The 72,089-nt window shown below is 33.9% G+C and overlaps 1 protein-coding gene across 1 annotated transcript; it reads right to left on the bottom strand.

The window, feature by feature from the left end:
* Nucleotides 1-39,853: 39,853 nt before the first annotated feature.
* On the bottom strand, nt 39,854-42,212 carry SLC25A27 (solute carrier family 25 member 27). The gene has a single exon (XM_051964427.1). The coding sequence runs from the start codon at nt 41,966-41,968 to the stop codon at nt 40,997-40,999; it is 972 nt and encodes a 323-aa protein (XP_051820387.1). The 5' UTR covers nt 41,969-42,212; the 3' UTR covers nt 39,854-40,996.
* Nucleotides 42,213-72,089: the final 29,877 nt, after the last annotated feature.

Consider the following 72,089-nt stretch of genomic DNA (forward strand, 5'->3'; position numbering starts at 1 on the left):
TGCATATATTTTAAAATTAGTTCATCTGGTTCCATTTATCCCATTCAGGTAGGCTTCATTTGCATGTGGATCTTTATTTGGAAAATGATATGAATGTTTCCAAGCTCAAAAGGAAAATAAAATTCTCTTAGTATTTTCTTACAGATTCATATCAAAGACCTTTCCTCCAATGCCCTTTTCCCATGTTCCCCACCTTTCCCCAGTTTCTACTATTCCTGAGTTGCTTTTCGGATTTGAAAAGAATATTGCTTAGTAATTATGGAAAATGATTGTAAAGGCTCTCCTTGCAAATTGGAATATGGAATAAACAGCATAATGACTGTTTTCAGCTCACTTTTCAGATAGATATCTAACTTAGCTAAATTACTTATGTTCTGAATAAGTATAGCTTTCTCCAATATTGAGATAACTAATTTTAATTTCAAGGAGAATATAAGAGATTTCATTGTTATTTCTTAAGTGTTTTGAAATTTACATGAGAAGTATAATAATTATAAACTCTGAATTTCTTAGGAAACTCTCCCTAACTCCTAGTTAATTTTTTTTTTTGTGTGTGTGTGATAGGGCTGTGTGGTCTCAATAGATGGGTCTTAGATTAAATTCGGCCTCTAGGACTTCTCACTAGATCATGATCTTGGACAAATGACTTGGCCTCCATCAGTTTATTTTCTTCTATAAAATTGGAATACTAGTACCTATATGATAGGGTTATTGTGAGGATCAATACCAAATGTAACATGCGGTATTAGTTAGTATTGTTTTTATTGTTGTCGCTGCATTGGGATTCTGCAGCCCATGTTGAAACCTCTGAGTAGCTGAAGCTTCTGGTTCTGAGTTGTCACTATCCAACTGTGTTTTTGTAAAGGTCCTTGATATCTGTTTTACAAAACCCTGGGAGAATGGTGTGAAGCCTTTCCTTACCTTTCTCCACTCTCATTCCTTTTCCTTTTACATAGAGAAATAGACTTTAGAATATCTTTGGCTGAAAACTCATTTTTTGGTTATGCTCATGCAATAAATGCCTATAAGCAACAATCAAGCATATTATATGTGATATAAAAAATAATGGGGAATGCTGAGTAAGGAAATCCTCCTGGATTTACTATGTTCTATGGAAGTTACTACATGTACTATGGAATTTCCAAAAGGGCATAATCTAAAACAGGGGTTTTTAATCTTTTCTTTTCTCATTTCTCTTTTTTAACTCACTTCCTTCCTTCCTTCCTCCTTCTCTCCTTTCCTCCCTCCCTCCCTCACTTCCTTCCTCCCTCTCTCCCTCCTTCCCTCCTTCCTTCTTCCCTCTCTCCCTCCTTTCTTTCTTCCTTTCTCCCTCTCTCCCTTCTTCCCTCCTTTCATCTATTCCTCCTTCTCTCTCTCTCTCCTTCCCTTCCTTCCTTCCTCCCTTTTCTTATCATGGACCTCTCTGTGGAAGTCTGGTAAAGCCTAGGGATATCTTCTCAGAATATTGTTTTTCCGTGCGTAAAATAATATACAAAAGGTTACAAAGGAAATCAATTATATTTAAACATAGTCATCAAAATGCTAAAGAAACAAGTTCAGGAATTTCAAAGTAAGAAAAACTGATTTAGAAGGAAGTAAATAAATACTTATTGGGGACCTATGAAATGTTAGACATTTACAAATATTTTCCCATTTGATGCTCACAATCTGTTTAGGTAGGTATTATTATTGTCCCATATTAGAGATGAAGAAATTGAGGCGAATAGAGGTTAAGAGACTTGCTCAGAGCCGCATAGTTAGTAAGTATCTAAGGTTAGAACTGAGTTCAGATCTTAATTTGGTTCACAACTTCATTCACTGTACCACCTAATTACTTCTAGATAAAAAAATAAACTTAAATGTAGTCTTCTTTAGGACAGCTAATAAGTCTGAAAAATACCCAACTACCATTAAAAAAATGATAAAGACTGTTCAAATTATCCCAAAAGCAATGTGATTCTCTAATTTTGAAAAGTCAAAGAGTTACAGCAGTCAATTTTCTGATATGTTCATAGTCAAACTTGCAATTTGACTTTATCCCCATGTTAATAGTTTGGAAGAAGAAAACAGAAATTTCACTAAGTTTTATAACTTCTGGTAAGGTAGTAAAGGCCTGTAATCCCTGCTGCTAGGGAGACTGAAACTGGCACATATTTTGAGCTCTAGAACTCTGAGTTCCAACAAATTGTCTGCCACTAAGTTCATCATTTATATGATGAGACTGGGGGTTGGTAGGGGCTATGTTTTTTTTTTAATAAATAGTATTTCATTTTTTCCAGTTACCTGTAAAGATACTTTCCACCATTCATTTTTTAAATAAGATTTTAAGTTTCAAAATTTTTTCTCCCTCCCTTCCCTCCTCCATCCTTAAGATGGCAAATAATCTGATATGGGTTATACATGTATAATCAAGTTAAATGTTAAATCGCAGCAGTACTCATGTTGTGAAAGAAAAGATAGAATAAAAGGAAAAATCCACAAAAATACACAGTAACAGCAATAGTAAAAATAATACGCTTCCATCTGTATTTAAGACTTTACATATTTCTTTCTCTAGATATTGAAATTATTTTCTATCATGATTCTTTTGGAATTTTTTTGCAACAATGTGTTGCTAAGAAGAACTTAGTCTATCATAATTGATCATTGCACAATGTTGCTGTTATTGTGTAGAGTGCTCTAATGGTTCTCGCTTTCTCCCTCCTTCCGTCTTTCCCTCCCTCCCTCCCTTCCTTCCTTCCTTCCTTCCTCCCTCCCTCCTTCCTTCCTTCCTTCCTATCCTATCCTATCAGATTAGATAAGTCTTTCCAGGTTTTTCTGAAACCTGTCTGCTCATCATTTCTTATAGAACAATAATATTTTATTATATTCATGTACCACAACTTGTCTGGCCATTTTCCAATTGGTGGTTAAACCCTCTAGTTCCAATTGCCACCATGAAAAGGGCTGCTACAAATATTTTTGTATATATGGATCCTTTTCCCTTTTTCATGATCTTTTGGATCAAAGAGCATGCATAGTTGATAACCCCTTGGGTGTAATTCATAATTGTTCTCCAGAACAGTTGGATCAGTGTTGGAGTTTTTAGTTGCTTCTTTAGGATTTTCTAAGGATGCCACCTGCAAAGAGTGATAGTTTTGTTTCCTCACTGCCTATTCTAATTCTTTTGATATCATTTTCTTCTCTTATTGCTATAGCTAACATTTCTAGTACTATATTGAATAATAGTGGTGATAATGGACATCCTTGTTTTACACTTGATCTTACTGGGAAGGCTTCTAGCTTATCCTCCTTGCAGGTAATGTTTGTTGATGATTTTAGATAGAGACGACTTATCATTTTAAGGAAAGCTCAATTTATTCCTATATTCTCTAATTTTTTAAAATAGGAATGGGTGCTATATTTGTCAAAAGTTTTTCTGCATTTATGGAGATAATCATATAATTTCTATTGGTTTTGTTATGATATGATCAATTATGTTAACAGTTTTCCTACTATTGAATTAACTCTACATTCCTGTTGCAAATCCCAATTAGTCATATTGTGATATCCTGGTGATAAATTGCTGTAATCTCTTTATTAATATTTTATTTAAAAATTTTGCTTCAATATTCATTAGAGAAATTTGTCTACAATTTTTTTTTGTTGTTTTGGTTCTTTCTGATTTGGATATCAGTACCATATTTGTGTTGTGAAAAAATTTCTTAAGGCCTTTTCTTTGCCTGTTTTTCCAAATAATTCAAATAGTATTGGGATTGATTGTTTTTTAATGTTTGGTAGGTTTCACTTGTAAATTCTGGCAGGGAAAAATTTTTCTTAGAGAGTTCATTGATGACTTGTTCAGTTTCTTTTTCTAAAATGAGATTACTTAAATATTTTATTTTCTCTTCTTTTAATCTGGACAATTTATATTTTTGTACTTATTCATGTCACTTTGATTTTCAAATTTGTTTATGAGTATTTGGGTAAAATAATTCCTAATTGTTGTTTTAATTTCTCTTTATTGGTGATGAATTCAATCTTTTAATTTTTGATTTTGGCAATTTGGTTTGTAATATATATACATATATGTATATGTATAAACAAATTAGCCAAATATTTATCTATTTTATTGTTTTTCCCCTTAAAACCAGCTCTTTATTAGCTCAATAATTTTCTTACTTTCACTTTTACTAATCTCTCTTTTGATGTTAGAATTTCTAATTTAGCATTTAATTGGGGTTAAATATAAATATTTTAAAGAAGTAATATAACTTCAATGTAAGGTTGTATTGTGAAAGTATGAATCATTTAACAATAAGGCCTCAAACCCCAAACCAAACGTTTTGTTTGTTGTTTGATAAAGATCACTTACAAAGCCACAAAAAATATAGTTTCCAAGATGAGAAATAGTTAACTTAAAGAAAATTTAATTAAACTTAAATCTGTTGTAGAACTCCCTGGAAAAAAGAAAGCTCTTAAAATGATAATAGTAAATTTATTAAATAGTGGGGTACACATTTTAGGTTTGAGCTTTATTTTAGGTAAAGAAAGCTAAGTCAACTCTTGGCCTCTATGGCTCTTCCAGGAATATCTGAAAAACTTGAGAGTTCATAAAGTTTCCAGACTTATAAATTCCCTAGCAATGGTACTTTCCCCAAAATTTAATAAAATTGAGTAATTTCTAGATTATAAAAAAAATCTGCAAAATATTATCAAGGGGCTATAGGAATAAGAACAAATGTATGCATTATTAGCTCAAGATTAGGAAAAATTTCCAAATTCTCAAAGTACTCTAGAAACAGAAATTACCCAACTAATTCCACTGAACTTATTATTTAGGGCTCATATATTTTTTAAAGTTGGAAGAGACCTAAGAAATACTTTACAGATTGGGGATTTACAGATGGGGAAACTGAATTTCATAGTGATTAAGTAACTTTGCCAACATCTCATAGTTGACAAGTAAAAGAGCTAGGATTTGAAATCAGATCTTCTGATGCTGAATATAGTATTTTATTTACTATCAAGCTTTTTCCCTGAGTAACAGCTTATAGTAATTTTTAATGATTATGTTCATTTGAAACTTGAAGGATTGGCTAATAATATGTATAAATACCAAAAAAGGGCCATTGATAATCTTGTTTGCATAATTCATTGCAAAATAACTTATTTTCTTTTCACATGTAATCACTTTTCTTTGTAATTACTTATTTGATGGAAGATTTGGAAAAGAGCTCTTTTTGAAAAATATTATCTATGGCCCAGACACTAGTATTTGTGGTCTGTTACAAACTGAAACAATTAGGATGAATTCATTTTCTTTTCATTCCTTTCCTTTAAACAATGATTTATTGCATCTACAAGGTGACTTAAGTAAAAATGTGTGCACAGCCATATTGTGGTATTATGCTAGTGTTTGTTATAGAAACCCATGGGACTGACAAAAAGGGATTCTTGAAGTGTGTGTTTAATATATAGGTACATAAGACTTACATTGAAAATTCAAATCATATCCCTTTACTAATTAACCTCAAATATATACACATGGTCATTATTCTCTGTATTCTTCATTCAATGTTGTCAATGGCATATTGTTGGAACTCACAAATAGTTTTAGTTTATTTAAATCACAGACTTTTTATTTTTTAAAGTTGGCAACTTTTCCAATTCTCCTCACAATTGACATATTATGTTTGACATTTCAAAGATAAACCTATTTATTATTTTAAGTGAACAATGTAGTATTTTATTAAAATGGGAAACATTTTTCTGAATCCAAAAAAGACTGAGTTTTTTTCCATCCACATTCTAAAAGTAGTTACCTTTGAGTAAAATATAAAAAAGTGAATTCCTAGGACTCAACATTTCTGAGAATTACAAGCATCTGAAAATTGGAATTATATGGAAGCTATTTTATAACCTTGATTCTCATGTTTCAATAGCTGAAACATTTGAGTATTTTTTAATTCTCATATTAGTGAAATATGAACTTTCTGTCCTTGGCAAACAGAATTTTTTTGGTTCCCCATCTGTAAAATGATGGGGTTGGAAATAAGGGGGTTGGCCTAGATGATCTCTAAGGAACCTTTCCAGTGTTCTAAGACTTATTTAAAATGTGAAGGAATGAGGGCAGGAATCCTCTTAACTTCTATAATCTTATGATTCTGTAAGAGGCAATCCAATGTCATTCCATATTACAGTCACACAACAAATTTGCATTTAAAGGACAATCAAGGTTTTCTTCCTTTCAGCCACCAATGTGGTTTTCTTGAAGTGACCATGTCACTCTTCCTAATCAGTAAATTCCAGTAGCTCCCTATTGCCTCCAGAATCACATGCCAAATCCTGTTTGGCTGTCAGAGCCCATTTAAATCTAGTCCCCTTTCACCTTTCCAGTCTTCTTACACCTTATTTTATACCTCATACTCTTGCTTATTAGCTGTTCTAAGATATTCCATATCTCAATTCCAGGCATTTTCTCTGATTGTCTCCCATGTCTGAAATGCTTTCATTTTTTATATCTATTTACTGGTTTCTTTTAAGTCCATTCTAAAACCCTATCTTTTTTTTAGGAAACTTTTCCCAACTTCTCTTAATCCCAATGCCATTCTGCTCTCATTTCCTATATATTTTGTATGTAGCTTATTTGAACCTATTCGTTTGCTTGCTCTTTATACCATTAGATTGTTAGCTCTTTGAGATCAGAAAATACATTTGACCTCTTTTTTTGTTTGGTATTTTTTTATTATAGCTTTTTATTGACAAAACATAAGCATGGGTAATTTTTCAACATTGACCCTTGCAAAAACTTTTGTTCCAACTTTTCCTTTCCTTCTCTCCATCCCCTCCCTAGATGGCAGGTAGTCCCATACATGTTAAACATGTTAAAGTATATGCTAAATACAATATGTGTATACATATTTATACACACAAGAAAAATCAATTTAGAAAGAAGGTCAAAATAACCTAGGAAGAAAAACAAAAATGCAACCAAAAAACAACAGAAAGCGTGTAAATGCTATGTTGTGGTTCACACTCATTTCTCAGTGTTCTTTGGCTAGGCATAACTTGTTCTGTTCATTATTGATCAATTGGAATGGATTTGAATCCTCTCATTGTTGAAGAGAGCCACGTCATCAGAACTGATCACCATGTAGTATTGTTGTTGAAGTGTATAATGATCTCCTGGTCCTGCTCATTTCATTCAGCATCAGTTCATGTAAGTCTCTCCAGGCCTCTCTGTATTCATTCTGCTGGTCATTTCTTACAAAACAATAATATTCTATAACATTTATATTCCATAATTTACCCAGCCATTCTCCAATTTATGGGCATTCATTCAATTTCCAGTTTCTAGCCACTACAAAGAGGGCTGCCACAAACATTTTTGTATGTACACGTTCCTTTCCCTCCTTTATGATATCTTTGGGATATAAGCCCAGTAGTAACACTACTGGATTAAAGAGTATGCAGAGTTTGACAACTTTTTGAGCATAGTTCCAAATTGCTCTTCAGAATGGATGGATCTATTCACAACTCCACCAACAATGTATTAGTGTCCCAGTTTCCCCACATACCCTCCAAAATTCATCACGATCTTTTCCTGTCATCCTAGCCAATCTGAGAGATGTGGAGTGGTATCTCAGAGTTATCTTAATCTACATTTCTCTGATCAATAATGATTTGGAATACCTTTTCATATGGGCAGAAATAGTTTCACTTTCATCTTCTGAAAATTGTCTGTTCATATCCTTTGACCATTTATCAATTGGAGAATGGCTTGATTTCTTATAAATTTGAGTCAATTCTCTATATGTTTTGGAAATGAGGCCTTTATCAGAACCTTTAACTGTAAAGATGTTTTCCCAGTTTATTGCTTCCCTTATAATCTTGTCTGCATTAGTTTTGTTTGCACAAAAGCTTTTTAACTTGATATAGTCAAAATTTTCTATTTTGTGATCAATAATGATCTCTAGTTCTTCTTTGGTCATAAATTATTTCCTCTTCTGCAGGTCTGAGAGGTAAACTATCCTATGTTCCTCTAATTTATTTATAATCTCATTCTTTATACCTAAGTCACGAACACATTTTGACCTTATCTTGGTATACAGTGTTAAGTGTGGGTCAATGACTACTTACTGCCATACTAATTTCCAATTTTCCCAGCAGTTTTTGTCAAATAGTGCATTCTTATCCCAAAAGTTGGGATCTTTGGGTTTGTCAAACACTAGATTATTATAATTATTGACGATTTTGTCCTGTGAACCTAACCTATTCCACTGATCAACTATTCTATTTCTTAGCCAATTCCAAATGGTTTTGGTAACCACTGCTTTATTATACAGTTTTAGATCTGGTACAGCTGGGCCCACCTTCATTTGATTTTTTTTTTCATTAGTTCCCTTCAAAGTCTTGACCTTTTGTTCTTCCAGATGAATTTTGTTGTTATTTTTTCTAGATCATTAAAATAGTTTTTTGGGAGTCTGATTGGTATAGCACAAATAAATAGATTAGTTTAGAGAGTATTGCCATCTTTATTATATTTGCTTGACCTATCCAAGAGCACTTAATATTTTTCCAAATGTTTACATCTGACTTTATTTTTGTGGAAAGTGTTTTGTAGTTTTGCTAATATAGTTCCTAACTTTCCCTTGGCAGATAAGATACTCAAATATTTTATACTATCAACAGTTATTCTAAATGGAATTTCTCTTTGTATCTCTTGCTGTTGGATTTTGTTAGTGATGAATGGAAATGCTGATGATTTATTATTTTGTATCCTGCAAACTTGCTAAACTTGTGGATTATTTCTAATAGCTTTTTAGTAGAATCTCTGGGGTTCTCTAAGTATACCATCATATCATCTACAAAGAGTGATAATTTGGTTTCCTCATTACCTATTCTAATTCCTTTAATCTTTTTTTCATCTCTTATTGCTGAAGCTAGCATTTATAATACAATATTGAATAATAATGGTGATAGTGAGCAACCTTTTATCACTCCTGATTTTATTGGGAATGGTTCCAGTTTATCACCATTACATATGATGCTTACTGATGGTTTTAAATAGATGCTACTGACTATTTTAAGGAAAAGTCCATTTATTCCTATACTTTCTAGTGTTTTTAATAGGAATGGGTGTTGGATTTTTATCAAATGCTTTTCCTGCATCTATTGAGATGATCATATGGTTTTTGTTAATTTGGTTATTGATATAGTTAATTATGTTAATAGTTTTCCTAATATTGAATCAATCCTGAATTCCTGATATAAATCCTGCTTGGTCATGAGGTATTATCCTGGAGATGATTTTCTGTAATCTTTTTGCTAATATTTTATTTAAGATTTTTGCATCAATATTCATTAGGGAGATTGGTCTATAATATTCTTTTTCTGTTTTCATCCTACCTTATTTAGGTAACTGTACCATAAAAAGAATTTGGTAGGACTCCTTCATTCCCTATTTTTTCAAATAGTTTATATAGCATTGGCATTAATTATTCTTTAAATGTTTGGTAGAATTCACATGTAAATCCATCTGGTCCTGGGATTTTTTTCTTAGGGAGTTGATTAATAGCTTGTTCTATTTCTTTTTCTAAAATGGGGCTATTTAACCAATTTACTTCTTCCTCTGTTAATCTGAACAACCTATGTTTTTGAAAATATTCATCCATTTCGTTTAAGTTATCCAATTTATTGTCATAAATTTGGGCAAAATAACTCCTAATTATTGTTCTAATTTCCTCTTCATTAATGGCAAGTTCTCCCTTTTCATTTTTGAGACTAACAATTTGATTTTCCTCTTTCCCTTTTCTAATCAAATTTACCAAGGGTTTATCTATTTTGTTGGTTTTTTCATAGAACCAACTCTTAGTTTTATTAATTGAATAGGTTTTTTTTTTTACTTTTGATTTTATTAATCTCTCCTTTTATTTTTAGAATTTCAAATTTAGTTTTTGATTGGGGGTTTTTAATTTGCTCTTTTTTCTAGCTTTTTTAGTTGTAAAGCTAATTCATTGATTTTTCTCTTTCTCTATTAAGTCTCTAGAGATATAAAATTTCCCCTTATTACCGCTTTGGCTGCATCCACAATTTTGGTATGTCATTTCATTATTGTCATTGTCTTGGGTGAAATTATTGTGTCTATGATTTGCTGTTTCACCCATTCATTCTTTAGGATGAGATTATTTAGTTTCCAGTTACTTTTTAGTCTATTTCCCCTGACTTTTTATTGAATGTAATTTTTATTGCATCCTGATCTGAAAAAGATGCATTTACTATTTCTGTCTTTCTGCATTTGAATTTGAGGTCTTTATATCCTAATATGTGGTCAATTTTTGTATAGGTTCCATGAACTGCTGAGAAGAAAGTGAACTCCTTTCTGTCTCCATTCAGTTTTCTCCAAAGATCTATCATATCTAACTTTTCTAGTGTTCTATTTACCTCTTTTAACTTTTCTTATTTTGTGGTTTGAGATCTCCTTTATTATAGTGAGTGAAAGGTTGAGATCTCCCTTTTTATAGTTTTGCTGTCTATTTCTTCTTGCAGCTCTCTTAACTTCTCCTTTAGGAATTTAGATGCTATACCACTTGGTGCGTATATGTTTACTATTGATATTACTTCATTATCTATGCTGCCCTTTAGCAAGATATAGTACCCTTCCTTATATCTTTTAATTAGAACAATTTTTTTATTTTGCTTGATCTGAGATCAGAATGGCTACCCCTGCTTTTTTTTACTTCACCTGAAACATAGTAAATTCTGATCCAGCCTTTTACCTTTATTCTGTATGTATCACCCTGCTTCAAGTGTGTTTCCTGTAAACAACATATTGTAAGATTCTGGCTTTTAATTCAGTCTTCTAGCCACCTCTACTTCATGGGGGAGTTTACCCCATTCACATTTATGGTTAAAATGACTAATTCTGTATTCCCTGCCATCTTGTTAACCTCAAATTATGCTTTTCTCTTTTCTCTCCCCCTTACTCCCCTCCCCAATATTAAACTTGTAAGCACCATTTGCCTCACTAACCCCTCCCTCTTTTGGATCCCTCCCCTTTTCTTAAACCTTTTCCCTTCAATTTCTTCTATTTATCCCACCCCATCTCTTTTTGCTTTTCCCCTCCTACTTTTTAATGAGGTAGGAGAAGTTTCTCAGTAAACTGAATATGTCTAATGTTTTCTCTTTGAGCCGATTCTGATGAGAATAAGATTCACATTATGATCACCCCCCTTCCTTCTTTCCCTCGGATATAATAGGTTTTCTTTTCCTCTTTGTGAGATGTAGTTTCCTTCTTTTTCCCTCCACTTTTTCCCTTTTTCTGGTACAATTTTCTTTCCACCTCTAGGTCCTTTTTAATATTATAACAGTAAACCAAATTATACATGTACTCTTTATGTATACCATAACAGAAACACAGTTCTCAAGAGTTCTTTTTACCTTTTTATGCTTCTCTTGAGTTCTATATTTGGAGATCAAACTTTTTGTTTAGCTCTAATTTTTTCATCAAAAATATATGGAATTCACCTATTTCATTGAATGTCCATCTTCTTCCCCAGAAGAAAATATTCAGTTTAGCAGGGTAGATTATTCTTGGCTGCATACTAAGTTCCTTTGCCTTTTGGAATATCAGATTCCAGGCCCTTTAATCCTTTAATGTAGATGCTGCTAGATCCTGAGTGATCCTTATTGTGATTCCTCAGTATTTGAATTGTTTCCATCTGGTTTCTTGTATTATTTTTTCTTTGCTCTGATAGTTCTGGAATTTAGCCAAAATATTTCTTGGAGTTTTAATTTTGGTATCTTTTTCTGTAGGTTATTGATGAATTCTTTCAATGTCTATTTTACCTTCTGTTTCTATGGCATCTGGGCAGTTCTCTTTAATGATTTCCTGAAAAATTGTGTCTAGGCTCTTTTTTTCATCGTGTATTTCAGGGAGTCCAATAATCCTTAGATTGTCTTTCCTAGATCTATTTTCCAGGTCAGTTGTTTTCCCCATTAGGTATTTTACATTTTTCTATTTTTTTCTTTTTTTTTTTTTTTTTTGGTTTTGCTTGACTGATTCTTATTGCCTTATTGAGTCATTTGTTTCCATTTGTTCAATTCTAAATTTTAGTATGTTATTTTCTTCATTTACCTTTAAAATTTCTTTTTATATTTGTCCAATCGAATTTTTGAATGAATTTTGTTCTATGGAATTTTTTTCCATTTCACAAATTTTGTTTTTTAATAAGTTATTTTCTTTTTTTGTTTCACGAATTCTGTTTTTCTGGGAGTTGTTTTCCTTTTTCAGTTGATCAAATCTACCTCTAAAGAGTTATATGCTTTTTCCATTTCACTATATCTATTTTGTGTTGCCTTTTCCAGACTCTCTTGCAAGACTTTCATTTCCTTTCCCGATTTTTCCTCTAGCTCTCTTAAAATCCTTTCTAAGTTTTACTAGGAGAGCCTTGTGTGATGGGGACCAGATTATTTCACCCACATCTGGAGACAATCTGCTTTTATTCTTCTAAAGGTTTGAAATCTGTTCTCTTTCACCATAAAAGTTGTCAATTGTTAGAATCCTCTTCATTTTTTTACTCATTTTTTAAGTTAAGTTAAGGTCTGCCTTTAGGATGGAAGAGGTTTTCCAAGCAACTGCAGCTGCCCTACATCAATGCTGATTCACTCCTGGTGCTGGCTTTGCCATGTGGAGTTGTTAGCAATGCCCCCGGACTCTGTGTTGTCTGCCTGGTGTTTATGGTCTGAGTCTGTATGTCTGGCATTTAGCATATTACCTGTCACATAATAGGAGTTTAATAAATATTTGTTGACTGACAGTGTTTTAGAGTCTACAAATGGGTTAAAAAATTGAAACAATTTAAAAAATTGAATCCTTCTTTCCTCCAAGTGAAGGTAGTGACACATGATAAACTCCACTGATTCCTTATTATCTTAAGGAGTAAATATAAACCCCTGTAGCTAGAATTTCACAGCCATTCACAAACTGGTTTCAATCCCCCTGTCTAGTGCTGTACATTACTCAAACTTCATAAGTCTTGGGATACCTCACACACAACAATATATCTGCTATTGCTGTGCCTTTGTCGCTCTTATCAGTCTAAAATGGACAGTCCTCCCCCTTTATCTTCCTTTCAAGAATTATTTGCTTTCCTTCAAGATCCAGCTCAAATGAAACCTTTTACATGACACTTCTATTGATTCTCCTAGATCCTTTTCCCCTTATGCCTCCTCAAAATTATCTTGTACATATTTCGCACAATACACACACACACACACACACACACACACACATATATCACTGTGTATATATATTATCCCTGAAAAGAACATAACCTCAACATCCTTGAGGTCAGGAACTGTTTCACTTTTTCCTTTAGATTTCAGGTATACTTGTTTGACACATAGTAGTGTAGTCACACACACACACACACATGCAAACATGTTAAAGCTTGATTTTAATATTTTTGTTTACATGTTGCTTCCTCCATTAGAATGTAAGCTCCTTGGGGGCAGGCATTATTACTTTGGGCCTTTAAAAAATACTTAGCACAGTTTCTGGCAGATAGTAGGTGCTGAATAAATGTTTATTTATTGAATGAATGAATTTAATAAATACTTATACTTGATTGATTTAGCTCTTAAAGAAGACTTTGGGCCTTTGGAAAGACATTTTAGAAAGACCAATGTTTCATTGATTTTATTACCTGGAAACTTTGGTCATGCATCTCCTACCAATGCACAGGTAATATGTTATAAGATACCTGTAGATCCTTTTCCCTCCTTTATGATCTCCTTAGGATGCAAGTTCAGTAGAGACACTGCTGGATCAAAGGGTACGCAGAGTTTGATAACCCTTTGAACATAGTTCCAAATTGCTCTCCAAAATGGTATCTCTACATCCACTGACCATTAGCTCCTTTGGCTCCCTAAAAGATTTCAGCTGCAGAAATTGTGCCTTTCGTTCTTCTTCCAGGCCTGACTTTTCATTGAAATACACAATCCTTTAATTTAAATGTGTTCACTCTCTGGTTATGAAAGAAATAGATGTAATTCAAATCAACACTAAAGTATCAGACAATCAATAAAAATTTCTTTCTTTAGGTCCTGCTATGTCAGGCTCTGTGTTAAAGTCTTGGGGTACAAAAAGTGATGAAAGATAGTCCCTGTCCTTAAGGGGACTGTATGCAAATATATAGAAAACTTTTTTTAAAAATCAGTCATTTCAATTATGTCTGACTCTTCATGTTTTCTCAGTTCTTCATGAGTTTTCTCAGTGAAGCTACTATAATGCTTTGCCATTTCCTTCTCCAGTTCATTTTACAAATGAGGAAACTGAGGCAAAAATAGTTAAGTGACTTGCCCGAGGTCACACAGCTATTAAGTATCTGAGGCTTGATTGAAACTCATGAAGATGAGTTTTCCTGACTCCAGAGCCTCTATCCATTGTACCATCCAGTTGCCCTCATAGTGCTGTCATGTGTATGTCTACATATACATACATACATACACATTACATACATATGTATGTTATCTGTCTATCTGTGTCTGTCTATCTACCTATTTCAAAGAATAAAGAATTAAGAGAGGGAAGTCAGTAGAATTAATAGAGGTTGGGAAAGACTTCCTATTGAATATGAGACTTTAGTTGATATTTAAAGGAAGCCAGTAGGTGGACAGGAGGAGAAAGAACATTCCAGAAATGAGTGAATAGCCAGAAAAAAATGCCCAGAGTCAAAAGGAATGTCTTATTCATGGAACAGCCTGGAGGCCAATGCTACTACATTAGAGTTCATGATGGGAAGTAAGGTATAAGAAGACCAGAACATTTAAAGGGGCTAGATTATTAGGAAGGGCTTTGAATGCTAAGAAAGGATTTCACGTTTGACCCTGGAGGCAATAGGGAGCCACTGAAGCCATTAATTCTTCTCTAAAAATAGACAAATAGGAAATGCAATTGTCTATTGGATGCAGTATTGTGTCAGCAAGGGACTTTCTCAGTGACCTTTAAATCATACTAGATGATAACAATAATGATAATATTGATGATGATGATGATGATGGTGATGATAGCTAGATTTAAAGTTTATGAAACACTTCACAAATGTTTCTCATTTGATCCTCTCAACAAGGGAAGTATTTTAATTGTAACAACTAGTTTATAATTTATTTTTATTTTATTTTTTTGCTGAGGCAATTGGGGTTAAGTGACTTGCCCAAGGTCACAAAACCAGGAAGTGTTAAGTGTCTCTGAATTCAGATTTGAACCCAGGTCCTCCTGACTTCAGGGCTGGTGCTCTAGCCACTGTACCAACTAGCTGCCCACAACTAGTTTATAATTGTGAAGACTAATGCAATTGGAGGTTCATTGATTTGCCCAGGACCACACAGCTGGTAAGTATCTGAGACCTACTGAACTCAGGTCTTCCTGACTCCAGTCTCAGTGCTTTAACCACTGCACCACCCTGCTGCTCATAAAAGAAACTGCCTCAACTTCTAATCCCTCACTAAACCAGACCATTGGCTTTCTGTGGTTAGAAGAGGAAAAAATTGCATTTCATTCTCATGGTGGCTAACTACTGGGGAGCCAGTAAATGTTTTGCTAACTAGCAGGTATAAAATCTGAAATTAATCCAGTCTTCTTGAAATAGATATTAAAACTAGCAATGCCAGAAATAATATATGGCCCCTGAAGGACTATTTTATTGTTTCCATTCACATCTGCTAAACTTTTGAATATTCTTGAGTAACCAGAAATGCTATTGTTAAAATACTGAAAGCAATGATTTCTTGTATAGGAGGCATTCCAGATCTGCAAGAGCCAAGGTGGACTGATGTGAAAGAGAATTGGGTTTGGAGATAGGTATTTGAATTCAAACCTTATTTCTGGTATTTGCTTCCTGATATGATTTTGGGTAAGTCCCATTGCCTTTTTATGAAGCACGGTGCAAACCCTTCCAACTCCAAATCTGTGGGAATGAGATAAATACTTCATAAGGAGTATAATTTCATTGTTCCTGAGAAAAAAATCCATTAGTTGTTTTTGTGTGATAATTCCGCATGTGCTGGTATGTATATATAAAAGCAATTAAATTCAAGCAACATTGTGCTCTCCTCGTGATATTAAATATGATTATAGATTTCAGTATTTGGTGTGATTTAGACTGAGTAAATAGGGGATACATTAGTCTGTGGTGAATCCTGAACCATGGGGAAGATACAGGGCTAACATATGCCAGAAATTACTGATTAATCCTCCAGGTGAAAAGAAGGTTTTGTCCAAATACTTGTCTGAGAGAATGAACAGGAAGCCTAGTATTGAGTCAAGTTTGCATACCCAGAGCACTTAAACCCAGGGTTAGACGGGCTCCAGTCAGAATTCTCAGGGTTGGAAAGAACTTCGGAGATTGTGTAGACCAATCTTATTTGGGCAGGAATCTCCAAAACCTGGTCATCTAGTTTTCAACTGGGGAACTCCATTGGTGGGTAATTCAAATTCATAGCAACAGTCTAAAATTAGGGAAATCAGTATAGACTAAGAAAAAATGAACTATAACTCCAAACTCTTTTAAGTTTAGGTAGGAGGATGTTAACTCAGGCAGGACACATGGTTTTCTATTACCTTCTTAACTTTCTACAAAGATAAGAGATACCACAATATCTTTGATGATGAGGAGGAGGAGGAGGAGAAGGAAAAGGAAGAAGAGGAGGAGGAGAAGGAAAAGGAGGAGAAGGAGGAGGAGAAGGAAAAGGAGGAGAAGGAGGAGGAGAAGGAAAAGGAGGAGAAGGAGGAGGAGAAGGAAAAGGAGGAGGAGGAGGAGGAGGAGAAGGAGAAGGAGAGTACATTTTTTATGGCCAGGTGAAATCTCTGGACAAATATTTAATGTAGGTCAATTTTCTTGATTTCTTGTAGACAAAGATCAACTAGTCAGAATTGTTTTCTATACCTTAAAATAAGTTTTATTTTTGATAACAAAAACTTGACAGGATACTTTAATAAAAATCTGACTAATGAAAAAATTTTGATTTATTTCCTGATTCTACTGAAGAATGAACCTAGATGAGAATGCTGATGTGATGTGTAACTGAAGAACATATGGCATAATACATGCAAACTTGTGTGTGTGTGTGTGTATATATATATATGTATATACATATATATACACACACATGCATGTACATATATACACATGTCCATATATACATACACTCACTATATATACACCCACATCATATATACACATACATACATGCATACATGTGTGTATGTATATAAGCCTACTAGAATCAGAGATTATACCCTGAAGAATTATCTGGGATGTTTCTTACCAGTTCTGCCTCATTACTCTCCCAATATAGTCTTACAAACAAAACCATTAAGAATATCCTCAGGTCTTGTTACTGTGGAATTTTTGGTTTGAAACTACTGACAGGAGAGCAGTTTCTTTCCAAAGGAGGCTCAGTCTTGTCACCAGTGACTTGGCAATGTAGACTGGTCCTTTGCTCCAATGAAACCACAAGCATTTATTAAGTAACCGCAAGCATTTATTAAGTAAACATTATGTGTCAGGAATATATTATATTTTATTATATTTTACACATTCTATTTTTATAAAATTATTTGTTACACATATTTTATAAAATAAATAAATGTTTGTTTTTGAGGAGAGGGCACTAGCAGCTGGAAGAAATTAGTAAAGCCATAATAAAGAAGATGGCTTCTTGAGCTGATTTTTGCAAGGCAATTAATTCCAAGAGCTAGAGATAAGGAGATAGTATTTATTTCAGGTATGGAAGACAGTTGATATAAAGCAAATAAAAAAGCCAAATAGAATTCCATTTAACCCTAAAGGCATTAAAATGTTAACTGAAGTTTTTAAAATGGGAAATTGGTATGATCAGATTTGTGCTTTAGGAAATATGACCCTTTGGAAGTTGTGAGGAGGACATCTTCATTCTGAGAATTAACTTGACACTGATAGATGTTGAATAAGCAGAATAGTCTAATGTAAAAAAAATAAAAGTAATGAACTAGGAGCTAAAGAGATTAGAGCCACTGTTGCATTAACCTGCATGTTATGCTTCCATTATTATGTGCATTTCTGCTCTAACTTCTTATGAACGATGCCTCGGAAGTCAAGCTAAATATAGTTAAGAGCTACTAAAATTTTTTAGTAGGGGATTGAGGATGTTCTTTCCCAATTCATTTCCTTTTTTTGAGAGAAAACCAGCTCTACTCATGGTATCCCACGGGCAGCCACAGTTATGTGGGGAAGTCAGCCCTTAGCCCATTCCCTGACTTCCATTGTCTTGAACCCTAGAGATTGCTAAGAGTCAACTTCCCTGGTGAGATGATTCTCTTCTTGGTTGAATTGAGGTTCTGAGATCCAAGTCAAAAAGTTTATTTTCTCCAGTACCTTGTAATATCTGTATTTATAATCTAATCAATTTGTTTGACAGAGAAAGACACACACACACACACACACACACACACACACACACACACACAAAGTGCAAGCACTTTGCCTTTTGATTAAGAGGCTATGTGTTCTACTTCTTGACTAAAATATTTAAATTCATTATTGTCTTCATTTATGCTGATATCAGCATTTGTTTTCCTAAATAAGAAAATGGTGAGCTAATTTTGATATATTTTTTGTCACTAACACATTTACTTTTCAGATTTTAACTAGTTGACAAGCATAGTTAGTATTATATTCTAATGAAATAAAATAGTGATAATTCAAACTTGTATATAAGGAGAAGAAATGAATTCAAAATTTCATTATCATGGGCAACACCCAGATGCAATTACCTTTTCTATAATTTATAGTCTTTAAAAGTTGTCTAGAGAAGAACTGTCAGTCGGTCAGTGTCAACTGCACCCACTAACATACAATGTTCTTGAGGATGGCAAAATCAGATTAAAAGGTAACTACTAAACATTTAACAAAATAAATAAAAATTCAACAAAACAGATAATACCCTTTTAATATACAATATACAGGGATTGTCAATATATAATCTACAGGAATTCTTATGTTTTGGTTAGTGACCCCCATTTTTATTTGAGTTTGATAAGACTAGCATAGGGCTCTGAGAAATTAAGTGAAGCCATATGCCAGGGGATGTACTTGAATTTGGGTATTTTTGTTTTGGAAGCCAGCTCTCTATCTAAGAAGCTATACTATTCCTCTTCAACATAGAAAATAAACTATTTTAAAATTACTTTTCAGTTTAATTCTTATTAACCATTCTACTGTCATGTCATGCACTATGTTAAGTACTAGAGATGCAAGGTCAAAAAAGAAATAATCTTCGTTCTCTAGGGATTTCATTCTATTGGGTCAGGAAAAGATGAAGCAAAATGTACTCTGATAAATAAATATGTACAAATAAGTAGAAAAGGAAGCATGAATGACTGTGGGATTAGGAAAGGCATCTTTTAGGAAAAGGCACTTCAACTAAGCTTTGATGGGAAATAGGGCTTCCAAATATAACCATTAAATTGGTCAAATACTTATTCTAACCAGAATACTAACCCAAATTCTATTCTGGCAATCACAGTTATTATGCAAAGATCCAGAGAAAGGCTTCCACAATGATGTTTGATTCCACTGTGAAAGATATGCAGAAAGATGTGGTGAAGAAATGCTCAGAAAAAGGTTTAGAGGGATAGCAGTCTGTAACAACAAAGGGAATGTTGATATTGAAAAAAATCATAAATCCATTGTGTGAAAGCAATTATTTGGAAAGCCTTTTTTGTTAGGTTTTAAGATATCTTATTAAAATAAAGACAACAGTGACAAGGATAAGAAATTCCTAAAGTTAAGTGTTCAGAAGATCCCACCTTTTAAAAGTTTTCTACTGTGCAAAAGGATGGTTTAAATAGAATGATGTTTGAAAATAGATCTGCATTAATTAACATTAATCAATGACTTCCATTTAAAAAAGTTAAAATTTTTATAAAGATGAAAGAACCATCTGTATATAATTTTCCATTCAATTTAAATTTGTTTAACGTTTTACTCTGTGTAACTCCGTTTAGGGATTTCTTGGCAAAGATTATAGAGTAGTTTGTTATTCCCTTCTCTAGCTCATTTTGGAAACAGGAATAAGGAAATAGGAAACAGAGGTAAACAGGGTTAAGTGCCTATGCTCTGGGTCACACAACTACTCAACACTTGAGGCCAAATTTGAACTCAGAAAGCTTTGCTGACTCCAGACCTGGCATTCTATCCACTCTGTCAAGTAGCAGCCCTTTAGTTCAAATACGTGAATATAAATTAATATCAGATTCTAAATGTAGAAGCAAAAGAGGGAAATGAGCATTATTCATTTCAAGAATCATCATTGTAATGCTGTTAACCATTTTCCCTTCAGGTAGGTTGAGAAGGTACCAAGAATTTCATTCCTTCTTCTTTTATTTTATCTTCTTCTATTTCTCCTCTTTCTCCCTTTCCCCCTTCATCCAATCTCAAACCTCTTACCATTCAAAAATCATGAGATCAAAGAAGAGATGTGCTGGTAAATGTCTAACAACAGACTGTGGGGCAAAGGGAAGGTGAGACTTAATAATGAAAGTTAAATCTAAAAGAGTCTTCAGTATTTTCTCCATCATTTTCTTAATGTGAGATTATAAAACAACAAATCATCCTGATTTGTAATATTTGCCAGTTTTCAAAGTGTACATACTAAGACTGAAAATTTAATAACTATCTCAAAGAAACTGGATTGCTCTGGGTCTAACACACTTGAGGATCAGGATTTATTTTCAGCCTTGGAAATCAGGGCATTGGAATCAGAGGACCTGGGTTCAAATCATATCTCTGATACTATGTGTGTGACCTTGAGCAAGTTATTCTGAGAGCTTTAGTTCCTTCTTCTGAAAAAGTAAAAGGACAAGGGAGAAATCATTGCTCTCTAAGTTCTATTCTGGTTTAAAAGCTATGAACCTTAGGGAATTTGAAGAAGAACTTTTATCTTATTATATCACTCTCTGTGGAACTGACTTTGTGAATTGGTTTCTAATGCAGAAGGTATGGAAATGCAGTACTTTTCCTATATCTTTCATTTCACAAATGACACTTTGCAAAGGCTCAACACGATAAAGCAAGTCATGTGCAAATTACAAACATATTGTTCTCACTGAGAAATAGCAAGATGTTTGCTTTCAATTGCCTCATTTAGCAGTAACTTGATGGTCTATTCTCTTGAGATATTGCAATATTAAGCTATCAAGAATTTCCCTTCACCATGTGTAAGCTTCCTAATAGGGAGCCATTTGCCCATTGTCACCCCATTCTGCATCTCATTCTCCTCACTGAGTGTCAATCACAGCTCATGCCCAGATGTCAAACTGAGGAGAGTAGCTTTGCAGGAGGAGATCCTGGCAAAGGGCCACATTCCTCTGAGAGATTTTTTCCTTTTTATTCTTACATCTTTAGAAATATTTAGAAATCGTTGCAATAGGAAATATGCTTTTCTTTGAAGTTAGTTGCTTTGGATTTGCAATGTCTTGTAACTTGCACCTTCCACCCATACCCAGGACACAGCACCCTCCAGCAGTTTTTCTCAAATGTTGTACTGAAAGAGAAGCTGAACAGTTCATTTCTACGGCTTTAGATAATTACTCTGTTTGCTCTTCAGTCTCCAAGCAGAGGCCAATGATTCAGTCCCTTGTAGAATAACCAGAAATCATAAACAACTCCTGTTGGTGTGCTTGCTAACCTTCAGAGTTCTCAGAAATGATAATAATTCACTTCACAAAATATTTTTAGATTTAGGAAATGCTGCCTTCAGAGAAATTCTGAGGTAGACAATGCAAGAATAACTGACTATTTTACAGATGAAGAAATCATCACAAGATTATGTGATGTTGCCAGAGGATTGATGAAGTTTAATTGCCTATCTCCTGATAGAGAAGTGATGGATTCAAGATACAGAATGAAATGTGCATTATAGCATGTGGTCAGTGGGGGAATTTGTTTTGCTTAACTATATTTGTTAAAAGGGTTCTATTTTATTTTTCAGTGGAGGAGGAATCACAGGAGGTTTGAGGAGGGGTGAAAGATGGAGAAAGAAAAAACTGCCTCATTTTGAACTACATTGGCAAATATTTTGGTAGTATGGTAGCATGGAGAGCTCACTGACACTTAAAGAGCTCTAGATTCAGCTCCTGACTCTAATATTAACTATGTGACTCTGAACAGGTCACCTAACCTGCCTCTGTTATTTTTCTTTATGTGTTGTAGATGATATACTCTGTGGCCTCCAGCACTAATTCTACCACTTCCATGCCATGATGACACATCAGATAACTACTCCAGTGATATAATTCTAATGTTTATCATGTTATAAAAACCTTGTTTTCCTTTCTGGGGGCTCTTTTATTTTTAAAAATATTTTTTCAATTACATGTAAAAACAATTTAGGGTTTTATTTTTAATCAATTAATTTTAAATTTCATTGATATTTTAAAATTTCTAGATATCAAATTTTCTCCTTCCCTTTCTTGTTTTCTCCTTCATTGAAAAGATATTTCATATTAGGTGGTGAACGAAAACATAGACAAAAACAGAAAAAAAAAAGAAGTAAAAAATAATATGCTTCGATCTGCAGTGATACTCCACAGTTCTCTGGATGTGAACTGCATTTTTTCTCATGAGCTTTTTGGAATTGTCTTGGATCTTTGAATTATTGAGAATAGCTAAGTTATTCACAGAAGATCATCATACAGTGTTACTATGTATAGTGTATAGTATTTTACTGATTCTACTCACTTACTTTGCATCAGTTCATATAAGTCTTTTCAAGTTTTTTTTTTTTCTGAAAGTATTATACTCATCCTTTCTTAAATCACAGTATTCCAATACAATCACATACTACAATTTATTCGGCCATTCCCCAATTGATAGCCATCCCTTCAATTTCCAATTATTTGCCACCACAAAAAGAGCTGCCATAAATATTTCTGTATGCACATATGAATGTATGTATTTACATACATATATGTGTGTATGTATTTTATTCTTTTTAGTATTGCTGGGTCAAAGGTTATGCCCAAAGAGTTTTATAATTCTTTGGGTATAGTTCCATCTTGTTCTCCAAAATAGCTGAATCAGTTCACAACTCCACAAATAGGGCAATATTATCCCAATTTTCTTACATCCCCTGCAACATGTGTCATTTTTTTCTGCCATGTGATATGTGTGAGTTGAGAATTACTTTATTTTGCATTTCACTAATCTATTGTGATTTGGATAATTTTTACATAAATATAGATGGCTTTGATTTCTTCATCTGAAAACTATCTATTCATATTCTATGACTATTTAGAGAATATATATATATGTTTGTGTGTGTGTGTGTTCTTATAAATTTTACTCAGTTCTTTATGTATTCAGAAAATGAGACCTTTATTAGAGAAATTTGTTGTAAAAATTTTCTCCAGTTTCCTATTTCCTTCTACTCTTGGTTGCATTTGTTTTGTTTGTGTAAACCTTTTAAAATTTAATGTAATCAAAATTATCTATTTTATATCTCATAATTGCTTTTTTTCTTTTGCGTGGCCATCATCTTTCCTTATTCATACAGCTGACACATATTCCTTGCTCTCCTAATTTATCATCCTTTATGTCTAAATCATATGCCTATTTTGACCTTATCTTGATATATAGTGTAAGATGTTGGTCTATAACTATTTTCTGCCAAACTACTTTCTAGTTTTTTCAGAAGTTTTTGTCAAATAGGAGTTCTTGTCACCAAAGTTAGAATTTTTGCATTTATCAAATAGTAGATTACTGTAGTCATTTCTTACTATGTATTGTGTGTCTAATCTATTCCATTGTTCCCCCACTTTATTTCTTAGTCAGTACCAGAATGTTTTCATGACTTCCACTTTGAAATGGTTTGATATCTGGTACTTCTAAGTCACCTTCCTTCACATCACTCCCCTCCCATTAGTTCTCTTGATATTCTTGATATTTTGATTCATATTCCAGATTCATTTTATTATTTTTCTAGTTCTATAAAATATTTTTGGTAGTTTGGTATGGCTTTTTGATAAAAAAAATACAAATTTTACTATTGGACATTTTGGTGTCCAAAATTCCCATAGGTATTGTCAACATTATGTAAAGAAGCTGACATCTAATGTATACAAACATGGTTGAATAACTGTTTTTGTAAAAAAAAAAATAGAATGTGCAAATATCAAGTTGGATAAATCAATGAAATAAAAACCTTCTGATAATATGCCCATCAAAATCCAATCCAAATTACCATAAAATGTTTATATTAATATGATAAAAAAGTAGAAATTGACCAAATGTTCTTTGTTCTTGGATATTATTTCAGTGTTTGTAAAAGGCAAGAGGTTATTTGAAAAGTGACGGTTGTCTTTTGTTCTTTTCCCTTATCCTCATTCCAAAGACTTTGCTCCCTGACTCAGCTTCTAACCCAGGATCTGCAAATTTTTCCATTGTTGTTTTGTTTTTAATTTAACAACATCTAATAATATCTGCTATTATTTAGATATGGTTTGCAAAATGCTTCACAAATGTTATCTTATTTTATCCTTACAGCAACAATAGGAAATAAGTATTACTTATTATTGCTCTGTTGCATACAGATGAAGGAACCTGAGGTTGGTTGATTGGTGCATTACACAACTGGTAAATATCTGAGATGGTATTTGAACTTACAAAAATTTTAAATTTAAATTTAATATTTTTATAGTTTGCAGGTTAGAGGAATCATTAATGTCTATCCTGGAGAATACATGGGCAAAGGAACATCAAAACTGACCTCAGGAATGACAAAATGCCACCTACTTGATATGGTATTTCAAAATAATTGGGTTCCTTTGTTATCTTATTTTATTTTACATATTGAATTTCATTATTGGTACTGAAGAACATTATATATTGAAAGTCCATAGCTTTCACCTAGCTTCAAAGAGGATGTGAAAATATTCAAGAAACACTGGCATAAATCCTTCATGAGTCTTTTCTGAAAAGAGCAAAGTGAAGAACAGTGATGGGTGAACTCTCATGAGGGCAACACAAATAAAAAATTGAGAACAGGAGGGCCATGTTTAACTAGCTTCTGAGGTCCTTTCCAGCTCATGGACTCAAGGTCTCTTCCAGTTTAGAGAATCTGTGAGGTGGAATGTCCAAGAGGAACATCAACATAAAAACAAGATTATTTTCAATGTAATCTTTGAAGCAAAACTGCAAGAAAGCTGAATATCAGATCCCAGAAGAGTCAGCCAGATCTATTTTAAGAAGACTGGTGTAAGGTAACTCCATAGCAATTCTTGTCCAGGATTGGCTTGAGAAAGCAGTCCAGACAGAGGTGAAATATTTATTGTTGATAAAAATAAAAAACACATTTCTGTAGAACAGAGGCCAGTAAAAGAACACAAGAGAGTAAAGGAAATCTTGTGACTGCATTATTAGACTATATTATGGAGACCCATACTGTGATCAGCAAGGAGATAAATTAGACCTTCACCATCTGTTCTCTGAAGGTGCTGAGATTCATTCTCAGTGGGACATTACTACAGAATGTTGAGAGCAAAGGGAGTATTAATTTGTGTATTTTATTTATCTTTCTGCCAAAAGAACAACAATCCTTATATACATTTGTTCTCAGAAAATGGTGGCCTCACATTTCTTAGTCATATATTTGTGCATCCTGACATTTAATTAAGGGGGGAAAGAACACTTTAAAAATGATCCCAAATAAAAGATGAGTATTAATATTAAATCTTGCTCATCTACTATCTCTTCCAATTTATAGCTATCTGCCAATATTTATTAAATACTTTAAAGTATTTAGATTGAAGGAATTATTATTTTTAAAGAATATATGGGCAAGGGAACATCAAACTGTCCTCAATCTGTAAAGAATTTTCAGATAGATGAGAAATTACATACATGAATTAGGAAAACTTAGAAAGGAATGCCAGTATTAAAAAAATAAAGGCTAGATAGACTGTTATTCTATAAGTAGTCAAAGAGATTCCTATTTAAGTATATATTACAATAGATAACCTCTTGATTTTATTTCTAATTGTGATTTTATGAATTTCAGCTGTAATTTTTTGAATTTCAGTTTGCCTAATTATTAATGCATGATAAACATTTGTTAAGCTTTCCTTTATATGTAAAGCACTAAATTATGAGATGGAAAAGATACAAAAATATTAGATACTATTCCTGCCTTCAAGGAATTTATAATAATCTAGAAGGCATGAAAAGATTTGAAGATAAATGTTATAAATTAGAATAGCCCCACAATTTAATTAAAATATAATGCAATTGAGTTTGATATCTGTGATATATGCCTCTATATATACATATATGTATGTGAATGTGCATGTATACACACACACACACATATATGTGTGTGTGTGTGTGTGTGTGTGTGTGTGTGTATATATATATATATATATATATGTATATGTAAACTTTTTCATCTGTAAGAAGAGCTAAAGTGGTTTGATACCATATGGTTTAGAAAATGTTTTATAAAGAGGGTTCTGGGGCAGATAGGTGGCACAGTGAATAGCACTGGCCAGCTGTATGACCCTGGGCAAGTCACTTAACCCGATTGTCTCCAAAAGTTAAAAAAAAAACCAATGCTGTATAATGGACATATGGGTTTGGTGCCCTATAGAATAGGGGAAAAACAGCCAAGAGCAAAAATGGTTGCAGTACTTGAGGCTATTTCTAAGAAGAATGGTCTCCACTACACAACTGTCAGATTGGTTAAGATGACAGGAAAAGATAATGACAAATGTTAGAGGGGATGTGGGAAAAATAGGACACTGAGACATTGTTGGTGGAGTTGTGAATGGATCCAATCTGGAGAATAATTTGAAACTATGCTCAAAAACTTCTCAAACTGTACATATCCTTTGACCCAGCAGTATTTCTACTGAGCTTGTATCCCAAAGAGATCTTAAAGAAGGGAAAAGGACCCACATGTGCAAAAATATTTGTGGCAGGCCTTTTTGTAGTGGCCAGAAACTGGAAACTGAGTGGATGGCCATCAATTGGAGAATAGCTGAATAATTTATCATATACGAATGTTATGGAATATTATTGTTCTGTAAGAAATGATTAGCAGGATGATTTCAGAGAGACTTGGAGAGACCTATAAGAACTGAAGCTAAGTGAAGTGAGCAGAACCAGGATATCTTTATGAACTACAACAAGATGATGATCAATTCTGATGGATATGGCTCTCTTCAGTATTGAGATGATTCAAACCAGTCCCACTTGTGCAGTGATGCAGAGAGCCATCCACACTCAAAGAGAGAACCATGGGAAGAGTATGGACACAACATAGCATTCTCACTCTCTCTGTTGTTATTTGCTTGCATTGTGTTTTCTTTCTCAGTTTTTCTTTTTTTTTTTCCTTCTTGGTTTGATTTTTCTTGTGCAGCAAGATAACGGTATAAATATGTATACATATATTGGATTTAACAAGTATTTCAACATATTTACCATGTATTGGACTAACTGCCAGCTAAGCGAGGGGGTCAGGGGAAGGAGGGGAAATTTTGCAACAAAATGTTATGCAAGGTTCAATGTTGGAAAAATTACCCATGCATATGCTTTGTAAATAAAAAGCTTTAAAAAAGAAGAATGGCCTCAGTACATGAAGCTTTGATATGGTACAATGAAAATGATACTGGATTTAGAGTCGGAAAACATCAATTTATATTTACAGGTCTTCTACCTCATACTTGTGTGACCTTGGTCAATCAACAATAAACAAGCATTTATTAAAAAGCTTTGTAGTTATGAGGCATGATGGTAATAAAAAAAACTTAGAAACAACATAAAAAGGAGTTGTTAACAATTAGAAGAGAAACAAATAAATAGAAACCATAAAGTTTTTAAGAATAGTAAAGAAAGAAAGTAGAGTCAAAATGGCAGAGTAAAGGCAGGAACTTGCTCAACCTCTCCCTCAAACTTTAATTTAATTTAATTTAAATTCCTTTAAATAATGATTTTATTTTAGAGCATCAGAAAACTCCAAAAGACAAAGAAGAACATTTAAATGTTCCCCATGGGGTGGGGATACTCCTAACAGTTTCAGGACAGAAAAGAGTGCTTTTGGTCAGGTCCTTAGAAGGATCTCTGAAAACTGCTCGCAAAATCCTTGAAGCTGGGACAATGCATCCTCAATATTGGAAACAGATCCCTGCTTTAATAAAGAGCTAACAACCAAGTAATAATCTAGGAAAATGAGCAGACAGCAATGAAAAGTTTCTGCCAATACAAAATTACTGTGGTGTCAAAGAAACTCAAAACACATTTAGAAGAAGATAACAAAATCAAAGCTCCTACATTCAAAGCCTCCAAGAAAAATAAGAATTGGGCTTAGCTGATGGAAAAGCTCAAAAAGGATTTTGAAAATCAAGTAAGAAAGAAGAAAAATTGAGAAAAGGATTAAGAGGGGTACAAAAGTATACACAAAAAGCTAATGAAGAGAAGAATGCCTTAGAAAAGCAAAATTAGCTAATGAGAAAAGGAAAATTGAGCAAATAGAAATTAGTAACTTTATGAGAAAGCAAGTTACAATAAATCAAAACCAAAAAAAGGAAAAAAGTGAAATATCTCATTAGAAAAACAATTTTAAAAATTATTAGGCTATTTGAAAGTCATGGACATCATCTTTCAAGAAATTATCAAAGAGGGAGCATTTTGGGAGGGAGATTTCAAAATCTACTAATTTCACCTTGCAGGAACCACAGATACTTTCACCTCCCAGACTGAGGAGTCAGGGTTTGAGTCTCAAAGATTGAGTGAATCTCAATGGATTAGGAATGCTGGGCCCAGCTTTGAAGCTGAGACATGGTCCTGAGAGGGAAGGAACCAGGACCTGATGAGGGCAGAAGCAGTGGGGTAGGGGCAATATCAGTAGAACTCTTGGGCTGAGATTCTTGGTCAGAAGGAAAAGCTGAAGGGAAGCTTGAGTCATCATTCCCACAATCCACAATTAGAAGTGCTTATACTAATACTTTTCATTAAAAAAAAATGTTAAGGACAAAGAAGAAAGAACTCCACTATTGAAACATATTATGGGAACAGGGAAGACCAGGGTTGATCTTCAGAGGAAGACAGTTTAATTTTAAAAAAGAATAACATGAAATGGCTTCCTAACCAGAGAAAATTTATAGGAGAACTGTTGCAAAATGGGGGCCACCTGCCAGTGGCTGCTGGAAGTCCTCAGGCCTGTAGAATGGATTTCTTCATGTGAGAGGATGGTGATGATACAAGGAGACTGAGAACTCAAAAAAAGAATTTAAAAATCAAATGAGAGACATTGAAGAAAAATTAAAAACTAAAAATAAAAACTGTCCAAGTAAACAAGAAGATTATGAAAAAAGAGTTGACCAACTAGAAAAGGAGTTACAGAATCTCAAAGATGAAAATAATTCTTTGAAAATTAGAATTGGGTAGGGGTAGCTAGGTGTCACAGTGGGTAGAGCACCAGCCCTGAATTCAGGAAGACCTGAGTTTAAATCTGGCCTCAGACACTTAACACTTCCTAGCTGTGTGACCCTGAGCAAATTACTTAATCCCAGTTCCTTTAGGAAAAAAAATAGAATTGGGCAGAGTAAAGTCAGTGAAGCTATGAGAAACCAAGAAATAACAAAACAGATTATAATGAATGAGAAAATAGAGTAGAATGTGAAACACAAGAAAAAATGGCAGATCTGGAGAACAAATTAAGAAGAAAAAATTTACTAAAATAATTGGACTGCTGGAAAGTTGTGACCAAAAAGAGAACCTTGACATAATAATGCAGGAAATAATCTAAGAAAAATGTCCTGATGGGACAGAATATGAGGAAAATGTAAAAATAGAAAAAAAATCCACTGATCATGACCTCAAAGAGATCCTTCATGGAAAACACATAGGAATATTATTGCCAAATTTTGAAACCCCCAGATTGAAGAGAAAATTTTGCAAAAAACAAGAAAAAAACCAATTCAAATATGCTGGAGCTACAATTTAGAATTGTACCAAGACCTACCAGTAGCTACAATCAGCTGGAATCATATCTACTAACAATCAAAAGAACTAGGTCTATGGCCAAAAATATATCCAGCAAAATTATCTATAATTTTGAATGATAAAAAATGGACTTTCAATGAACTGAGAGATTTTAAAGACTTTATCAACCAAATGTGAATTTAACTGAACATTAACATATAAAAGCCAATATCAAAGATCAGTTTTAAGACAGTCAGTGTAGACAAACTGTTTAAATATGAACAAATTTTATGTCTTTTTAACATGGGAAATGTATATTATATGTTTGATTCACATTAAAAACAGGGCAGCTCAAAAGAAAGATTGGCAGAAATAGGATAAAAAAAGTAATCATGTTATACAAATGAAGTGCAGAGGAAAAAGAGACACAGAGGCCTTAGAGGGAGAAGGAGGGCATGTGATTCTGAAAATCTACTTACATTGAGAATAGAATGGGTTCAATAGGCAACACTACATATATACCATGAAGGGCATAGCATCTACCAAAATCTATAGAGAAATAAGGGAAGAAAGATGGGTGAATGGGAAAGCAAAGGGTGAGGGAGAAGACAAAGGAGGGATTCTTGGATGGGTGGAAGTTAAGTAATAGCAAGGCAGATTATGAAGCAGAATTTAATTTAAAAAGTCAGCAGGTATAGGAAAGAAGTGTGTGTATGTGGTATGTGTGTGTATATCTAGATTTGTAAGGAAAAAAGAAATTATCAAGGAAAACTGTCCTGATATTTTAGAACCAGGGGATAAAATAGAAATTGAAAGAATCCACTAATCACCTTTTGAAAAAGACCTCAAAATGAAAATTCCCAGGAATATTATAGCCAAATTCTGGAATTTCCAAGTCAAGATGAAAATATTACATGCATCCAGAAAGAAACAATTCAAATATAGTGGAGCCACAGTTAGGATAACACAAAATTTAGCAGCTTCTACTTAAAAAGGCTAGAAAGCTTGGAATATAATATTCCAGAGAACAATGGAGCTAGGATTGCAACCAAGAATCTCCCAGCAAAACTGAGTATAATCCTTCAGGGGAAAAAGGTGGAAATTCAATGAAATAGAGGGTTTTAAAGTGTTTGGGATGAAAAGATCAGAGCTGAATAGAAAATATGATTTTCAAATACAGGACTCAGGAGAAGTATAAGGAGGTAATCAGGAAAGTGATATCATATTTCTACTGGGAATAAAATACTTGTATAAAATACTTGTAGCTCATTAGAACTTTCCCATTTTTATAGCAGTTTGAAGAAGTGTGATAAGGGAGAGAATCTGGAATTCAAAAGTTTTAAAACAAATGAAGAAAACCAAACATTGATGCTCTAAAAAGACTGAAAAAATTGATCATTTTTTCAGTCTACCGGATTGAAAATAAGGGACCATAACATCAAATCAACAAAATGAGAAACGATAGAATTATTAGAATGCACTATGTACAATTATATTAAGAAAATTGAGAACAGACACAGACACACTCACACACACACATTTACAAACCTATGGAGGAATGTCTTAATAAATTTAATCAGACCAACAGATAATCAAGAACTACTCCAATATCAGAAGAAGGAGTAGAATTAACAGAAAGAAATTACAAGGTAGCGGGGAGAGGGAAAGAAGGAAGGAAACACTTGGTCCTGATGAATTAGCTAGAGAATTCTAGCATACTTTTAAAGAATGATGTGTACCAATGCAACACAAATTATTCTCAAAAAATGAGAAAAAATGCTTTAAGAATCCGTTTTATGTTCATATCCTTTGACCATTTATCAATTAGAGAATGGCTTGATTTCTTATAAATTTGAGTCAGTTCTCTATATATTTTGGAAATGAGGCCTTTATCAGAACCTTTAACTGTGAAGATGTTTTCCCAGTTTGTTACTTCCCTTCTAATCTTGTTTGCATTAGTTTTGTGTGTACAAAGGCTTTTTAATTTGATGTAATCAAAATTTTCTATTTTGTGATCAGTAATGGTCTCTAGTTCATCTTTGGTCACAAATTTCTTTCTCCTCCACAAATCTGAGAGATAAACTATTCTATGTTCCTCAAATTTATTTATAATCTCGTTCTTTATGCCTAGGTCATGGATCCATTTTGATCCTATCTTGGTATATATGGTGTTAAGTGTGGGTCCATGCCTAATTTCTGCCATACTAATTTCCAATTATCCCAGCAGTTTTTATCAAATAATGAATTCTTTTCCCAGAAGTTAGGGGCTTGGGTTTGTCAAACATTAAATTGCTATAGTTGACTATTCTGTCTTGTGAACCTAACCTTTTCCACTGATCCACTAAGGAAAAGTATAGACCATTAATGGATATTGATTCAAAATATTTAAATAACTGGTCAAGCAGATTATCTTCATCAATTTGCCTAATAAATCATTCATTATGACCAAGTTATATTTTTGTCAGGAATGGAAACATGGTTCAACCCTAGGAAACAATATTATTAGTCTTTTAAAAAAAGAAAATGCCCCAAAGCAAATGATTCCTTGGATACAGAAAAACAGAAAAAACAATTTGGCAAAGTGCTCATTGGTAATTAAAACTATACATAATTAGTAACTTTTAAAATATCACAGTAGAGCAATGTTGACCTATTTTATTTTATTTATTTTTAATGTAATATGACTGGATTATTAAATTAAAAGATTGGGGAATAAGATATTATAGACAGAAGTTTTGAAATGGCCTTGGTCATGATTGGAATAAAGATTTTTATTAGAAAGGGTTAGGAGGACTACTTTGGTACAATGTGGATATATTGAAATAAAAAAAAACAGCTAAAGGAATTTGTAGTGGCTTTATGACTTTATCTAGATTAATTAACAGATAAATGAAAGCAAAGGAGATAGACAGTGAGAGGAATCTAAGTTTAGTTCCTGTCAAAATTAAAGGGTAAGAAACTTGAACATAGTGCATACTTTTGAGTTGGTTCACAATGGAGTTGATAGCAGTGTTTGCTAAAGATTGTTAAGATATAGGAAAAGGTGGATGCTAAAAGATTATGATTAGAAAGAACAATTTTAGTATTCATAGACATGGAAATTGAGTAATTATAAGTAATAAATCAAAGAAATGACTATATATATATATATAAATAGATGTGGTAGGGTGAAAAAGTAGGTCATAGAAATAGATTAGATTGAGAAACTTAGGAGTTAGGATAGGTGAGGAATCATCAGTATGTATATTAAGAGTCTCCTAGTTTGAGGGAAAGGGTTGGGGTTAAGAAAAAAGAGATTTCAAAAGAAGTACTGAATGATTAAGGAAGGATAGAAAATTACCTGAGAATTAATAGATAATAGCAAACAGAATTTGGACTGGGTGATTAATTTAGAAAGTGTGAACCTCAAATAGTCATCTAGATGCCATAGTGCAGGGCTTCTTAAACTTTTTCCACTTATAGTCCTTTTTTGCCTGAGAATTTTTTTACATGAGTCCAGGTATATAAATATTTAAAATATGCATACATATCAAACACTAATGTTAAATCATAATTTCATAACCCCCACATTCATTTATAAGACCCTATATGGATTTTTGATCTAAAATTAAAGAAGCTGGGATAGGAGATAAAACACTGGATTTGGAACCATGAAAACTGAATTTAAATACAGCCTGATACTTCCTATGTGTGACTCATCCTTGGTTTCAGTTTCTTCAGCTATAAAATGGGGATAATAATGATACCTATACCCAGGTATTTTGTGGAGATCAAGTGATTTAATATTTGTAGAACTTAATATAGTTCCTGGAAAATAGTGGGCACTTACTATGTGCAAATTCTCTTCCTCTGCCCTTCCCTTCAAAGAAGAAAAAGTTACTTTACTGATGGTGAAAGAAGGGGAATCTGCAGGAATGATGTGGAACAAGTTTGGGATATTCTGATATTTCTGATTTTCTTATGAAAGTCATTTAGCCAGTTGAAAAAGTTGGCAAAGAACTTGTGTCATAAGAAGGAAACATATTCTCAATGAGTAACAGAAGATGGAAATTTAAAATGAAATTGGTTAATTATAGAGCATAAGACCTCAAGAGGTAAGCCTATTTGATGTGAGACACTAAGGAGATAGAGTTGATCTTGATGAGAATGAAGGGGAAAGCGTCTTAGTTTAGAGGTTGGTGAAAAGAGATTTTCATGTGTAACTAAAACTTCAGAATCATTGGGATGGAGAGAAAATAAGGGAGTAATGATAAACCTAGCATAGTTGTTATCCAGGGAAGATATATATACATATATATATATATATTAACATTTCTCTCTTCTATACAAAAAAATTCAGTTTGATCTCAACTTGACTAAGGTAACTTCCAATCAGTGATTAAGACTAGGTAAGAAATGAGGCTGAGATGACCTCTTTACTTAGTTTAAAAAAAAAGACCAAAAAATCAATCTGTGAGGGAAAATACTTAGGGTTTTAGGCCAAAAGAGAGGCAATTACTATTTACATTCAATCTAGACCAATCAAGGCCTAAACAATGACCAAGTAGGGCTTGACCTGGGACCTATAGTTGGTCAAAAGAACAAACAAGAAAAAAATTATTTTTAGTAACAACCATGAAATTCAATGATAATGTTTAAAAAAGAAGTGAAATGAAGTGAAAGTGTTCTTTTGTTGAACTTAAACACAATCATGCCAGTAAAAAAGAGAGAGTACAAAATAACAACAAAAATAAGTAATGGATTCTTTTGAATTATATTAATTCCCAAGGGTTGTTTCTCCCAACAAAGAAGCTTCTCTTAAATTGTGGTGAGCTACACATGATCTGGCCTGGGAAACTCTCACAGCTGCATTTGGGATAGTGTCTTCTTGAGAGAAGCTGCCATCTCCCTCCTCCTAGTTTTCTATTGCTTTCACTAGGACATGGTAGGAAGGTAATTCTCTTGTCCAGAACTCTCTTGCCTTCCTTGAGGAAGTTATGTGCCCCCCCACTCCTTCCATTGCCTCTACCTGGAGAGTACCTTCTCCTCTCACTCTTCCTTTGACTAATCCTTGTAAGGGTATGTTAATATAATGTACTGTCCCTTTCAAGTTAGTTTCTGAATTAATTGTGCTCAGAATTCTGAGGGGATTACATTTGTGAAAGCAGTTGCTCCTGAACTCAATGTTCTGAGACAGTTATTGCTGAGTTTTTAAAGTGACAAACTTAAAGACTCTAGCAAATGTGAGAATTCACTAGGCTTCAATGATGAGGTGGGTTAATAACTGGGAAAATATGGAAGTGAGAACTGTTGTATGGTTGAGTGATAAATATAATGTATCTATTTGTAGCTTGATCCTAGAAAGATAAAAGAGAGAAGTATTATTAGCTAATCAACTAATTTGTTTATGACATCTGCCTAGCAAGGTACTAGTCAAGAACAATTGAATTAATTCAGCTTAACAATGGAAATGTATTCAGTTATTCAGAAGCCACATGTATTTAGGACCTTTTGCGGATAGCTCCAAAGTTTATTCCAGATTAGTAAATTATTCTAAACACATGAGTTCTCTTTCACTCATATGTCTACTTGGTAGGTTTTTTTAAAACACGTCCATTCTCCTTAGATACTCAGTGCTTTGTGGGTTACTATGACTCAGCTTTATGCATGAATTATATTGTAATTATTTATGATTTTTTAAAAATTTATAAACACCTATGACATTATTACTAATTCTTTTGCCTTATTTTAAGTAAATGTTTATGTTTAATATAAAAAAGTAATAATCATGAGTCTGATTGTATAAATAGAAGTGCATCAGTAGGGGCTCAAGAAATAGAATAGCAAGAAGGGGAGAATGTGCTTGTCTTAAACAGAATTCCCTGGATGATTTTGAGAACATTTGGAGTGTAACTGCCTTGTGGTATTCCTTCTCTGGGAATCTATGTAAAGGCAATTATATGTAAGCCAACCTAGAGAGGCAATAAATGTCCACACACTCAAATGAGAATGAGTTCTATTTTTTCTAGAGGCAGAACCAGGACCAGGTATGATCTTGGGCATTTTTGAGCCCAATTAAGAACCAGAAGTTGCTACTGTGAACTTTGTATGGCTTTGTGACTGATTCAGGCTAAGGGAGCAATGGAAACCATAAATCAACATAAATTTATAGTTAATGTTAGTCAGTATATTTACAGATTTTTTTCCATCTCTATATTGCAACACAGGAATAGGAGTGGAGAAAAAACAGATGGTGAGAGTAGCCCAAAGTTGGGTTTGGTAAAATCTGAGCAGTGATAGGACAAGGAAACAAGGATAAAGGAGAGTTCAAAATTGAACTGGTTAAGGGAGATCAGTAATAGAACACAGTTAAAAGGAGGATGGCTTGGCAAAATACTGAAGATTAAAAAACTTGCAAACAAAATAAGAGTGAAGACTACATTTGAGAAAGACAAGATAGAGAGAAAATGGTAGGTGATTGTAAACAGTTTAAAAAATTTCTAGATTCTGAATCATAGAAATGGATCCCTTATGGGTGAAAGTAAGATCATGAGTGTTACCATTTTGGGGTATAATTGAGAAGTGTGGAAGAGTAGGGTAGGGATGCTGAACAGATTCAGAACTGTAGGGAATTGTAAGGGTAGGGAATATCAACATGTGCACTGAAAAATTATAAGGGCAGAAACTTGGATTGACAGAGTTGATCTGAGACAGACTGAATGTGTTCTAGAAGTTGGTAAGTAATAGCCACCGTGATCTAGATTGAGTAATACATTCTGACACTATGAATTTTAAAAGGGATGAGGCTGCCTAATAGGAGAGGAAGAGTCTGGGAGGGGCAATTGAAAGTATGAGGCATCCTGATTCCCATGCTACAATTAGTGAGAGTGTTACAAGCAGCACTAGAAAGGAAGGCTCAGGATACAGTTGCATCCAGGAGAATTAGATCTCAAATGAGAATGGAAATGAAAGGGATATGAGAGGAAGAGTTCTATAATTAATGGAGCAGTGATTCTAGAGAGCACTGGAGGAATGGTGGGCAGATGTGGCTTGGGACATTGCAGAGGAAGCTAGTGTTGAGGTTGATGGAGCCATGTTTTCTGTATAGTATAAAACTGTAGAGAGAGAGTAAGAGGAGATGATGAGAAATTGATGACTATTGTGGAATGAGTCTAGATTGAATTAACAGTGTTTAGTGTACCTTCATTAAAGAAGGCAGGTGAGACTATTGTCTTGCCAGTTCACCCCTTACAAAATTTTCGTCTTGACTCCTGAAGAAATCACTTCAAGGTAGAGGATTTGTGAGAAGCACTTGGCCCTTTCAGAAGCAGCAGCCATCAGTGTTCTGATCCCTACAGACCCTATAGTTCAGTTATGTGTAGTAAATAGGGACTAATAAGGTGTATTGGTATAACAAGTTGAGGTTTTGTGAGCCTCAGTTTCCTCATCTGTAAAATGAGTTTGGACCAGAGGGCTTTTAAGATCCCTTACAATTCTAAATTTTTGATCAATCAATACCATATTTCCCCTTTGTGATCTTATGTTCCCTTGAATCCCAGAGTGACAAAGGCCCTTATTTTTGTGTGTGTGTGTGTGTGTGTTTAAGAAGTAAAGAAGAAGGGAGGACACAAAAAGAAATTAAAAATTTAAAGTATTTTTCTTTAAGGCGTAAACACTGACTTCTAAGTCATGAGACCAACAAGATGGAGGATGACACATTTTCTATAATCCTCATGACCCTGCAGTTTATTGAAAATGCAAATTATACTGAGTTCTAGGGTGCCAATAATTCAAGCAACTTAAAAAACCTGATAGCAGAGAAGGATAATACCAAACTTTAATGTGATTACTTAACATCCCTTCTATAATTGCTCAGGCGGGTTACACATGCAGATCCATGGGCCTTATACCTCTGTCTCCTCTCAGGGCCAAGCTTACTTGGAATGGCACAGCAATATGGTAATGTTCTTTGCTACAACAAAAAGCATCAAGAGGACTAAATATCCTAATGGATCCATGGAAGAATTTTATCAAACTTTTAAAAGACAATAAAAGTTCTAACACTAGACAAATTATTCCTTTTTTTGGCATTATAATTTAGTTTTATTTGAAACAAGCAGAAAAATAAGTATAAACCTAACAGCATGGTTATATTAACCATTAACCCTGATGCCCAGTTAAAATGATACACTGGGATAAAAATGTGATTAAAACCATTATATTTAAAGAGAGAAAATGAAACACGAGAAAAACATTTTGCATTCTAATTTTGCACAAAAGGCACATTAACCAGTTGAAATGTTCCACCTGCATCTGAAAAAAAATATAATCAGCTGATCACTTTCCCCATATCACAAAATGAATAAGAACTGACTTTAAATCCTAGGAAAGGAAAATATAAACAAGAAATCCACCGAATTTCTAATTATTATTTCACTATTAAGTGTCTTTCAGTTGTAATAAATCAATTTTCTTAAGGGAATACAAAAGACTAAAAATTCAGTTTTCTAGTATTTACCTAGAACTTTACAGATTTAGGGCAAATAATGTCAAGAACTATCTGAATTTATGAAAAATTTTTATTAAGCCACATTTTTCAAAAAGTTTTTTTAAATTTTTTTTTAGACCTCAGATTCATAAAACAATTGGGTAAGTGGTTCTAGAATTCCTGGGGGCAATGGATACATATTAATGGTTGGCAATTTGCTTCTTAGCTACGAAGAGATGCATTCTGAAGGTCTTTGAAAAGCTTTTTTTCAGTAGTTTAAACATTCCCTTCACATCTTATTTTGTATTTGCTCAGCTATCCCCATTATCCCATAAGTTCAACCCCATTTGGCTGCTCTATATTTTAGCCCACCCTGAAAGAATTATCTTGAATAAAGGAACACCAAATAAATGAATTTTTGACAAACTAAGCACCAATATCTGCTGAACATTTTCAGCTATGGAATTATTTTACAAAGTATAATAAGGATAAGGTAGAGATATTAAAAAATCAACCTGGAAAGGACCAGTTCTCACCCATAAGGGCTTACATTTACATGGAGAGAGAATACAAGCTTATCAAATACCTGAAGAAGGTAAAAACTTTTTTTATCAACAAGAAGATTTTTAAAAATTCATTTATTTGACTATTGGAGCAACAGAAGTGAATTCATGTTAGAAAGAGAACTGTATTTAAGTAAAGATTTATTACAATTTACCAAGTTGGAGAAGAAATTAGAATGGATTAAAAATAAAAATTGAAAGATGATATGCTGAATGGTTACTATTACTTAACATGGTAGTAAAAAATATGAGATTGTGAGAAATAAAGAGGCCTGAACTTGGTTATGTCTAAATAAAGATGGGCCAGAAAATGTGTGGTCATTTTAATTTACAATGAATTATTTATATGTTATATAGACACTAAACATCACAGTTAATTATTAATAATGACCAAAGAATAAAGCTGATTAAATGTTTTGCTCTTCATTCCGTAAGCCTGGGATTGAACTAGACAAATCTTTATGGTTTTGACCTGACATCACAAATCACAGGCCCCAACAATTCAGGTTTGGACACTCAAGAATTGTGACAAAAAAACATGTAAATTTAAGCCCCCTTAAAGTCTGAAGAAAGAAAAGTGTCCATTTCACAAATGGCCAACTACACTAATGAAAGAGTAATTTTGACTGTATATCACTAGAAAACCCCAAGAGGCATAAATCTGGAGACTAGAAACAATAAGTAGGACTTCTATAAAAAGGCACTGATTACACATAAATGCTATTGTTACAATATTGGTAAATCTTTTAGTGTTTAGCTGATCTTTTGATCCCAAATGTGATCAAATCTCATTCAAGTTTATCATTCTGGATGGTTAGATCAGTTGTTTGCAACTGATTGAACAAGGCTAGGGTTGAGACACTGATCCTATTTTATGTTTTGTTTTATTACATGGTTATGATATTCCTTCCTTAAGGGGCAATGGATGAAAGAGTATATAGGTCAGTAAAAATCTACTGAAAAAGAGAGTATGCTGTTGTGAGTTGTTAACTATCTAGAAAGACCAGTGTACTATTTTACAAAAGTAAAAGACCTTGTCAAATTCAAATTATGAGGCCCTAGCTAGGGATAGCTGACTTTTTAGTAATCTATGGTGTCTCTGAGCAGAAGTCAACAGAATGAAGCATGCCAACTTTGACATATTTCCAATAGCAGCATCACTTTATAAATAATACCAAAAGAGGAAAAGATGAACTTATACAGATACATTTTAGTTAACATGTAAAAATTAAATAATTATCTATAGATTAATAGGTCACAGAGCTGTGGAATAGTTAAAAAAATTTAAAGAAGATATATAACAGGGTGGCCCTTTATCTGTTTTCCCCAAGATTGCTTTTATGGTTTGCTTCTTCTCCAGGTACTACAATTAGTCAATTTTTGTCATAGAATTCTGGCTAATTGTGGCAGATTCGTTTTCTGTTGAAGCAATAGTAGACTCAGTTTTCACCCTTTTCTTTCTTCTGGAAGAAAGAGATTCATGAACTCCAACCTACATTTAAAGAAACTACATCTCTATTCATCATCTTTTTTTCATTCATCTCATTTGGGGGGGGGTGCATTTTCAAACTTTACTTGCTAAGAAGACTCACTTCCCTAGCTATATATACATTTCAGGAGAGGGACTCAGCAGCAACTTCATCACTGGGACTCCTTGAAGTTATCTGATAGTATCCAAATGAATGTCCATGTAGGGTGGTAAGGATCCAGGATCAGATTCCTCTTTAGAAAGGGCTGTGTTGGAGATCATTAGATATCTGAATGATCTGATACACATTCAGCCTTTCCTGGAGCAAGAAAGGGGGCCAAGGACACTTGGATCTGGAGAATGAAAATTTAGGGCTGCCATCCTACAAAGCATATTCTTGATGAGATATTGTCTTCCTGAGGAGGTAGAAATAGGAGGAGGCATATATTTTGTGAAAGATCACATTTTAATAAGATTGAATACATCTATTTTTAAAGTTTTAAAATGGATCCACTCCACTCAAAATTCTTATTTTCTCATAAGTAAGCCAGAATACCAATGACCAAGGCATCATTCTCAGCCAACTTGGTAAAAAACCTTTATACAAACTCAGAAATCCTTCACCTTTTACACTCTGAATCAAGCAGTCAGTTGAAGATTTGTACAGCAGTCCTCTTCCTTTTTTATCTGTCGGTTGATTCATCACTCTGCTTTTGATGACATCAGCTGGTGTTCCCAGAAAACAAGCTACCAGTCCAGAACATAAACTCGCCAGGCTATGAGTCAGAATATTGTCTTCAAGTGATGTATTCAACAATACCAAGTGCTTCACTGAATCATAAGTGGCTAAATCTCCCATGTTCACCAAGGCGGCTCTCTGGACGTTGGGTACCCAGCCTACCCAAAGGCCACGCAGCCCTCCTTCTCTCGAGATTTTGAGAAACGCATGATGCACACCATGAAATCGCAAAGGCTTTCCTTGGAGTTTCCTTATTCCGTCCATCTGCATTTGAACCTTCACTAGATCAGCAGGGGTACAAACAAACTGAGCAAATGCACCCGACACCATTCCACCTATGACTGATTGCCAAAGAGGATATTCGTTATTTACCGATTTCCCAAAAACAGAGTCACGAAGATATTCGTAGATGACCATGCGGAACCCAGAATATACTACTTGCCTATAAACAGCCGATACTCCTCCTTGCCAAAGCTTCAGAAAGCCTTCCTCCCGTATGATGCCGATGGTTGTTTTTATCATGCCCCGGTAGGGGGTACGTACCTGTTTTAAAAACCGGTAACGGTTAAGGGCAGCTTCTCCTTGCATCTGGAGTCGAGTTTTGGTGAGTTCAAGAGGAAAGGTCGCTAACTCTGCCACGATAGACGCGGAGGAGGACAGTATGAATGTGCTTGTTTTGGGCCATCTCTGAACCAGCGTCAAACTTTTCTCTTCCTTCACTTGGCCGGACATTCAGCAACAGGACAAGTTTAAACCACGCCCCCGCCCCCTTCCTTCCCTGCCGGCTTCCTCCCAGCCGGGGCAGCCCTATCGCACCAGACGAGCGGCCGAGTCAGAACCATCTCCCGTGGAGCTCAGCCTAACGATCCCTCAGGAGTCCGCCCAACGATCCCCCAAGGCGAGCCTGCTTGCCACCTGACTGTCCTCTCTCTCTCTCCATCCTCTTCGGCCTGGTTGGACCCGACGGCCAGTGTGTAAAAACTGAGGGGAAAAAAAAATCACTCTTTTTGATTTGGGTTTTTTTTTTTTTTAATGATAAAAATAGAATAATACCTTAACCAAGGGAGGATAATGTAAAGAACTATAGACTCGAGATCATTAATCAATACAAATTCAGAAGCATTTTAATATAATTCTGGGATTCATCAAAGAAATCATTCACCGTGGCAAAATGGTATTGATAAGAGATGTAGAAGAATAATTCATTAAATAAATAATATGATTATAGTTTAAAAAATAAACCTACAATTATTTCAATAGATGCCCCCAAACCCCACTTTTGACAAAACACCATACCCATTTCTGTTAAAAACCCTACAAAATATAGACATAGAACAACTTTTTTTGATTATCACAAAAATATCTAAAGCACACACATGCTATCTATCTATACATATATGTATAAAAACTGACATGGTTCTAAAAATTCTGGCAATAATAAGACAAAAGAAAGAACATAGGTATAAAGATAAGTAAAAAGGAAAAAAAAACAACTCTATTGATTATTTACTGATGATGTGATAGTTTACTTAGAAAATTTTCTAGGAAATAAACAATGATGCTAATTAAGACAATACTTCTTTTTTCATTGTGTTCATTAACTTTTTTTTAGTTAAAGCTTTTTATTTTCAAAACATATGCGTGGATAATTTTTCAACATTGAACCTCGCAAAACCTTGTGTTCCAAATTCCCTCCCCAATCCTCCCCTCCATGGCAATTAATCCAATATATATGTTAAACATGTTACAACATATATACATACACACACACATATATGACAATAATCTTTGTGAGCCACAGAAAATACTTTCAAAAATTAATAGTGTTTATGTATAATGATAATAAAAGTCAAGGTAATATAAAGGGAAATCTCATTCTAAATAACTAAAACATGCATAAAATATCAGGAAATTAGTCTACCAAAGCTATAGAATTCCTGTAAAGATTTAAAAGCATTTCTTAATAAAGAATAATTATCAATAAAATACCATGACTCTGCCTTGTCAATAAAATAAAATGAAAACACTACTAAAGCTAACTTAGTTATATATCAAATTAACAAAAGGATAATTTAGAGAACTTTAAAAATATCAAAATTCATTTGGAAAATAAAATAATGAAAAAAGAAATGAAGCGAATGGCACTTCCCTACCTCTATATTATAAAATAGTTATCTTGTATTTGTTAAAAATAGACAGGTAAATTGCATTAACATCATCCTATAATCAAGATGACGGAGTAGAGGAATCATTTAGTCAAGCTCTCATAAGATTCCTCTCCAAATAACTTTAAAATAATTCTTTAAATTGCATTCTAGAGTGGTAGAGCCAATGGAGATATTCTCTCAGCCCAAGACAATTTAGGAAATTGTTTGACATGGGTTGGGGGTGGAGATTGTGCAGAAGTCCATGTGGATAAAACACCAAGGCAGGACACTGGGAAACAGAAAAAAAGTATCTTTCTGAATAAAAACAAAATCTGGTTATACCCTATACATCTTGATGATTCTGAACCCCTGTAGATTGATATTCTAATCCCATTCCCCATTCCTCACCACCTGGTCCCTTACTTTCATACTCTTCAACCCACCCATGCTAAATTCCAAACCAAATGCTACCCACCCCCTTCCACTGTACTCTCTGGAATGTTTGATCAATAAAATCAAAATTTGTTTTTATTTAAAATATTTTCCTCTTTCTTTCCATCTTCTGGCAAATAATTATGACCTGGATCCTGTTGATACATATTTCTTTACCACCTTTTCCAGACTGTACTTTGGTTGAAATAGGGTAGTTGGAATACTCCTTGATCCCCACTGTTTTTAGTTTCTCCCTCTACCACCATCACTCTTTAAACTCTCCTTCTTTGATGTCCAAATAATCTACATCATGTACCCAATTGAAATACTGGTAGCTGTTACATATAGACCTCCAAGACTCTCTCCTTCCTTTCTCAATAAACTCTGTTCCTGATTCACAATATTTGTCTTCTACTAAACTCCTGTGTTCATGCTATAGGGCTTCAAAATGCATATTGACATCTTCTAAAATATCCTAACCTCTAATCTTCAGTCTACTTACTCCCCAATCCCTATTCTGTCATCCACCCACAAAGATTATCATACTTTGCCATCTCTCAAAAATGTATCACCTCTATGTTCAAGATTTCTGAAATTCTCTCATCTGATTATAATCTGTTGGCTTTCTATCACTCCCTCTGTCTTCCCCTACCAAACCCTACTTACTCTTCAATTATACTAAGACCTCCATTCCTTTGGCCTATAAGTTCTCTCATAGAGTCTCACCTCACTTGCCATTTCCCTTCTTTCATCTTGACCCCCAGGTTAAGTAGTTTAATTCTACATTGTCTTTTTCTCTTGAGTCTGAGGCCTTCTTATTATATTGGTGATTTTCCCCTGTCAAGTTTCTTTCTTGGATAACTCTCATCTCTCACTGACTTTGCTGCTACACATGTGCTGCTAAATGGGGGCAGAGTAAATCATGCAACTGTTCTAATTGGGTCTACTATAAATTTATGTTAAACCTTCAACTAGGTCCTTACTGCTATTTGGCAATCCTATATTTCCTTTATCATCACTTATAACAGTTCTTCCAATTCTTTTTATTGCTCCTCAAATTTCCCATGGCTTGTTCTCCCTCCACAGTCCTTGTTGAGAACTTGCTTCATGTTTTACTGAAAAAACCAAGGCTATTCACCAAGAGCTTTCTCTCATTCACCTATCTGCCCCATCTCATGTCACTCAGATGCCTTTTCTTACTTTCTCCCCTTTTACTCCTCTCTCATTCAAAGAACTAGTCCTACCCCTCGCCAAGGCAAACCTCTCTTCTTAAACAAACAATTCCATCCCATCTCATCTTCTCTGGCAGCTTGCCTTCTCTAGAACTCTCATTCTCTCACTTATCTTCAATCTCTGTATACTGACTCCATTCCTGCTGCCTGCGCCTGCAAAAAAGCCCTTTCCTCAACCATCCCAACTATCATCCTATATCTCCTCTGCCCTTTGTGGCTGAAATCCTTCAGAAAATCTTTTCCAAAGGGAATCTCCATTTTGTTTCCTTTCACTCTTATTTTTAGCTCCTTATACATGGCTTCCTGATTCTTCTTTCAACCCCAGACAGCTCTCTCCAGTTACATGGTCTTTTACAGTTTTTGACACTATTAATTATCCTCTCTTTGATATTCTCTTCTCTAGGTTTTCAAGACTTTCCAGGATCTCCAATTCATTTGATAGTTCTAAATATCCTTTGCTAGATCTTCATCTAGCTCATACCCACTAATTTTAAGTATGCTCTGTCCCCAGTCCTTTTTCCTGTATTAGTGATTTCCTGGGATTTTAATGATTATCTCTATCTCAATCATTTTCCAATTTACATATCCAGTCCAAATTTCTTTGGTAATCTCCCATCTTGGAGAAAGGCATCTTCAACTGCTTTTCAAACATCTTGACCTGGATGTCAGATAGATATTTCAAACTCAATATGTACAAAACTGAATCCATTATCTTCCTCCCTAAATTCCATGAACTGTTCTCTTTTCCACAACCTTCATATCTGATCAATTGCCAAGACCTGTCAATCCTACATTTACAGTTTCTCTCACATTCATCACTTTCTCTCTGCTCTCATGACCAGGCTTTTATCATCGTAACTCTAGTTTAAGCTTTCATTGCCTCTCACCTACACTATTGCAGCAGCTTTCTAACTGGCTTCCCTATCTCTAATATCTCCCTCTCTCCAAGCTTGTATGCTTTGTTAAGACTTAAATTTGATCATAACACCCTTATTTTCCAAAATCTTTAATAGTTCTTATAGACTCTAGGATAAAATACAAATTCCTTAGCTTTTATTTTTGCTTAATCCCAAATTGATCTCTGTTCCAATATTGCAAACAGAGCTATTAGCTTTGCTTGGATATTTTCTTAAACCATTTGCTGCCTCCATGCATTTACTATGTTTTTGGTAGCATTATGGATAGACTATAGGATTGGGACTAGAATAAGGGAAGAAAAAAACCATTTATTAAGTGCCTATTCTGTTTCAGGCCTTATACTAAACATTTTACAAATATGTCATTTCATCCTCGCAATAACCCTGGTTGTTATTAACCTCATTTTGCAGTTGAAGAAATTTAGACAAATAGAAATTAATCCCAAGGTTACATCAGTAAGTGGCTGGATTTGAATTAAGGTGTTTCTGATTTCTAGGCATAATCCTTTATTCACTGGGACTAGAAGCCTCAGTCAATCTTCCTGTGAAGGATTCCTTTGCTATTTACAACCTAAACAATCTCGGGAAAGGCATCTCATTTCTTTCTTCTTTCCACATCTATGAAAAGAGGAAATTAAACCAGATTATTTCTAAAACCCCTTCTAGTTTGAAATTTGCTGATTCTAAGTAACACAAAGGATAGAGTGCTGATCTGAAATCAAAAAGACTCATCCTCCTAAATATAATCTGGTTTTAGGCACTTACTAGTTGTGTTTCCCTCAGTTCCTCATCAGTAAAAATGAGTTGGAAAAAGGAAATGGCAAAATACTGCAGTATCTGCCAAGAAAACCTCAAACGGGTTCATAAAGTGTAGGACAGAACTGAAGCAATTCGACAACAATTAAAAACCAAACATCCTCTAGAAGAATCAATCTATAAAGTAACTTCATGAAATTAGGTAAGTTTTTTGGTAGTATGTGTATATGTGTGTGGTTTATTTTTTGATGGATACCAGATTGATTATTTCATTTTCCCCAACTTTTTTTCTTCATAACTGTGAATGTGAACTGCTTTGGGTACATCTCATAGGTTTTGGTATTTGTCCCATTATTGCAATTCTCTTGGATGAAAATATTGATTGTTTCTATGATTTGTTGTTTGATTCACTCATTCTTTAGAATTAGATTATTTAATTTCCAATTGGTTTTTGTCTACTTTTCCCTTGTCCTTTATTGAAAGTAATTTTTATTTCATTGTGATCTGAAAAGGAAGCATTTACTATTTCTGCCTTTCTGCATTTGATTGCAAAGTTTTTATGTCCTAATATATGGTCAGTTTTTGTGTAGGTGCCATGTGCTGCTGAGAAAAAGATATATTCCTTTCTGTCCCTATTCCATTTTCTACAGAGGTCTATAATATCCATTTTTTAAAGATTTTATTAATCTCTCTAGTTTCTTTCTTACTTATTTTGTGATTAAATTTATTTAACTCTGAGAGGAGAAGGTTGAAATCCCCCACTAATATAGTTTTGCTGTCTATTTCTTTTTGTAACTGGCTTAGCTTCTCTAAGAATTTGGATGCTGTACCACTTGGTACATATACATTTAGTATTGAAACTTCTTCATTGTCTATGGTACTCTTTAACAAAATGTAGTTTCCCTCCTTATCTCTTTAAGTAAGATCTATTTTTGTTTGCATAATTTCTGTTACGGCCTTTTACTCTTATTCTGATTGTATCTTTCTGTTTCAAATTGTTTCTTGTAAACAACATATTATAAGATTTTGGTTTTCAATTAACTTCCATTTCATGGGAGAGTTCATTCCTTCTATTTTCTTCCCTGTATATTCTTCTGTTCTCTCTTTTCATCCTGTCCTTCCTTAGTAGCGTTTTGTTTCTTACTCACTCTCCCTCAATGGGCTTTCCCTTCTATCACTTCCCCTTATCCCTTTATCCTAATGTTTTGTCTTCTCTTCTATTCTAGTCCCTCTCTTTTCTTTCTCCTCTTACTTCTTTATAGGGTAAGATAAATTTCTACATCCAACTGAATGACTATGATTCCCTCTTCAGCTCAAAAACTTTTGAGATTAAACTTCAGCTAATGCTCATCCTCCTCCCTCTTTTCCTTCCTGTAATAGGTCTTTTGTGCCTATTCTTGTGAACTAATTTATCCCATACCCCCCTTTCCTCTTCTCCAAGTACAATCCTTTTTTCCTACCCCTTAATGTCTTTTTCATTGATTTCATCACATCAGAGACAATTTGTACCCATACCCTCTCTTTAGGTATGCTCCCTCTAACTGCTCTGTAATAAAAGATACAATCCTCTAGAGTTACAAGTATCATTATATTTCCATCTAAAGATGCAAATAGTTTAACCTTTAAATAATGTTAATGCATTTTCCTACCTTTTTACCTTTCTATGTTTCTCTTGGGTTTGAAGATCAAAGTTTCTGTTTAGTTCTGGTCTTTTCGATAAAAATGATTGAAAGTCTCTTACTTCATTGAAGATCTATCTCCTTCCCTGAAAGATGATGCTCAGTCATGCTGGATATTTTAATCTTGTTACCCTAGGTCCTTTTTTGCCTTCCAGAATATGGTATTCCAAGGCCTCTAAAATTTTTTTTTTAGAATTTTTTGTAGAAGCTGCCCAATTCTGGGTTATCCTGACTATGCTCCTTGATAATTGATTTGTTTTTTCTGGTAGCTTGCAGTATTTTTTTCTTGAGATTATAGTTCTGGGGTTTTGCAACTATGTTATTTGGGGTTTTCCTTGTTGAATTTTTTTCTGAAGGTAATCTTTGGATTCTTCTTTCAATGAATATTTTGCCCTTTAGTTCAAGTATACTGATAATCTCTTGAAGAATGCCCACCAGGCTCTTTTTTTTCTTTTTCTTTTTTTGGCTGTGACCTTCAAGTAGATCAATATTTTTAAAATTGTCTCTGCTGGATCTATTTTCAAGGTCAGCTGTTTTTCCAATGTGGTATTTTACATTTTCTTCTGTTTTCATTTTTTGTTTTAGTTTGTTTGACTAATTCTTGATGTCTTGTAGTCATTAGCTTCCATTTGCCCAGTTCTACTTTTTAATGTGTGATTTTCTTCAGTTAACTTTTGTATCTCTTTTTCCAATTGATTAATTCTACTTTTCAAGGTGTGATTTTCTTCAGTGGAATTTCCTTTTTTTTTTTTTTTTGCATTTGGCTAATTGTATTTTTTAACAAATTGTTTTCTTCAGTCAGTTTTTCCCCTTCTTTTTCAAAGCTGTTGATTCTCTCTTGTATATGTCCCATTTCTTTTTCCATTTTTTCTTCTACCTCTCTTATTTGCCTTTTAAAATCCTTTATAAGCACTTCCAAGAAGCCTCTTTGGGCTTAAAACCAATTCATATCACTCTTTGAAATTTCCCCTGTAGGCATTTTGTCTTCTTCTGAGTTGGTGTTTTGTTCTTCTCTGTCCTCATAGTAGTTTTCTATGGTTAAGGTTCTTTTCTGTTTCTTGCTCATTTTCGTTTTTCTTCTCCTCCTCCTATTTTGTGTTTTTTTTTAAAGTAGAATCCCCCCAGGATATAGGGGGTCCCATCCCAAGTTTCTCGTCTTCCTCTGAGTCTTGACTTTGAACACAGGGGCCCCTTATGCTTGGTGTCTTGTTGACAGCAGGGGGTCGGCAATTTGTCTTCTGTTGGGATTGAAAGTTGCCCCACTGGTCTGCTCCACTACTAAACCAGGATTAAGGGTCTCAGTTGCTAATCTGTTATGATTAAGACCTCACTGGCTTTCCTAGACTCTATTTAAGCTGGCCTGAACACCTCTTTCATCCCAGTGAGACTGACCTTTCTTGAAGTCCTTCCAATCTATCTTGAGCTTGGTTTCATTCCATCAGACTCTTTTAGTAGCTTTGTTTTTGACGTGGTTTTCAAGGAAAACTAGAAAAGCTTGATCCTGGCTTCATCCTGCCAACTTGGTTCTGCCCAATTTAAAATCTTAAAAGAGGAACCTTAAGGGTCATTAAGAAGCCAACTGACTTGCTGAAAATTATGAAGCTAATATATGTAGGAGCTAAAGCTTAAACTGAGGTATGAATCTTCTATCCACTATGTCATTGACTCCCTTTCACAGAAATTGTAATGATTTTCAATAGTTGTGGTATTTCCTACCATTTGAAGAAGGTGATTCTGTTTGTTCTGGGATGATAATCTAGCATCATTTTACCAGAGAAACATGGCCCATGAGAGTTTTGGGGGGAGTTCATTTGGAAGTGAATTAGTCTTTTAATAAATCAAATCCATAAAGTGAATTCTTTATGGATTGGATTTATGTTGATCAACTTACTGGTGTTTCTTGTGAATTTTGACTGATGAAAAAAATTATTTGTTTATGTTTTATATTTGTACATACAAATTTCTATTTGTAAATGCTATTTAGCCTGATAAATAGTGAATTTTTTGAAAGCAGTATAATATTATACTTAAAGTCTTTTTGCCATGCAGATGTTTAAGGGTGCATTTTAAATTATAACCTTGCATCTAATTTAATTGTCCTGTCTCGAATCAATCTGGTTTTCCATCTTTCTTCAGTTTAGAATCGCTTGTGGAATCCTGGATTCCTTCCCAAACTTCACTCCAGCCTTCCATTTCTGACTGCTTTTCCAAGGTGCTCGCCAAAGTGTCTGGATATGCTTGTGGCATGGCGTGACTTCTACATGAGCCTGAACTAAGTTTCTAAGTGGTGGCCTGGCTTTTCCTGCTACTCATACTATGGGGACAGCGAATGATTTAAACAATAACAATTTGGCTTCCAGTTTGCAAATCCAGGGAAATCCAAATTCTAACTCCCTAGGCTAAAATCATAAATAAAACTAACGTGAACTGTCATACCAATGATTTGTGACAATTTATTTGTTTTACTGAAGAAAACCTCCAATTGTAAATGACCACTGAGAGAAGCCTTTGTTAATGGTCCTTAAATACAATTCTATGAAAAGCTTGGAAAATTACATTCATGTATGTATATTAGTACATCCAATATAAATATATATTTCTCCTAGGTGAATGCAATGTTCAATTTGGAAAAATTAGTCCATTGACAAGCATAGGTTGAGTAGCTTCTATGTGCCAGGCAATAAACTACATAATGAGAATATTAAAAAAGGCAAAATATCTTTCTTTCAAGAAGCCTACAATCTAATAGGAGAGAAAACATGCAAATAGATATGTACAATATTAAAGTAGTCTCATATATAATATGGATTAATTATCCATATTATCTGACAATTAAGTTAAGGAGGTTTATAAGAATTATACATCTTATTATAAAAGGTATAACTCTGATACTTTTTACAATTCCTAGGTTAGCATTTGACTTTCTTGTTTTTAATTTATTTTATTAGACTTTTTAAAGAACTAGCTTCTAATTTTATTTATAATTTCCATGGGTTTTTTGTTTCCAATTTATCCATTTTTCTTCTGATTTTTAATATCTCCTCATTTATTCTTAAATTAGTTTGTTTCTTGGATTTCCTGTCATATGGAAAATTATTTTCCTTTATATACTCCAGCCAAATTGGCTCTGTTAAACTGGACAGTCCATATCTCATCTTTTTGTCTTTGTACGGGCTTTATGACCCTAATGTACTCTCTTCTTCCTTCCTTCTGCCTCAAGGCTGAGCTCAGGTGCTGCCTCTTACACAAACGTTTTCCTGATCCCATCCAACTGTTATTCACATACACAGACACATGAAAAAAATTATTTGTTTATGTTTTATATTTGTACATACAAATTTCTATTTGTAAATGCTATTTAGCCTGATAAATAGTGAATTTTTTGAAAGCAGGGGCTATTTAATTGTTACCTCTGTGTCATAAATGAGAATTTACTGATTAATATGTAAAACACTGCAAGATGTTAATCCTTCTAAAATTTTCCAGTATTTCAAACATGTTCATGTTTGTTTTTCTCAAAGATATTTTTCCTGTTAAATTTTAAAATTTGATGCTTAAAATTCCTGTTAAATTTTTAAAATTTAAAATAAGTGATCCTTTAGGAGAAAAATTTTTATTTTATTATTTTTTTTATGTGATGCAATTTGGGTTAAGTAACCTGCCCAGCTAGGAAATGTTAAGTTCTTCCTGACTTTAGGGCCACTGCTTTATTATATATTGTGCATCAAGCTATTTCAGGAGGAAATTTTAAAAAAAAACCACTTTACCACTCTTTAAAAAAAATTTTAATAATAAAAATTTTAGTAATAGTTTTTCAAATTTCAAAATATGTACAAAGATAGTTTTCAGCATTCACCCTTGGAAAACTTTGTGTTCCAAATTTTTCTCCCTCCTTTCTCCCCCACTCCCTCCCTTAGACATCAAGTAATCTAATGTAGGTTACAAATGTGCAATTCTTCTAAACATATCTCCACATTTATCATGCTACACAAAGAAAATCAGACCAAAAAGAAAAAAAAGAGAGAAAGCAACAAACAACAACAAAAAGGTGAAAAATACTATGCTGTGATCTACATTCACTTCCCATAGTCTTCTCTCTGGATGCAGATCTCCATTACAAGTCTATTGGAACTGGCCCACATCACCTCACTGTTGAAAAGAGCCATGTCCTGCAGAAATGATCATCACATAATTTTGTTGCTGTATACAATGTTTTTTTGGTTCTACACATTTCCCTTAGCATTTCTCCAGGCCTTTCTGAAACTATCTTGCTGATTGCTTGATGTTTATAGAAATATCTTGTTTCTATAAGAACAATAACAAGAAAAATCTTGTTCTTATAGAACAATAATGCTACTTTCATTACATTCATATACCATAACTTATTCAGCCATTCCCTAACTGATGGGCATCCACTCAAAATCTTCACTACTCTCACATTAGTTTTCAAGTTAGATCAACAAGCATTTAGTAAACACCTATTGTGTGCCTGGCATTGTCCTGAGCCCTGGAGTTTACAAAGAAAGACCAAAAGTAAAAAACAAAAACAAAAACAAACAAACAAAAAATCAAACAGCTATTCAGGAATTCACAATCTCTTGGGGGAGACACCATCTATACAATTATGCAGCAACATGATAGATATGTGATAAAGTAGGGAAAAGCACTATCTTTAAAGGGGATTATAAAAAAAAAACTTTTTATAGAAGGTAGGATTTTAGTTGGGACTTGAAGGAAGCCAAGAAAACCAGGAGATGGAGATGAAGAAGGAGAGAATTCAAGGCTTGGAAGACTATTTTCTCTAGAAGGACTAACCTTAATCCTGTTGGAGTTGAATGCCAGGCAAATTTGCTCATGGCAAGTCTGATTTATTTTGAAAAGGCTATCTGGTGTCTCAGCCCTTTTGAACTGTTTTCTGGCAGTGAGGTGGCTCACGGGACAGTGCTGGACTTAAAGAACACCTGAGTTTGAATACTATCTCAGAGACTCTGTGACCCTAAGTAAATTATTTAACCTCTGCCACAGTTTCCTTATCTAGAAAATGAGGATAATAAAACTTTTTTTTCAGAGTTGTTGTAAGGATCAAATGAGATGATATTTTAAAGCATTTTGCAAACTTTAAATTGCCCTAAAATATTAGCTCTTATTATTACTGTAAATATCATCTTCCAATGTGGGACACCGCCAAATCCTCCCAGGAGACTTTAGGGCCTCTTGAAACTCCCTAGTGATCTGATAGCCTTCCCCTTTACCCTCACTTGAGTTTTTCTTGATGTCTTTGACTTCTATATTCTCCATCCATTTCTTTCTGTCCTAGTTTGTTTGATCTAAACAGCTTCCTTAACTGGCTGTGGTCTGATTAACCGCTAGGACAAGTTTTGTCTTGTTTTGTCTTAGAACTTGGTCCTAGTTCCTCCACTAGGTCTTCTTTGACTCCTGTTGACCAAATGACTCCAAGATAGACCCATGTCCCTGAGCCTTTCTCCCTTTGCTCAATGTAAATGGGGACTACTGTCTAAGGCCTTCTTCCTCTTACAAAGTCTAAGCTTCCTTCTGGATTTTCAATTAAGGTTCATAGGATTATAGATTTAGAGCTTCAAGGGACCATATGTGCCATCAAATCCAGTCCATTCGTTTTTCAGATTAGGAAGCCAAGGCTTCTGGCACCTACCTTATCCCCTCCTTTAAAATACTCAGCAAATTAGTCCCCATCCCCCAAAACTATAGATTAAAAAAACTCATTCAAATTCATTTATAAACTAAATATCTAAGATAACATTTGAACTCAGATTTTCCTGAATCCAAGCTCTGCACTATCCCAGACAACTAAATGATATAATAGATGGAGTGATAGACAATTTAAATCCTGCCTCAATCACTCACTAATTGGATACTGAATCCAAATTGACAAGTAGCATCTCTCACACTCAGTATATTCATCTGTAAAATGGGCATAATAATAACTATCTCAGTCATTTTGAAGATCAAATTAGATAATATGCACAAAGCACTTTGCAAACTTTAAAGTACTAAAGACTATTATTATTATTATTCACTGTGCTGCCTAATCATTTGCCAGTCCACTCATAAAGCATTATCTTATTTGTTTAGTTCAATTGAAAAACATTTCGTGGATTCACAAATTTTTCAGGTATTCCTTAGTGAGTCATTCTTTAATGGGACCTACCAATTGGTCCCACTCCCAGAAGAATCATTTTTTCTAGAATACATTTGGAAGAAAACATACTCCACAACACACAAATATTTAGTCAATTTAGTTCCTACAGAGTATGTGCAAGTTGGCCAGTCCAATTTCCCTGACAGTGAGGATAGTGTGTTCTAGTTTCTAATGTACAAGCCAGTTATATAAATAAAATAAGGGAAGACTGGATTAGGGGATTTTTTTTTAGTTGGAGTCCATGATGGATATAGGAACTCAATAAAGTGTTACAGATCCAGAGATGGTGATGACTTTGAAAGCTGAATGATACTCCTGTTTTGTTTTGTTTTTTCTTTTTAATATTGAAAACTTGGACCATTTTTCATGTGTTGATGTTTTTCTGGCCAAAAAGACCAAAATTTAAAAGTTATTGATTCCAGGTGATTTTCCCCCTTAACCTCTTTCAAATTAAGGCTATTCTTTTGTGTTGTCACTGCCATTGGCTACCAGATGCAATAAGCAGACTCTGTGTGTGTGTGTGTGTGTGTGTGTGTGTGTGTAAGCCTCCTTTGCTTACTATAGTATGAAAGTAAGCATACTATAGTTGAAGAAAGCATAAAGAAGGCTTTAAGAACAGGCTTCCATGTCAAGATTTGAGAGCAAATCATTCCCCCTTTCTCTAAATTAATACGTAAGGACATTAAATATTATAAAACAAAAGGGTCAGAAAAATTGCAAAGAAGCAAATAAAAGAAACCCTGAGGAAAAGCAAAATCTGTGAAACCACAGTTATCAACCCACCCTGAATAGTAATCAGCCATATACTAAACATGTCAACATGTCTACATGTCTAACAACCTGCTCTGTCCAGAGACTGTGTAGTCTTTAAACCAGTCAGCTAGATGGCATCCAGGGAACTGTCATCACTTTGTGGCTCCATGCAAAGTATGGGATGTACATAATAGTTCATTTCAGTATTTAGACCTCAGCTGTAAACCATTTTCCAACTATAACACATGGTGAATTAACTAAGCTTCCCAGGTCATCTGAGAGGTTATTGCTTTATCAGTTCAATTTTCAGAATTATTTACACCTTCGTATAAGAAAATACTGAGTTTAAGCCTTTCAATTTCTAGGGGATTGTACCTTTGGGCATATCTGTCCTTTTCTTTCCCATTTTCCAAACACCTAATGTCTTCTTTTTTGCTTCTGTAAGTCACAGAACACCCCATTCTCATTTTGAGCTAGTATTATGGGGGATAAAAAAACAGATCAAAGGACCTGAGTTCAAATTGTATCTCAGTTTAACTTGGACAAGCTCTGTATCTCTGGCCTGGACCTCAGTTTTTTCATTTCTAAAATGAGATTGTTTGATCATATGGCCTCTAAGGTTTCCAGCTCTAAATCGATGTCCCTTTGATTACTGGTAGCAGTACCAGTCCTTTTACAATGAAACTCACTTTAAATTTAAAGAAAGAATCCATTTGTTAATGCCAGAATAACTTTGCTATCATAGAACATAACCATTTCATTCTGCCTGAGAATAGGTTTATCTACAAAGTCACTAGAAAATTCCTCTTCTAAAGCCAAAATTAATTGGTGTTTGGTACTCAGCAAGCACCTCATAAGAGTTTGTTGGCTGATTTGTTGTCTCTTTAAACTCTAAATTTATTATATAATTTGAAATCCTTCTGTTTAAAGCTGCAGGTAGAAGGATAATCACTATTGAATCTTTATCCTTAACAAACCCCAAATCATTAACTTATATTTTGGGGGAGTAAGTTTGAAATGAGAGAATTGCTTGTAGCATTCCAAGTTGTTTACATATTTTTCTACTAATATTTCTTCCTTCACTTTACTTGGGAAGGAAGTTAGACAGGTTAATAGTGGTTTCCAGGATTTCCCTGTTCTTCTTTGTTTAAAGGATGCCTGTATTTATTTTTCTTTATGCTTCTGGCACCTGCCTTATCCTCTCCTATAAGATAGGCAGTAAATTAGCTCCCATCCCCAAAGCTATAGATTAAAAAGTGGCTAGCTTTTATGGTTTGCCTACAATCCCCCTCACATTTATTATCCATTTCCCCCCATGTTTCAAAATAGACTAAGAGGCATTTTTATCTTTAATTTGGAATTGCTTTTATATTTTATTTTTTCAACTTCATATCTCTGCAATACCTCGTAATTGCAGTTTACAAGGATGTTTATGATTTCTTCAATGCTATTTCTCTTTCTTGGCTACGTTTTAATTTCTTACTCAATTGTGTTATATAAGCCATCACTTGAAATGCTCTTCACTTCTAAGTGAGAAGATTTCTCCCAGTTTATCTCTGTCTCTCTGAGATACATGTAAACAGTTTTTCTCATTCCTTTTAACCTCAGGGGCTGACAGAGCCCTCTTTCTTTTTCTGGGCTGCTCTTTCTCTTTTCCTCCCTCAAGCTTGATTGTACTCCAGCCTCTGCTTAGTTCATTCCCAATACCCTTTCTATTTCTGAGTGGACCAGGGCCCTCTTTAATAGGTGTTTAATTAAGGGAGAAAGGTAACACCCACATTGGGTAGAAACTTGGAAGTTTTGTATTCTCTGAGGAAAGAGAGGGCAGGAAAATGCACTTCTATAAATGTTATATTTTAGAACTAGCTGATTCTAGCTGCAACAAATAACAGCAAGAGGAACCCTGTTAACCCAATATACCTGGAAAATCAATGTTGGACTTCATTGAAATGACTCAGTGTTCACGTCTTCCTTGTTGCGTGGTAAAGGGTGGGAATGGAGTAAAAGGAGGGGAAGCGAGCTGACTCTGTTGGTTTTCCCTTTGGCCAAGCTCGATGTGAAATTCCACTTGGCAAAGTCGCTAAAATTTGGATTGAGCAGCATACACAATGATACATGGTGTATACAGGAAGCAACATTCAACAGAATACCTTTGGCTACCACCCATGCTTAAACACAAAAAAGGAAATGGGCTATTATCCCGCTCTCTACTTGCTAAACTTTGGCTACCACTACTGGGAGGACAATATTTATCCTCCCCTCCCCCATCCCTTCATTCAACTACTGTATTGTTTTCGAGTTGAAGCTAGAAGCCACAGGAACAAAACCCAATCAAAACAAAAACCTTACCTACCACAGTTAGTTCACGAGCTGAGAACAAGACAAAGTTGCTTCTCGGATTCTGTGAATTTATAATGGAAGTGATAGAGAACAAGATAAGAAACCAAACTCCCAATGTTTAATATTTTGAGGCACTGCTACAAGTAAAATTAAGGAATTATGAAGCTAGAAGGAAGCTCAGAGACTGTCTGGTTCAAGTTAAGAAAAGTTTATTAAGCATCTACCATGTGCCAGGTACCACATTAAGCATTAGAGATATAAGGAAAGGCAAAAAACACAAACAAAAAACAGGCTTCAGGAGGCTCATCATCTAATGGGAAAGACAATATACAAAGAACTGTACGAACGAGATATATATAGGATAAACAGGAGGTCATCTCGGAGGGCAATCCGCATTAACAGGGACAAGGAAAGGCTTCTTAAAGAATGGAGAGTTTAGCTGAGACTTAAAAAAAGAACAGGGAACACAGGAGACACAGATATAGAGAGAGAGCCTCCCAGATGTTAGGGGATGGCTAATGAAAATGCAGATTTGGGAGAGGGAGGATTTTATAAAAGGAACTTCAAGAAGGCTGGATTATGGCCCTGGATGATGGAATGAGTGAAAGGCTGCAAATTTTAAGATTTTCTGAAACTAAAATATAATTCCAGAAGCAGTAAATAGACTTTTCTCTTGATCATATTGCCTTATATGTATTGGACTACAATAGATAAAAGCTTATGATTTGAATCAGATGTGTGTCCAAGTCCTGGGTTCCTTCTTTAAAAGCTATTTGATTCTAGGCAATTCACTGTCTCTCCCTGAGCCTGTTTCTCCCTCTTTAAAATATGGATAATAATGTTTAAATTATTGTCATTTATTGACATAAAAATTGTCATTATGGGGTTTCAATTAGATAATAAGGATAAAATGTTTCCAAATTACAAAATACTACATAAACTGAAATTATTTATTAATGATTTCGTATTGTTGTTTGTCCTTTGTTCTTGAAGAGGACCATGACATCAGGGAGAGGATGCCATGACATGCAAGTGAATTAAATTAGATTGAGGAGAACTGTGCAAGGTCACCTGCCTCACTTTCTCCTCCAGAGCCATCTGAGTTCAGTGTCCAGATATGGTTGAGGACCACTGGAGATGGCTCTGGATGAAATGGAAGACCTTGGCCTTTTTAAGCTAAGATCTCCGACTGAGGCTGCACCGATTAAGGCTAAGTAAAGATGTCTTTAAACAGAGTTTAATATCTGGGAGGCTCTCTCTCTTTATCTGTGTCTGCTGTGTTCCCTGTTTTTTAAAGTCTCAGCTAAACTCTCCCATTCTGTAAGAAGCCTTTCCTTGTCCCTGTTAATGCGGATTGCCCTTCAAGATGACCTCCTATTTATCCTGTATATATCTCGTTTGTACAATTCTTTGTATATTGTCTTTCCCATTAGATGATGAGCCTCCTGATTTAATAATGCATTGTTTTTCCTACTTTTGGATTGTTCATGCCTCTCATTCTCTCTTATCCCATTAGCAAAAATAAAAATGTGATTATATGTATATATTTGTGCCTCTAATTTATTATTGTAATTTATATGTATGTTTATATATTTTCAGTTGTAGTTCGACAAAAAATAAAAACCTTATAGTAGCACCAGTTGCCACTGGTAGGGACTTTTAATTTTTTTAACATATAATAATAGCTAACATTTATATAACATTTTGAGAGTTGTAATACATGTTACACATAGTAATTCATTGGATCCTCACAAATCCTCATCTTTGAGGGAGATGTTGTCATGATCCTCATATTACTGATGGAAAGATAGAAACACATAATAGGTCACTTGCCCAAGGTCATATAGATAGGATAGTCTTTGAGGTGGGATTCAAATTCAGATTCCTGACTCTAAGACCATCTCTACATTCATGACCTCCAAGCTGCTTCTCAAAAGTCAGTTTACTAAGGAGAGTAAAAAACAAAAACAAAAACCCAAACCAAAAAAATCCTAAAAATATCCTAATAGACTAGGCTGCAGATGAGCCTGGACACATGACAATCTACTCCCTGAATCCTTAATGAAATAATTGCTGGTTTCCTATTTGAAGCACAAATTCTCTGAAGGTAAGACTTATCTAAAAATGTAGAAATACCTAATGACATTTCAAGTCTAATTATAAATTTAGTACTGTTTTAATGATGCATTCTTTATCACTAATTTAGTATCAATACAATTAGTATTTAATTTACAAAAGGAAATAATAGCCCAGTGAGATACAACAACTTTCTAATTTTCTACATATCAAATAGGAAAAAAATCAGTAACATGATCTACACATATCTATATCTAGTCAAATCACTTTTAGGACCAAACAGAAGTGACTTGTTTGGTGACACAACTAATGAATGTTTGAGGCTGGTTTTGAACTCATGTATTCCTGATTCCAGCTCTCTGCATGACTTAAAAAAAAAAAACACTGTGTTATCAATAGCTTCTGAAGTAAACTGCCTCATATTGGGGAATGACTCAATAAACTGTGCTAAGTGAATATTTGCATATTATTGCAATGAAAAATTTTAAATATAATTTTTTCTAAAACATAGAAATAAGTCTATAATTTGATGCAGAACTGAGTAAGCATAATGAGAACAATTTATACCACAAAAACATGTAAAGGTAAACAACATATAAAGCCTTTAGACCAATACAGGAATTAATGAAAATGGAGGTTGACTGATCATGGTGAAGTATGCATTCTGTGTCTTAGCAGATAAGTACTATAAATGATTGAATTTGAATGAGAAATACATTTTAAGATGTGATCAATGTAATAATTTGCTTTGTTTCACTAAATTTACTTTTTAAAAGGGAGTTTCCCATTAATTAGTAGGAGTCAGTGGGAAGTAAAAGACATTAAAAAGAAAAATGTTATCAATGAGACATTAACAAAATTCAATCCAGACCCAGTTTAAGACCTCAGAATTCAGTCACAAAAATATTTCATCCTCCATTGTCATGTAGCCTACTCGAAATTGAGCTAAATAATAGCCATATGGAACATGTGTATTTACCCAATGAAGTTAGGGCCAGTAATATGGATGAATCAGGACAATACCAGTGAAAAAATATGTACACATATATTACACATGTATGTGTGTGTGTAATTTTTGTTCCAAGAACAAATCTGTATAGCCAAAGGAAAATGGAAAACTGGCAATAATCTGTTGAGCTGAGGATGTGTAAATTGCCAAATGGTTTTCCATCCAGTGTGAATTTGTTTACTCCCAAGTCATACAGTATACTCAATTCACTGGATTATTGATAATCTTCCATATCACTTTGGCCTGATTTAATCTTTCCTTAAATATGCAGATTGTTTCTCTGTATAATCCTGAAAACGATGGCTAATGATTCAACATTCTGTGTCCATCTGATGCGTGGGTGTGGTTGAGGACCCCAAGTTTATCTAAGAAGCTAAAGGAGGTAGCTAAAATAAATATATTTTCAAGAGAGAGTATATGATCTCACTAATGTCCTGTCTGACTTTCCTTTCTAAATAAAACAAGTTATAAATATACAAATCTGTGTGGAGCTATTGCTCACTCAATGCTTAGTAGAAATCGTGAGTATGAAATTCTAAAAATAGAACAAGATTCTATTTATGTAGATTCAATTTAAAATAGATGGTTAGGAAAAAAATGACTTCTGAAAATAACCTCTAGACACCCTTATTTTTGCCTAAAATTTACAGATGAGAAAAGCTTATTTCTTAATGATAGTTGAGCTATGTGTGAATTAAATGAGTCATCTATAGGCTGACACACAAGGCCACTTGCCTTTTATTTCTCTGAATAATTTTTCTTCAGAGAAATATGGTTTATTCACAGGCAGAAATTATTTTGGCTGGCTCAAGCAGGTTTTCTGCTAAACCCAATATTAGATTTTAGTTTCCATAAAATGCTATATCATTATGTTTTTACCACTTTAAATAACTATCTAAGTCACAGAATGTGAACCACATTCTCCATAGCCATATGGTAGGTAGTGATTGATATTTTATTGACAGTCTTGTGAGGCTTCTGGTTAGTTTTAAGGCTACCAAAAATAAATTAAAAAGCTAAATCATAAATTTACACATGTGGAGAGCATCAGGGTAGCTTCACTGGCAATACACACACACACACACACACACACACACACACACATATATGACATTTGGTGAATTTCTATTAATTGACTCTAATAAGCATTGGTACTCTACTTTTCCTTTAAACTTTGACTTTTAGTAAATGAAATGATTCCTTAGAAACATTATGCTATTGTTGGTGGAGTTGTGAATGAATCCAACCATTCTGGAGAGCTATCTGGAATTATGCCCCCAAAGTTATCAAACTGTGCATACCCTTTGATCCAGCAGTGTTTCTACTGGGCTTATACCCCAAAGAGATACTAAAGAAGGGAAAGGGGCCTGTATGTGCCAAAATGTTTGTGGCAGCCCTGTTTGTAGTGGCTAGAAACTGGAAATTGAATGGATGCCCATCAATTGGAGAATGGCTGGGTAAATTGTGGTATATGAATGTTATGGAATATTATTTTTCTGTAAGGAATGACCAGCAGGATGAATAAAGAGACCTGGAGAGACTAACATGAACTGATGCTAAGTGAAATAAGCAGAACCAGGAGATCATTATATACCTCAACAACGAATCTGTATGAGGATGTATTCTGATGGAAGTGGATTTCTTTGACAAAGAGTAGATATAACTCAGTTTCAATTGATAAATGATGGACAGAAGCAGCTACACCCAAAGAAAGAACACTGGGAAACGAATGTGAACTATTTGCATTTTTGTTTTTCTTCCTGGGTTATTTATACCTTCTGAATCCAATTCTCCTTGTGCAACAAGAGAACTGTTCGGTTCTGCAAACATGTATTGTATCTAGGATATACTGCAACATATCTAACATATATAGGACTGCTTGCCATCTAGGGGAGGGGGTGGAGGGAGGGAGGGAGGGGAAAAATCGGAACAGAAGCGAGTGCAAGGGATAATGTTGTAAAAAAATTATCCTGGCATGGATTCTGTCAATATAAAGTTATTATAAAATAAAAGAAAATAAAATAAAAAGAAAAAAAGAAGCATTATGCTAAAGGTTATCATAGATCAGTACATAACTTTTAAAAATAAACATATTTAGGAATATAAGAAAATCTATAAAAATGGAATTGAATGGGCAAAAAAGGATTGTAACAGGATATATATATATATATATATATAATATTATATGTTAAGTGGAATAGAAAGAAAAGACCATAAACTTTCAGTATGCATTGTAATCATTATTACTGTTTCCACTTAGATGCACTCATGTGGGGTATGTACATGTACTTTTTACGTATCATATAGTACCTATTTGATTAGGACACAGATATGGCTCAAGATCGAACATCTTTCTCCTTTACATTGAGTACATTCACTAAAAGAGCTAAAAAAGGTTCAGAAGTCAATTGTTCTCTAGAACAATATTGTCACACTACTTAATTCATTCATTCAATCAATCAATCAATCAGTAAAATGTCTACTTTGTGAATTGAGGGGGTTCAAAAAAAGACAAAAGCTGGTCCCTGCCCTAAAGAGACTTAGATTCTAATGGAAGAGGCAACATGCAAACAAATATATACAAAACAAGCTACATGCAGAATAAATAGGCAATAATTAAAAGAGGCAAAGAACTGGAATTAAGAGGAGTTAGGCAAGATTTCCTGTAGAAGGTGGGGTTTTAGTTGGGACTCAAAAGAAAGCCAAGGAGGTCAACTGTCAGAGTGAAGGAGGGAAAATATTCCAGATATTGGGGCAGACAAAGAGAATGTCTGGGGGTAAGAAAGAAAGAGGGTCTTATTCATAGAATAGCCAGGAGGTCAATGGCACTGGATCAAAGGTTTTGTTTGGGGCAGTAACATGGAAGAAGACTGGAAAGATCAGAGGAGAGTAGGTTATAAAGAGCTTTGATGACCAAATTATATATAAGTATATATTGTATTTGCTATTAGAGACAATAAGGAGCTGCTGGAGCTTATTGAGTAAAAGAATGACACGAGGGGCAGCTTGGTAGTTCAATGGATAGAGCAGCAGCCCTGAAGTCAGGAGGACCTAAGTTCAAATCTGGTCTCAGACACTTAACACTTCCTGGCTGTGTGACCCTGGGCAAGTAACAACCCCAATTGCCTCAGCAAAAAAAAAAAGAGAGAGAGAGAGAGAGAGAGAGAGTGATATGATCAGATCTGTGTATTAGGAAAAGTCACTTGAGTGGCTAAATGGTGGATGGAATGAATTGGAGTGGGCAGAGACTTGAGGCAGATCCACCAGAAGATTATTGTAATAATGGAGATATGGTATAAAAAGGGCCTGCAGGAGGGTAGTGACAGAATTTATGCTTAGCCCATGCTACCATCTCTTTTGAAGTATTCTCTGCCCTTTCAGAGTATATATATATATATATATCTGGATATTATCTACAGGGAATAAAAAATATAACCTAAACTCCCCAAGATCCTATAGTTTACCTCTTAGTCTAGGGAAAATCCTGTATTCTAGAATAGATGCATTAACCAAAAAATTCTAAGAAATTGATATCTTTCTTTCATAGTTAAACTTTTTTTTACTTAGCCTTGAACACACCCTAACTAAAAATGTTCTTAATTAAGACACATTGCCTTTTGGCATCCATTCTGTGATATGCCTCTCTTAAACATTTTCTTTTCTTCCATTTTGATTGTCAACTGATTTTCATGAGTTGCAAAATGATATAAATAGAAAAGTTTATTTGAATTATATATATAACGGAAAAACAAAACTTTTTTTGGTAAGCAAGTATTCTTGGTTAGTGATTAAGCACATGACTTCTCATTAAGAATTATATAACATTTTCTTATTTTCAGATTTCCTGCATTTTCCCTTTTAAATATGAAATATATCATTATACATTTCCTGAGATGTGTATGGTCCTAAAAATAAAATTGTGGCTTTTTTAAGTCTAATTAATGGGGTTCACTTTTAGGCCAGGTCTTTAATGGCAGCCTGGAATTTTTTCAAGCCAAGTTTTGAAGGTTTGTTGCATACCAGGTTGCCTGTCTGTGCACATTGCAAACTGAGTCTATTTATGCATCCCCTTTCTGCTCTCAGTAATCTAGTCAAAAATTCTCCTTGTTCCACATATATGATATTTCATTTCCTATCTCTATGCTTTTGCATTGTCCATAGCACACATGTGAAATTCACTGCTTTCTTACCTCTGCCTAATAGAATTTCACTCAAGCACCATTTTTTCATAACTCTTTTGCTGATCTCTTTCAGTTGTTAGTGCCTTCCCTCCAGAATGACCATGTATTTCACTACTTTGCAATTATTTATATGTATTTATGTTTATGTATGCATAAATTATATATATAAATGTAGGTATACATAAATATATTTATTTTCTCCCACATTAGAATGTAATCTCTTTGCAAGTAGGGATTATTTCATTCTTTATTCTTATATTTCTAGCATATAGACAGTGGAAAATAAATATTTGCTGATTGATTTCATCTTTTGAAATATGTGTTTGGGAGTTGCTCTCTTTACTGTAGAGGAATATTTCTACTGATTTCTAATTAGACACGAAAACTTGCTCAGTTTCACCTGGACCTTCATAACTAACCATAAAGCATACATGATAAATTTCAGGGCACCGATTTTAAAAGTTACTCAAATGCTTCTTCTGGATAATTTTTAAGTGCAGGATTAATTTGACAACTGCTTCAGATGATCAATATGGAAGATACTTGAGCTTTGCCAGTGATTAAATTCACTGAATTTTTATCTTGTTAATAAAAAAGTATAATAATTTAATATGACTTTTAGTTATCATAGTTATAGGGATCACTACAACCTGTCAAAGGGATCTAAAGATGGTGCCTTATTGTTTGAGGTAGTTCACAGTAACCAGGGCATTTCATTTCTGTGTCTGAAGTAAAGGTATGGCCATAGAATATCTCCAAAAGCCTCCTTTCTTGGAACATATCCAATGGAGATAGAATCATACACCATTTTATTTAGTCAAGGCAAAATGAACTACTTCATAGTCCCAAACAAAAGGACTACCTTTGTTATTGCCAAAATTGTTTAAAAACTTTGATAGAGTCATTCCCTTTATGTGACACAAGAAAAGTATAAGGAATGAATGAAAAAACAATTTATGAATAGTGTAATATGTGCCCTAAAAGAATCAAGAAAAAGTTTATTTCAAATTATTTTAAAAATATTTTTCCTTTCCCCACTTTAAAATAATTATTGTATCCTCAGGTATCTTAATTAAATATGAGAATTCAGCATTGTGGAGGTTTTGCTTCTAAAAGTATTGACTGGGATTCAGAGACAGTCTATGTGGAAGGGAAGGTGGAATATATTATACTGGATTATGGAGCTGGACTCCTATCTGTTATGGGCACCTATCCAAGGGATCTTGACATCTCCCAAAGCTTTCAAACACATTGTGAATTGGAAAGGAGAGGTGTTTCCAAATGGAGTGGTACAGAAAGCTGTTGTTGTCAAGATTTCAATGCTGATTTTGCATGAAATTTTGGAAGGCAAATTCAATATTCCAGTAGTGTAAGAAAATTTTGAACATTTATAATAATAGGACTTTAATCCTTTCTACTTCTGAATAACTACTGGTATATTTGAGTCATTTTACATATTTCACAAATTGTAAATCCTTTGAGGGCAGGGATTATTTCACATTTGTATTTTTATTCTTCACATTTAGCACAGTGCTTGTGATATGGTAAATGCATATTAAAGATAGAAATATAATTTTTAATAATCTTTTCCTAAATGGGTTAAAGCCTATATATGGTCTATACTCCTCTTTCCCCCTCCCTTTGTGAACTTTCCTTTTAACCAGTGCTCAAAAGATAACTCCAGAAATGCCAGATCTGGGGTTTGAGGTACCTGGCATACCAATATGATGTGATATTCCTTTATTAAAAATGTTTGAACTTATTCTGTTTTGTAAATGTATTACATTTGGAAAAGATAATAATTTAGTGGACAATATGTCCTTAGTTTGGGGGATTTAGAGTTGTTAAAGATTGTAGAAAGAATCTCAAATTTGTTGAGATTTCTGGGCAAAAGCATTTTTCAATAATTTACCTCTTTTGTCGTCTTGTTCATCAATCTCCCACAGTACTTTTATAATAAGAATGAAGAAAAGTTATGATGCTGCATTTGATCTTAAGTCTCCTGAAAATTCAGGAAATCTATAAAAAAACTATAAAAGTTTTACCTAAAAGAAAAAAAAGACTGTTATAGATTGATATGACATACTTTTTTTTTGTACTATTGGGAAAAGTTTGCTACAGATAAAAGAATTAGATAACCAAGAAATAATCCTGATATAACTTTAACCATGGAATAAGACAAAATGGGCCTCGTTCTCTGATCTCAAGTGGACTACAAGGCTTTGAACATCAATAACAGCTCACTATTATCTCATAATATAATAAAGAATTGGCATTTTGTTTTTATTCTTTTAACATTTTAAAATAAATATTATGATTAATCGAAAATCTTTTCTTTTGGAGCTCACAAGGGAAGCATTCCATCCTCACTTCTTAGCCTCTAATAAAAATGTAGAAAATGAATGGTGAACTACAAAAGATATTTATTTCTGTGGTATTAAGTCAGTCTTAAAGCCTCTAAATATATTTGGTAAATTTTAGTTTGAGCAGGGAAATCCTTCTGAATTATTTATTGAATAGCACTTTGTACTAAAAAGATTGACATAATTTGAAAGATAAGAGATTCTTAAATTTGACAAAATCCCAGTCTTTCCTTATTTATCCTCTCTCAGCTCCTTCATTTATTTCAGTTTCATAAGTTATCTTTGTCTTAGCCTTTTAAATCTGCTCACTGTTTTCAATAGCCAATTAATTGTGTTTCAGGGCTTGACAACCAAATTGGTACATTCTAGGCTTCCCTTCCTATGATAGTTTACATTAACCACTTTTTTTAATGGTGCTGTTATTGTGGTGGTTAAGTCAAGTACAATTTTTTGGTGACCCCATTGAGATTTTCTTGGCAAAGATAGTGGTGTAGTTTGCCATTTCCCTCTCCAGCTTATTTAACAGATGAGGAAACTGAGGTAAAAAAGAGTTAAATGACTTGCCTAAAGTTACACAGTAAGTATCTGAGGTCAGATTTGAACTCAGGAAAATGAGTCTCAACAACGATACTGTTTGAGGATGTATTCTGATGGAAGTGGATCTCTTCGATGAAGAGAGCTAATTCAGTTTCAATTGATCAAGGATGGACAGAAAGAAAGAACACTGGGAAATGAATATAAACTGCTTGCATTTTTGTTTTTCTTCCCGGGTTATTTCTACCTTCTGATTCCAATTCTCCCTGTGCAACAAGAGAACTGTTTGGTTCTGCACATGTATATTGTATCTAGGATATAGTGTAACCTATTTAACATGTAACATGCTTGCCTTTTGGGGGAGGGGGTGGAGGGAGGGAAGAGAAAAATCAGAACAGAAGGGAGTGCAAGGGATAAAGCTGTAAAAAATTACCCTGGCATGGGTTCTGTCAAAAAGTTGTTAAAAAAAAAAAGGAAAATGAGTCTTCCTCACTTCAAGCTGGCACCCTATCTTCTGTGCCACCTAGGAACCAGTCTCATGGTGTTAATGCAACATATTTTAAGTGTTTATTTATTTTGCTATTCCTTTGCTCCATCTAACCAAATTGTAGCCATTGGATCCAATGACGAAAATATCTATCCAAAAATTCAAAGGAACAACCTTTTTCTGGATGAAATTGAAGTTTGCAGAATTGAGTGCTAGCTTTTTTCTAATTCTCTTATTCCCTTTTGTAGCTATACAAGAGCAGAGCAGTCATGCAAATGTGACCACTGTTTATGGGAAGAAAAAGTAATTTTTTAGATTCCATAGTCTGTTTCCCCTATATGGAGGGAAGTCAGGGCTGCTCATTCTTAAATTTCTTTTGAATTGCATGGGTATATTTGAGAACAAAATAAGCGAGTAATACACTTAAAATTTCTCTTTCCACAGTACCCCCAAATTAAATGTTTTTTTTAATGATTTGTAAGACTGGAGCCTGAAGATCATACGTTAGGGAAATATCATCATAGATCAATATTTATTGAGTGCCCACAGGGTGCAAAGTACTGTTATAAATGATGCTATTCAAGACCATGGCTACTTAAGCAGGACCCACTTAAAAGTTCAATAAACAAAATAGTTCACTAAACCAACTCCTAACTTGTAGAGATGAAACAACCAGAAGACTCCTCTGCCAAAAGAAATTGAATTAATTCTAAATTGTAAACCCTACATTTTAATCACAAATCTGAATTCTTTTGATAACAATCCATGAAGACTTTTTTTTATTTTTTCATGAGCCTATAATACATTTATATGTGCCCGCACACACACATATCTGTATACTTATTAAAACAACAGAATAAAATGTCTTTACCATACCATAATTATGTATATTTTAAAACTGAATTTATTCTCATCATGAATTAGTCATCATTCTTGATGAAGTCTAAAGCTCATGTATTCAAAACTATCATTTTGGGACCAGCTGTTGATATCAGTGTTCCCAACATTTTGTTAGTGGATTTAGGTTCCCAGAGAACAAATATATTACCACAATAATCTATGTAAAATTCTTTCTGTAACCATGAAGATGGTATGATATATGACATTTCAGATTCTGATTTAACTACTTCCAGCATTATTGTTTTTGTAGCCAGAACCTGACCTTAAGCATAGAGATTAGATGCTGTTTTAAAAGGTTCCAAATTTATATTATTGAAACTATAAAGCCTATGAAAAGAAAACCTATATAGTCAACAAAAATTCCAACTCTGTTTTCATCATCTAGGGTAGAAAATAGGGTAGAAAATTTTTACTTTGTACTTTGTGACTCTTGGTTTTATTGTTTTTTTCTCTTTTAAAATAAATTTAACTCAGTTATTAGGGGGAAGAACTATATCCGTCTCCTCCAAATGAAGACAGAACCTGCATATTGAGGCCTCTCTCTAAGTACAAAATTCGTAAAAAATTTGGTCAAAAATGTAGGGTACAGGCTGAATAAAATAGATTGGGAGTATCCTGGACAAAGGAGTCAGGATACAAGATTTTCTTCTTCAGGCAGTGTATCACATAAGTGTGTCAAAAGTATATGGCTATGGAGATAAATTTATTCAATAATCCTTTGAATAGTGACATCAAGGTATTAAACAGGGACATAATGTTATCAAAGATGTTCTTTATTTTTATGGAATGTCTTCTATAAAGTATAATTGCAAAAGAGTTCTTGTTGGTAGTGATGTATTCCAAATGCTTCTATTGTCAGATGACATTATATATATTGCATAGCCTTCTGGATACAACAAAGCTTCTATATCTATAGTAATACAAAAGAGATAAGTCTAACTATCTAAACAGGCAAAAACAAAGTGAATGAAAAATGTATTTGCCAGATAAGCAGTCCTTTGAATGGTGTCTAAAGCTTGTTATCTTGTGCAAGTGCCAAGATGTAGAATGAGCTGAGCCTGAAATTAAGTAAAAGAGGCCAATGTTGGATTGCATTTAGAAAATTGAAGACTATTTTCCTTGTTACAACAACTATTCAGTGTTGCAAAAGTCCATCTCTTTAACTTCCATATCTTTTAATGATGCCATTTTCTTACAAATCATGCAGCACCATGATTTGTCAATTACTAAGATAACAAATAATCCAAGGGACAATTGACAAGCTATATGCAGTATGCTATCAATGATGGTTTGTACTGGAGAATCAATTCAAAAATACGTATGACCAGAAAAGTGGTTAGGTGAGTAGCGGGTATAGAATATGAAACAGTAAATGAATAGTCCCCAAAGGTACATTTATATCCCCCCCCATCGTACCCTTTGGTATTAAAAGCAGGTATTGAATAGAAACTTTATGGAGGACTTTGAGAGAAACATATATCAGAATTTCATGGGAAGACAAGGCATTTAGGAAATGTGGGCTAGAGGAAGTTCAAGTACTAAATTGACCTAATAAAGAATCAATAAAAACAAAAAACAAAGAATCATTATGGTTGCCCAGATATTATTTTTCTTATTATTCCATAGGCCACTCAATAAATTTTCTAAGATCTTTATTTTTTGATATAGATAAGCATATTATTTTTACTACTCAAGGCTTGACAGTAAGTTAGTATTCTTGACTTCCCAAACAACTCTGACTATTTTTATTAACTTTTCCTTCCCATTCACACCAAGAACAAGACAATATGAGATATAATTACTACTTCTCAAAAGTATCTATGATTGAGATAAATTCTTCTAACATTTTTCAGTCCCAGAAATCATAAAGTTCTGAACATAATCTATATAAAAATATATGAAATACAGTAGTAGACTATTATATTACATTGAGAGGTAATATGCTGTAGTGGATAGAATTTAGTATTTGGACTTAGAATTTTCAATTCTAACCCTACTTCAAATATTTGCTAACTAAATGAACATGGGTAATTAACTTAAATTTTAATTGAGTCTCTGTTTCTCTCTAAAGTGGAATAATATTTCCCCTTTTCCTTATAAGTTTTCAAAAAAGGACTTTGGAAATATGAATTGTTGTTTTTAGAGTTTCTGATTTAAATAGTTGCCGCTATGTTTTTATCATCTAAGAAGTCAGGTATATGTGGCAAAGAATTGACAAATTATCTTAACTGGACAGTTGAAGACTTACATCCCTTGCTTTTATATAGATTAGTCAGATGGGTCATACACATGAATGTCTCATGTGTTTCCTGTAAGTTGTACCAGCCTTGTTCATTCTAAGTTCTCATTTCTGAGCAAACTTGTTCAATTTCTCAAATACAACAAAATTTATCTCTTCAACATCAGTGTCCATATTCATTTTTTTAATTTCTGAATTTCTTATTCTTTATTCCTAGAAAATGAAAATAACAAATGGCATTTTTGTTTGATTCATATAGGATGTCTAAAGGAAAGACCATAAAAAGACTTTTCTAGGATTATTAAAATTAAGAAAAGACTTGGGGATTAAAGGATTGGACCACTTTCTTGATTCAGACCATTAAATAATTCTAAGTATTTAGTCAGAGCTTTCCAAATATAGGAAACATTATTGTTCTGAGAAAGCCAAAAAAAGGTATAAATCATCCAACAGGTCTCTGTGCAAATGATTGGTGCATATGATATATTAATTTAGCTCTACTAGAAATACAAAAGATAATTTTCTGACATTTTTCTAAATATCTGTTGTGTTATTCTAAAATCTTAGGTCTTTGAGTTAGGTTGTTTTTAGCCCCCAGTTATCCCTTTTAAAAAATTATTTTTACACTCA

The sequence above is a fragment of the Antechinus flavipes genome, chromosome 6 (genome assembly GCF_016432865.1).
Source record: "Antechinus flavipes isolate AdamAnt ecotype Samford, QLD, Australia chromosome 6, AdamAnt_v2, whole genome shotgun sequence".
In the NCBI taxonomy this organism is placed as follows: Eukaryota; Metazoa; Chordata; class Mammalia; order Dasyuromorphia; family Dasyuridae; genus Antechinus; species Antechinus flavipes.

What these genes read in the sequence shown, in the direction of transcription:
- SLC25A27 (XM_051964427.1), bottom strand. Translation starts at nt 41,968, where the DNA reads ATGTCCGGCCAAGTGAAGGAAGAGAAAAGTTTGACGCTGGTTCAGAGA.